At 33.8% G+C, this 63,892-nt stretch overlaps 4 protein-coding genes and 1 long non-coding RNA gene across 8 annotated transcripts; 1 reads left to right on the forward strand and 4 right to left on the reverse strand.

The window, feature by feature from the left end:
* Positions 1-928: 928 nt before the first annotated feature.
* LOC147390312 (uncharacterized) lies at positions 929-1,306 on the forward strand. Its single transcript, XM_086457819.1, has one exon. It carries the CDS (start codon positions 929-931, stop codon positions 1,304-1,306), a length of 378 nt encoding a protein of 125 aa, XP_086313945.1.
* Positions 1,307-12,889: 11,583 nt separating this feature from the next.
* Positions 12,890-22,602, reverse strand: LOC147390313 (uncharacterized). Of its 3 annotated transcripts, XR_015182875.1 has the most exons (10): positions 22,467-22,602; positions 20,827-20,902; positions 19,103-19,179; positions 18,900-18,998; positions 17,007-17,090; positions 16,792-16,862; positions 16,170-16,388; positions 15,969-16,096; positions 13,786-13,915; positions 12,890-13,605 (listed from the first exon to the last, which is right to left on the reverse strand). It is a non-coding gene; the product is annotated as an uncharacterized LOC147390313 (long non-coding RNA). The 3 variants fall into 3 exon arrangements; XR_015182874.1 differs by lacking the exon at positions 19,103-19,179; XR_015182876.1 differs by lacking the exons at positions 16,792-16,862; positions 18,900-18,998; positions 19,103-19,179; positions 20,827-20,902; positions 22,467-22,602 and having other exon boundaries at positions 17,007-17,882.
* Positions 22,603-22,611: 9 nt separating this feature from the next.
* On the reverse strand, positions 22,612-26,066 carry LOC147390314 (uncharacterized). Its single transcript, XM_086458672.1, has 7 exons — positions 25,790-26,066; positions 24,353-24,652; positions 24,046-24,249; positions 23,880-23,972; positions 23,678-23,785; positions 23,089-23,607; positions 22,612-23,009 (listed from the first exon to the last, which is right to left on the reverse strand). Exons 2-7 carry the CDS (start codon positions 24,650-24,652, stop codon positions 22,929-22,931), a joined length of 1,305 nt encoding a protein of 434 aa, XP_086314798.1. The 5' UTR covers positions 25,790-26,066; the 3' UTR covers positions 22,612-22,928.
* A 3,965-nt stretch (positions 26,067-30,031) lies between these two features.
* Positions 30,032-40,054, reverse strand: LOC147390315 (cysteine-rich receptor-like protein kinase 19). 2 transcript variants are annotated; one of them, XM_086458673.1, is made up of 6 exons: positions 39,962-40,054; positions 33,326-33,451; positions 32,086-32,207; positions 31,330-31,911; positions 30,953-31,103; positions 30,032-30,524 (listed from the first exon to the last, which is right to left on the reverse strand). In XM_086458673.1, the coding sequence occupies exons 4-6, from the start codon at positions 31,533-31,535 to the stop codon at positions 30,216-30,218; spliced, it is 666 nt and encodes a 221-aa protein (XP_086314799.1). In that variant the 5' UTR covers positions 31,536-31,911; positions 32,086-32,207; positions 33,326-33,451; positions 39,962-40,054; the 3' UTR covers positions 30,032-30,215. The 2 variants fall into 2 exon arrangements, with proteins under 2 accessions (XP_086314799.1, XP_086314800.1); XM_086458674.1 differs by lacking the exons at positions 33,326-33,451; positions 39,962-40,054 and having other exon boundaries at positions 32,086-32,450.
* A 10,325-nt stretch (positions 40,055-50,379) lies between these two features.
* LOC147390316 (cysteine-rich receptor-like protein kinase 10) lies at positions 50,380-62,289 on the reverse strand. The gene is made up of 7 exons (XM_086458671.1): positions 61,464-62,289; positions 53,917-54,039; positions 52,620-52,741; positions 52,295-52,505; positions 51,918-52,155; positions 51,540-51,690; positions 50,380-50,876 (listed from the first exon to the last, which is right to left on the reverse strand). The coding sequence occupies exons 1-7, from the start codon at positions 62,254-62,256 to the stop codon at positions 50,568-50,570; spliced, it is 1,947 nt and encodes a 648-aa protein (XP_086314797.1). The 5' UTR covers positions 62,257-62,289; the 3' UTR covers positions 50,380-50,567.
* Between the last annotated feature and the right edge of the window lie 1,603 nt (positions 62,290-63,892).

Consider the following 63,892-nt stretch of genomic DNA (forward strand, 5'->3'; position numbering starts at 1 on the left):
TACCCCGGTCATCAAAAATAAATAAATAATGTTAATCAAATCAAAGGAATCTCTCCTTGCGTGCATTGGAGCCAAACCAAAAATAAAGTGATCGAGGCTCGTGTTGGCAATGAACACGTAGATCAGGAGTTGCTTGTCTCCTTCGATGTAGAAACCTAGGAGCTTAACAAGATTTCTATGCTGAAGCTTAGCCACTAATAGAACCTCATTCTTAAATTTTTCTTCACCTTGTCCTGAATTTCTAGAGAGCCTCTTAACCACGATTTCTGGTCCATCAGATAGCCTACCCTAACTGAGAATACATAAGAAGTTGGATAAAATAAAATAAAACTAGCTAATTCAAGTAAAATTATTACTTGTTTCTTTTTTTTCTTCTATTTTAACCTTTTAATTACCTTATAAACAACACCAAATCCACCTCTGCCTAGCTTATTAGCATCTGAGAAATTATCAGTAGCAGCTTCTATTGTATTAAAGTCGAATTGCAATGATTCAAAACTTGTAATTGTTAGATTATATTATTTTTATTTATTTTGCTTATTTCCTATTATTAGTAGGTATCCTATTGTTGGTAGGTTTCCTATTTTTTATGTTTCTTATATATAGTTCAGTTTTTATGTAACGCATAATTAAGTGATTATTGGAATAAAAAACTCTAGCTTTTCTTGGTTTTCACATGGTATCAGAGCCACTATCTTATGGATTTTGTTCATATTGTTGATGAACGATTATTCTTAGCCACAGATTTTTCTGAAGAAATTTTTTGTTGAAGAATATTTTTTTTTGTGCGGTCGTAGAATCGTTTTCGCTACCGTTCGCTCGCTCGCTTCTGCACGTCTTGATTGGATTCTGGTTTGATTTCGCATTTCAGTTTGATTTCGTTATTATTTGGTGATTATTTTTTAGTCTTCTTTATTTTTTTCTCATCATGGCTGGTCGTAAAGATGATTCTCTCCAATCGATTAGTGTGCAATTAGATAGAAAAAATTATTCGTATTGGAGTTATGTTATGAAGAATTTTTTGTGGGGCAAATCTATGTGGGGTTATGTTACGGGTACAAGAATTCAACCTACAGACAAGGCTACTGATTATATAGAATCGTTGGATGTTTGGAAAGCTGATAATTTGAAGATCATCACTTGGATCAATAATTCTGTTACGCACTCTATAGGTGCTCAGTTGGCAAAATATGAGACTGCCAAAGAGGTTTGGGATTATCTGGCAAGATTATACACGCAGTCTAACTTTGCAAGACAGTATCAGTTGGAGACAGATATTCGTACTCTTCAGCAGAAGGATATATGAGTATTCAAGATTTTTATTCTGCCATGTCAGAATTATGGGACCAGTTAGCACTTACAGAATCCATTGAATTGCGAGCATTCTCACCTTACATCGTTCGTAGAGACGAGCAACGACTGGTACAATTTCTAATGGCCCTCAATGATGATTTTGAGGGATTACGTGAGACAATCTTGCATTGTAATCCACTCCCTTCTGTTGATTCGGTGGTCAATGAACTTTTAGCAGAGGAGATATGTCTTAAGTCTCAAGCAGACAAAGGGACTATCCCAATGTCTACTCCATCTATTTTTGCAGCGCCTCAAAGATCCCCGAATCAAAATAGGTCACATTCGAAGGTTTTTCATGATGAATGTGCTATCTGTAAGAAAAAAAGGCCATTGGAAGGCTCAATGCCCATTACTGTTGAATTAAATCAAATCATCGCAACCCCAACAGTAACAGCAACAACAACGACGACAACCTCAGCAGCTACCATTGTCATCTCAGATTCCTCCATGGCAATTTGGTAATCAATCACCCCAGGGTAATAAAGCAATGACTGCACCATCATTAGATCCATATATGTTTAAGCAGTTTCTACAGTTTCTTGCCTCACAATCACATGCCATGTCTGCTTCTTCTCATGTAGGTTTGTCGTCTTCGAGTACTTCAGGTATATCTTCCTCCTTGTGGATCTTAAACTCTGGTGCCTCTCATCATATGTCACCAAATCTGTCATTATTTGTTTCTTTATTTCTCAATTCGTCTATGTCTGTTGTGACTGCTGATGGTACTCCTATGCCATTAGTAGGCGTTGGTTCAATTATTACATCTTGTTTGTCTTTTCCAGATGTTTATTACATTCCTAATCTTACTTTGAATCTTGTTTCTGTTAGTCAATTATGTGAGTCAAGATACTTAGTCTCTTTTTTTTCTTCCACTTGTTATGTGCAGGACCCGCGATCTCAAAAGTTGATTGGGATAGGCCATAGGCAAGGGGGACTCTATGTTTTGGATCAGCTTAAAGTACTGGAAGTTGCAGCTTAAAGTGTGGATTTGTCATCTTTTCGTTTGAGTCATTCATCTTCTGATTTTGATTTATGGCATTCTCGTCTAGGCCATGTTTCAACGTCTCGTTTACAATTTTTAACTTCTACTGGAGTATTAGGAAATTTAAAAACTTATGATATTTCTGATTGTAGTGGTTGCAAACTAGCAAAATTTTCTGCTTTACCATTTTATAAAAGTCTTTCTTTTTCTCTTACTCCATTTGATCTTGTTCATTCTGATGTGTGGGGACCTTCTCTTATAACCATAAAAAGGGGGTCACGATATTATGTTTCGTTTATTGATGACTGTACTCGTTATTCTTGGGTTTATCTTATGAAACGTCGTTTTGATTATCTTTTTATTTTTAATAACTTTAGAGCTCTTGTAAAAACTCAACATTTGGCTATCATAAAAGTGTTTTCGTTGTGATTTGGGAGGAGAATACACTTCAAACGATTTTTCTAATTTGCTTGCTTCCGATGGTACCCTTTATCAAACTTCTTGTACAGATACCCCTGAATAAAATGGTATTGCAGAAAGAAAACATAGGCATCTTGTTGAAACAGTCCGTTCTCTTTTATTGTCTGTTGATGTTCCTAGTGTTTTTTGGGGAGAAGCAATTCTTACTGCTGCTCATTTGATTAACAGGATTCCAACCTCACACAATTCAGGTCTGTCACCCTTTGAGAAGGTGTATGGATATGCTCCTAATTACTTTTCTTTGCGTGTTTTTGGTTCTACCTGTTTTGTTCTTCGACTTCAAGTCGAGCATAATAAATTGTCCTCACAGTCTGTTTTGTGTGTCTTTTTGGGCTATGGCGTAGGGCAAAAAGGATATCGTTGCTTTGATCCAGTTAGTCAAAAGTTATATGTCTCTCGTCATGTTGTGTTTCTTGAGCATATTCCATTAATTAAATGGTAGCGTGTAAAATAAATTCAAAATGCCACTTTGTCTTATAACGAGAGGGTTCCTTCAAAATTTGAAGTGGGTTGACTGCCTGCTTCGGGTCAATCTCCGTCTGGATCAAGGAAACCTAGTACACAAATTTTCTAGAAGATGATTACTAATCTATTTTAATTTTATCTAGAGTTAATTTTCTTGAGATCTTTAGTACTCAAGCCATCAGTGATGGAAGCCTAACCAGTGGGATGAGACTATATTTTCCAGAAAAATTATATCCATATAAGAAATTGCAAATGATAGTCTCAAAGAATGACGGTAGGGATGTTAGGGATTCCCAATAAAAAACATCTCTATGTGTTGATCCCTAGAAGTTCAACTTTAGGAAATCTGCATTTTTCCTCAAATCCCAATGATCATGTTGATGGAGAGCCTCAACCAATGGTTGGGACCAGAAAAGTCCAAAAAAATTATACAGAATTGTTATTGGCACCCCAGCTTTACTTATTACATCCATAATTATGGATAAAGAAAATAGGATGAATCTCCAAATCGTGCATTGAATATGTCAAAATTCCAATTTTGGAATACTGTTTATTTTACTTACCAAAACATACACGTTATACACTGTTCACTTTTTACGTGTCTATCTACTCATACGACCGTCACTTTCAATATCTACGAATTCGTAAGTTCGTCACATTTAAACTTATGGGTTTGTAGATGCTTTAAAGTGGATAGTATACCGTGTGCATGTTTTCATAAATAACATGAACAGTGTACAAAAATCTCAATTAGAACAAAACTCGTGCATGCTTTTGTAAATATCTCAATAAAATAAATAAATGATCGAGGATAAGTAAAAAAATTGAGGTGCCAATAAAAGTTCTCTTTCATTTTATTCTTGCTAGATTTCTATTTTTTGGGTTTAAGATTTATATGAACCTAATCCTAATTGTAAACAACTATTGCAAATGTTAATTAAACAAGTGTTACAATGTTGAGATAATAATTTGAGCCAAACCTTTGTAATATTTGAATGACGTGTTTTAATCTTTCATTGAGATGTGATATATAATTTAAAAAATTGAAGTGTGATAAATAAAAATTGGGGTGCCAATAACAATTATCAAATTTTATTAGTCCATCTGAAATAAAGATATATCTCGAGGAAAGTCCTTGTTCACTCCAATCACAAGTCATTTCAAGGGTCCTTACTTTTTCACAAAGAAGTAGGTCTCTAAAGACTAAAATTTTTCTAAAGGGGAAATTATAAAAAAAAACATATAATTAAAATTATTTATAAAATTAATATCAATTTTTTAAAAATTATCAAATGAGTAATAAATTGATACTTTAAGTGTCGAATTTATTTTTTTATTAAAAATATTTAAATTGTCGCTTTAAGTGTCGATGTACTTCCCACGAAAGTCTTTCAAAAATCTACCTAATAATCATTTTGGCTACGGGCAATTGGCTGCTTTGAAATTGACTAAGGACAATTTTGTTTAGAATTTGGCAAAGTCGATGGTGAAGGGAGGTTGTGAAGTGTTTAAAAGTTCAAGAATATTCTTCGCTCTCCCGTGAAGAAAAGAAATAAAACCCCATCAAAGAAATTTTTTTTTTCATAAAAAAAGTAATGGAAAGATGTAAACGCTTGAAAATAAGGAAAAGAGAATTTCCAAGGTCAAAAACAAACAAAGACTCACTTAAAATCTATGGTTGTGATCCCTTTATTTAGGATAATTATTTTATTAATCAGTTTCACTTGATGCAAAAAAAAAAAAGGGAATTTTTTCTAATAAGTTGATTAATTAATAAAAAATTAGGATAATTATTGACCAACCAACATAACAGTTGGATAAACTTTTACAACTACATATTGTGGGAGGATGGGCTGTCAATGAATCGGATAAGACCTCAGATCAGATCCGTTGTGATCCCATAACTTTAAATCTAGATCAACAATTTGGATTCTGCTAAGGTTCCAATTTAATAGGTTATTAGGTTTTATGAAGTTTAAATCTAGATCGACAATTTGGATTTTGCAACGGTTAGAAATTTTAAATTTTCTCACCGGATATATAACGTTCACAAACGATAGTATTCAGAACATTTCGACATTTAAAGTGCTGATTTGTTAATCTTTTGATAATTTTTAAAAAATTGATATTATTTTGATAAATAATTTTAATTATAAATTTTTATTGATAATTTTCTTATTTTACAATATTTATCTCAAATGTATCAAGCTTCTCTCTTTCTTCAATTTGTTGCACGTGCTTTGAAAATTTTGCTTGCCAACGACTCTTCCAATAATTGCTAGAGCTACTTATGTTGGCAACAACCAACTCCTAGAACACCTCCTACATTGAGGCGTACTCCCTTTTAATTGGTTTGGTTACTTTGTGTATCATGATAATAATATGTATGGTGCAACATGCAATCACATTTAAATAATAAATTTATAACCTTTTATAATTGTTTTTTATCTATGCACATGTGAAAAAAAAAAAGATAAATGTATTACACACCGTACATATATGCTATGGTGTGTGGTTAATAATTTTTGTCGGTATTTACCTCACACCTGTGGATTAAGATTTGAGCGAATCGGCCATACGGTCCAACAAAATCTAAGATACAATACCTCATGGAGATATAAAACAAGGTGAGTCCAAGGACCCTTAGTGTAAGGCTAATCGGACTGCTAACATTTTCATATGTTAAGTGACGGTCGTCATCCATGAGCAGCTTGACAATTGTTCTCCATTTGAGATGGACTCAGCATATTCACTCAAAATTATTTAATATCTATCTTACTTCACTTCACACGTCTTCCCTTCCATGGCTAGGCGAGTAAATATACATTTAAAGTCATGGATGTAAGAGCCTTTGCTTACGAAGACCAATTTTCTAAGGGAAAATTATATAAAAAAAAACAAACTTATAATTAAAATTATTTATCAAAATAGTAATAATTTTTTAAAAATGATCAAAAGAGTAATAAATCGGCACTTGAAGTGTTGAAAATTTATTTGTTTTTACAAAAAATGTTCTGAATATGATCATTTGTGAATGTTTTATACACTACAAGAAATATGATTTATAGCGACAAACTATTGCAATGGCCATATTTTAATTGTCAGTATAGGATCTTTTAGCGACGATCACATGTGTTGATTGTCGCTACAGGATTTTTACTGGAAAAACACGCACGACTTCCCCTTCTCTATTCTCACTCTCAAATCTCATCATAAGTTTTTTATCCAATAAGTCAATCTTTCCTTCTTTGCTTTAATTGAATATCTTTCTTCATCGTTTTTTTTTTTTTTTTTTTTTCGAATTTAAGATCCAGTCTCTCAAAATCGTTTAGGGTTTTTCGATCATGAATTCATCATCTTAATTTCAATTTTCTTATTTTATCTCTATGGATCCCTCTAATCGTTTATTACTTGGAGGTAACTTATGAGAGTTGGTTTTCTTCATCAAGTGTGCTCTTCTGTATCAAGATTTTGTTTTGGAGATTTTGAAGTGAAATTGATTTGGAAAAAAAGTAAGATTCTCCAATAGCTAGTTTCTCTCCCCATCCTTCACACTACACACCAAATCTAGGGTTTGTAGATTTTGAATTTATTGCATTTTCTTTTCTAATTCATTATTTCATACTACAGACCAGATTTAAAGATATTTCTCCATTTTATTTTTTGTTTCAAGTGGATCTGTGGACATGTGATTTATTCAATTTTGAATATATCATCAACTTTGGGGGATTTTGAAGTCACCACCATTGATATTTAAAATGGGTGTGAATGGTCACCCGGATTATATTTTTTTGAAAAATATGTCATTTTGACTCTCGTACGGATATGGTTCATTTGGTCCAACTTTTGATTTTAGGTAAGGGGGCTCATTTTATGGAGTAAGGAGGGTGTTACGCACCCTACTCCATCCACCATGGTGGTAACCTTAGATTCGGTCCATTCTTTAAAATAAAAATAAAATAAAAAGAAATAAAAAAACCCATAATATGCCCTCAAGTATGAGGGACTTTAATATTGATTCAAACCATTGAGGGCACCCTTATTAAAAAAGGGGCTCTTTGATAGCTCAAGCCATTGGTGGTGTGTGTGTAGATGTAGAGAGGGAGAGAAGTAGAAGAGGGAAGTGGGGGAAGAGAAGGAGGGTGATTCTTGTCCAAACCCACCTTGAACTTGATTTGATCTTCTTTATCCTCCCAAAATATGAGTATTTTTTTCTTGATCTTCATATGATAATGAGTTATCTTTTGATGGTTGATGGTTGAGTTGATAAGTTGGGAGAATTGAGGGATTGAGTATGATAATGAGAGAGAGTTGAGAGTTGAGATTAGAGGGTTGAGTATAATAGTGAGAGTTATGGATTTTTTCTTATGAGACTTGGGGTTTTTTTTTTAATTTTTATTAGGTAGTGAAAGTTAAAAATGAGAGGGATTTTATAGAGTTTGAGAGTTATTTTTAGGGATAAGATGGGGTGAAATGTTGAGAGAGTAGAGAATGCCATGAGTTTTGATGGTGAAAGATATGAAATTAGGAGTTGGGAGATGGGTAATTATATTATGGAGGTAAATGGATTGTGTTTTAATCAAATGGTTTGGATCTTACCCAAACCATTTGGGTGGAGTGTTTGGTAAGGTGATATGATGGGTGTTTAAGAGGGTGGTTGTAATTGAGTGGTGTTTGGTTTAAGAGAATGGAGGGTATAAGAAAGTGATGATAGTAGAGGAGGTGTGGGTTGATGTGATTTTTTAGAGAAAAAATAATGTGATAGTTAATTTTTTAGAGAAAGGTGATGATAGTTAGTGGTTTGATGAGGGAGGTGAGATGGGATGATGACATGTGTTATTTTTGATGAAAAAGTGATGATTGGTTTGATGTGGGTAGTGATTTATGGGTTAGGATTGTGGGTTGGATATAAATTGGATATAGATTTAGGCTTAAGGGTATTGGGCTTGGGTTTTAGGAAGGTTATAAGTATTTTGAGATGGGGTAGGGTTTGTTTTAGGGTAGGGTTGGGTATGTTGGAGATATTTTGGGGTTTAGGTTATGTGGAGTTAGGTTTAGGTTAAGACGTGAGGTGAGGGATTGATTTTAGAGAGTTGAAGGTTGGTGGGCTGTAGATGGGTTTAAGGTATTTTTTGTTTCGACGATGGAGCGGTGAGGGTAGAGGAAATGATAGGTGTCCCAAGTCTTTTTTTTTTTTTATTTTATTCATTTTTTTGAGGTTTTGAAATATTAGTTTGATCTAAATGCTACGTGTTGGCAAATCGGGCTTTTTAGGCCCGTTGACGAGTTTTATTGAAAATCAGGTATTTTTTAGTTTGAGAGTGGAGCGGTGAAGGTGGGGGTGCGCCAATTCTTTTTAGTAGGCCCACTAGACTACTAGGAGGTCTCAAGGGCCTCAGTTCGATCAAAATGTTATATTTGAGTGATACGGGCTTTTGAGGCCCGTTGGCCAATTTTATTGAAAAATTCTTGTTTTTGGGTCCTTTCAAGTGGGGGCTCGTTTAAATTGAGGTGTGTACAGGATCGATAGCGATGTTCAAGTTTTTTTTTCTTCTCGTTCTTGATCTGTTCTAGTGTTTGAGTACTCGGTCTCACTCAATGATTTTGGTTCTTTTTATTTATTATTTTCTACATATCTATGGATATGAGCTCTCGGTCTCTCTCTCTTTCTTTATAATCTTCGGTGGCTTTGATTCTAGGTTATCAATATCGTAACAAAACTTTAATCAGGTTCGATAATATACTTTTGGTTATACTTTTTGTTCGATTTCAAACCAAAACCCTAATTTGTATAGTGTTGATTCTATTTTTGGTTTGATTACAAACCAAAAGCCTAATAATTTTATAATTTTGATTCTATTGTAGGTTTGGTTTCAAACCAAAATCTTAATTTCTCATTTTTATAGCTAAGATTTTAATAAAAGAAAATGGTAAATTTATTACAATTTAGCAATCGAACCCTAAACCCTTTCCAATATTCCAATTTAATTGCTTAAGAGTTAGAGAGTAATCTTTCCTTGGAGGTAATCTTATTTTTCTAACTTCATTACATGCATACAAGATGTGCACACACATCACAATGTTTTTCTCTAAAATAACTATGGGTCAAAGGCAAGGATCTATCTAGATCTACACCCAACATTTAAGCTAAAAAAAAAAAAAAACAGTTCAAAGAGGACACAACGCATGCATAAAGTCCCTACTCTTTCTATGGTGGTGTCCAACTCATTGGCACCTCTTAAAGGTTAAACCAACAAAAAGATATTCTCAAATGAACACATAACGAAGATAATACATATATAAGGAAATCTAAATGGACTTCATGCACATTGTGGTTTGCTAGATGTGACTACGATCAATTTAAAGCAATCTAAAAGGATAAGTAAAATAAGGTCATTTAGTGTGAACTAATAAAATAGACTTGTGAAACATGAGGTCTGCTCAACATAGATAGGAAAAAAAATTGCAAAAATTTCAATTAATTAAATTTTATGAAAAGAAATGAACTTTATAAATGTCTCCATCTTAGATATACCTGTGAATATTTTATAAAGATAGTTGGAGCCTTAAAACAATTCAAGTTGCAGAAAAAAAATTATGATATCAATTGAAACATGATTCAAGCCAAGTCAATTTTTATTATTTAATTGGTAGAGAAGGCTCGTTAACTCAAACTAACTCGAAGAGAGGATTGAGAAGGCATCACAAATTGGAATGGAAACATCAACTACATATTTATATAATCGAAGCAAATATTTCAATGCCTACCTATTTATGAAAGGGGAACTAAACAATATTTAGATTTTGAACAAAATTAAAGTATTGCTAATGGAATTAGCATATCAGTAATTTCCATTAGCAATACTTAATTCTAGGAAGGCTTTTCCCATCGAATTTGAGAGCTGCAAGGAAGGCCAATTGATTGATGCTTTGACCAATGATATTCCACTACATCGCCTTGGTGATAAAATCTAGACATCTTTTCATTAGGTGGATATGAAATCTTTTTAGGGAAGGGCAGGAATTTTTTATATTTAAACTCCACATTTAAGGAGGGGTCCGTTCAACCCTGATTAGAGAAGAAGGTCCAATAGCATGTTATATATGATTAATAATTAAATTCATCTAATTTGAGAAGAAGGTCAAATAAGAGCTTATGATTACATTTAGTGTAGTTGGTGTAGGGACCCACTGGCTTGGGCCCTACCTACAGGTAAAATATTTTTGTTTATTTAGTAATACTCTGTGTGAATTGATGCTTCTAGGATTATCGGATTATCCCTTCCAAAATGCAAGATTAGGTTTACCCCATCGATCGAAAGGTAACGCCTCCTTTTGTTGATGAATTAAAGAAGAAATTGGTGATAGTGGCTCAGAGCATACTCTGTTTTTCTTTACTTCCACCTTAAGATGAGGGATCAAGTTTGCGGTATCTACCATTTGGAATCCCACCAACAAGGAATTAGGATCTAAACCCTTTCTTGGATTTCAAGGTTCCTATTAAGAGGAATTTGACTCAATTGAGCTTCCTGCATCGATAGACACATTTTATAAGGTTTGAAGGTTGGATTTCTTTAGGCGCATCAATGTCTCGTGTCATGCTGATTCTATAAATGTATTTATTTCTTAATTATGTAATAGTTAGGATCTATAAGAATTGCAACCAATTGATAAAATATTCCAATTTAATCTTTCCTTGTAGGTAATCTTATTTTTCTAACTTCATTACATGCATACAAGATGTGCACACACATCACAATGTTTTTTTTTTTCTAAAATAGTTATGGGTCAAAGACAAATACCTAACATTCTAAACTAACAAAAGAAAAAAAAAAATGTCCAAAGAGGACACAACTCATGCATAAGGTTCCTTGTCTTTCATGGTGGTGTCTAACTAATCAATACCTCCTAAAAGTTAAACCAACAAAAAGATGTTTCCAAATGAATACATAACTAAGATAATAACATTATCCTTAGAATATATATATAAGCGGATTGCTTACGTTTGTTTCACTTATATAAACATCATGTCAAATTAAATGATAATCATGGACCTCATGCGCATTGTGGTTTGCTAGCACTACAAAATAAACGGTTTTCCCCGGCGTTTTAAAATCGCCTCAATATGACAAAGAACCGTCGGTATTATATATTAACGGCGGTTAGTATTTAGCGGGTAATTATGGCGTCGAGGAAACTAATAGCGGCGTTTATAACAGCGGTTATAGAACCGCCACTAATAATACATCTTTTGCAGCGATTTTATGATTAATTTAGCGGCGGTTATAAAGTACCGATACAACTTTTCGTCCATGGTTATTTTGTATTACCGGCGGTTATAAACGGCCGACAATATATCATATAAACGGCGCTTATTAGAAATCGCCACTGAAATAACAGCAGTTTTTATTAACAGCAGTTTTTATAAAACCGCCGTTGAATGAGGTATTAGAGGCGCATTATAACTGCCGCTAAATATATCAGATTAACAGCATTTTTGTAAACCGCGGGTAAATCTTTGTATTAGAAGCGGTTGTGTTAAATGCTGCTAAAATATAATATTAACGGCATTTTGTAAAAAACCGCTGGTAAATGATAAGTATTAGGGGCGGTTTAGAAACCGCCGGTAACAGTATTACTAATATATTAAAATAATACCGGCTGTTTCCAATAAAATGCCATAAATCTTTAAAAAAAAAACAGAAAATTAATAACAAAATAAACAGCCACAGCTATGAATATGGCTCTAATTCTAAATCTAGACACAGCTATAGTTATGAACAGCCACAGCTAAAACTACAGCACTAAATCTAGACATACATATCATACCTGGATTAATCTAACATTTTAGAATGTCACGCAAACGATCGTCCATGTTCTACTTTCTTAGATACATTAATGCAATATTTATAAGTGGATGAATGTTATAAGTATACAAATTGTTAAAAGAGAATAAGTGAATTGTTACCATATAAGTGACTGAAAATACTTCCATTGGGAATGTACTCATTGATACGTATTTGTTGTCCATTTTCTTGGCAGTAACCCAAAAGACTGACGAAATTCCGGCACTGAATGGATGAGAGATAGCATACCTGATAGGAAATAATCTCAATCATCCACGACAAAACATGAAAAAAAAAAAAATTAGGAATGCAAATTTATGGAATTCAAAGAAAAAAAAGATCATCATTGGCAAATTTGCCAACACAATATGAAAGAAGTCACTACAACATTTTTGGTCTACAGCGGCGGATTTTTCCGCCGCTATATTCTAATATTTCCGCCGGTACAATATATTGCGGCGATGAGCAGTGGAAATAAGATCTGGCGCTGTTGCCTCCGTCGCTAAGTGTAGCAGCGGAAAAGAGTATCCGCTGTTAAATGTACTATCTTTAGCGGCGGATATACATATCCGCTGCCATAGATCAATTTTTCAAATTAATAGAATATTCAATATCTAGCGGCGGTTTCTCATACCCGCTGCAATATATCAATTTAAAAATAATAGAATATGGAACATATAAAGGCGGATTTATATATCCGCTGCAATAAGTAAATTTTTAATTAATAAAAATATACAACATATAGCGGTGGATTTAAAAGTCACCTCCAAGGAGGCAGACAGCCTTGACCCACTATAAGAAATGATGAACCTTTCAATTGCTTGAATCATCAAACACCATAAAAGCCTAGATAGAACCTACATAGCTTTAATCAACTAACTGCTTCACCTCTTCCACAAAAGAAACTGAATTCTTTTAATGAATGAAACAACCCTTACACTACCTTGATATCTATTGTGCATGAATGCAACAATAGCCAAATTCTAAGCAGTAGGCCCATATGCCATATATTGAAAGGCTTGAGTGCATCTGAATCCCATCCAGAATGTCCTCAAGAGTGCAATTTTTTTTGCTTAAAGAGTGCAACCAACAAAATATTCCTCATCTCCAAGTTCACATTTTCAAGCATTTGCATGTATGTCTTAAACATGGAAATGATGTTCCTTACCTTTCAATCATGGACTCATCTCTTCTAAAAGATTCACCATAAACATTATACCTTTTGAATCAAACAAACATTTTAGAAGGAATCAATTTGTATAGTATATGATATTACCATGCCAAGATACTTCTGTCCATTTTTCACTCCACCGAGAACAAGTGAGTTCCAAAGAGGATTAGATTTGTTATGCCTATTGTACATCACCCGATTTAAATAGTTGTGAACTTCTTTAGGACCCAAAGAGTTGCCATCATCCCACATATTATCATATATGCTGCAAATGCCCAAAATCATCAATCATTGGGTACAGTAAAAGCCTGCAAATACAGGATCATACTGAAAACTAAAAGCATAGGAAAAGGGAAAAGAGGAGAGTTTTATTATCAAAGCTTTGAACTACTTACAATCAAAGCATAAATCATATGCAAAAACCTATTCATGGATTTAGTTTATTTTCTCCTGAATTATAGGTTCTTTTTAAATGAATGAATACTTACATAAGTTAGTCAAGATAACGCAAAATCTCCTGAAAATCACTTATTTCTCCACTTCCACCAAGAAGGAAATGTTTTCCAATAGGTTTCAATCGCTCCACACTCTTGTAGCGTAGAGTTGATCCATAAGAACCTGCCAATCAATTGACAATTTCGCATAGAACAAAATATCAGAACAAATGTTTTATAATTAACAGGACTAACTGGTTAAACAAGGAAAATATTTAATATTAAATGCAATCTACAAGAAAGGTTAAAAGTTCATTGGTATTTAATCCCCCCTAGGGTGAACAAATATTTCTCAGGTAAACGTCAACTCCTCTCTATTACAGTTAATGAATGATTGATTAGTTTAACAAGGTATCGAACATCTGGTGGAGGCAATTTAATGAGTTGGAAAACAGGAAACGAGATATTGGAAGCTAAATCATGTATAATTAAAAAAATATGAGGCAATGAGACATGTGGCCAATGAACTAGTATGACTCAAATTCTCATGTCTGAAACTTAAATCCATACAAATCTCAACATAAGCATGCAACGTAAGCCTGTATAGTTTAAGCTCGCTGAGTTTTAAAACCTTGGGCCACGTTCCACATCTTGGTGAGCTGACGGAAAGAGATCTTGCCCAAGACTAAATGATACATTAGAAAAATCTCAATAGACCCGATGCACAAATATGTGCCAGTACATTAAACTAGACAACTTACAATGCTTGATAAGCTAACCATATGCTTTTTAGGGGTTCCAGTACAAGAGGATACTCAACCAAGACAGAAAATACTTTGACAAATGAGCTTAAGTACAATATGAAGATGGCCAGTTTTCTCTCTCCCAAACAATTTCTCCAGTGCTTAAGCATGGTATAGCATGTTGTGTTGAACAAGTGATATGAAAAGAATTACAGTTAACACAATTAATATGGGTATATTATTAATTGCAAACTAGTGCGATTTGAAGAAGGATTACCTCGATTTCTATTGATACAGTATTTTGAAAATGGGTTGTGATTGCACTATCTTTGACATGAAAAGAGAGGGGACCAACCTACGCTACTTTGATATAGAGAGAAATAAAAAAAAAAAAAATAGAACTGACATATCACCCATATGATTTAAGTATCAAATTAGTCACTCCATTTCCATCAACAATGAGCAATAAAGATTTCACTAACAAATGCTTTCTTCATTGGTCCATCCTTGGTTTACAAAGAGTGCAAAAAATTGATCTTTGAAGGCTCGGTGTTTAGATGGGATTCAGTTTTCAATAAGAATTAGCTACAGATCTTTCATATTTTTCTCAACACCCTGGCATCTATATGCTTTCCACTGCCATGTGGCATAATCCCTATATCAAGTCACATATTGGCGAATAATTCTGATTCTGCAAATTTTCTAGCTAAGCATTCTCGATGACAACTTACAAGCCTCCCAAAGAAAATTAACCTCACAAAACCAGAATTTTCTATAGGCTTGTTAAATCTCTAAGATGTATTACCGCTAATAATATACAATGAAACTAAAAAGAATTGTTCAAAAAGGAAATATGCCGCAGCAAGCACATGAAAACAACAGAGGTAATGAATTTAGCAATTGACCTCCCATATCAACAGCCATGAGAATTCCACCACATCAGAATGTACAATCGATGTGCATTTTTAAGTTACTTCAGCATTATCCTTTGTAGTTTTATTTCAATATGATGGATTATAAGCCAAAGAGGCCATGACCTCATCAACACAGTTGAACTCTGTGTCTAGGACCGGCCATTAAATCATAACCCTGCATGGTGAATGAATGATGATAAGGAAAATAAATGATTAGGGTAAGTGTCCTTCAACCCTAATCTTAAGGCCCATGCTGCTACTGCTTGGCATTCTATGGAGTCTCCAACCAAAAAAGCAGCTGTTAGGCTAAGTCAATCATCCAACCACAAAGATGGGTTATGGCAGAAACTTTTATCAACTTCTCTAAAAATGCATTTGATGGTGGCTAGAGTTCGTGTTTAGGGCTTGTCAATAATAGATCGACACTAGATGTGTCTATCAATCTTATATATGGAGAACTGGCTCTTGACTAATCCGTAAGAAAGAAAAATGATAAAAACTGGTTAGTATGCAATGTTTATATCTTGTGAAGTCCTTAGATAATTGGCAGTAATTGTAAATCATCCAAGGCGTTTATTACCTCTTTCATACCTTTAACTTCTTGCACCCAGTCACTTGCAATATGTACTGTGCCAGATGACGTTTGTTAGTCATCTTTGCCGATGCCCACTCAGTTTGCAAGTCTTCATTATCAGCACTGGGTAGCCACTGTTAGAGAGAGAGGTCAGTGGCTACACTTCACTCAAGTAAAAAATCTGCTAATACTACACTGAGTACATACCTGACGAAGCTTAGAAAGGAGGTCCAGATTAGTAACCCATTCATCAATCTTCAACCATTCGGTGATTATGCTACTCAGCTCAAGGCTACAAAAATGGAGCCATCAGCGAGGAGTCATGCCGTTGGTCTTATTCTGGAATTTGGTAGGCCATAAAGGCACGTAGTCTACAAATAACTCTGCTTTCAGTATGTCACTGTGTAACTGAGCTACACCATTTACCTACAGAGACGTGCAACAAAATTTTCTTTTTAGTTCGAAAAATTTGGAGCAATAATCAGATGATATACAAGACATTATTATGAAAAAATATATATATAAAAAAGAGGAAGGGTACGACAATTGAGGATGGGAAATGGTTCAATATTTTCTCAACATAACCACAAACATCTTAATCTACTTCCATTTAGTAGCCCAACAATAGGGGTTACATTCTCAACAATCCCTTCATTTTTTTATGAATAATCATACCAAAATTGTGCTGCATCAAAAGGCTAAGGGTCCTAACATAGGTGCAAAAAGACGCAGATCCTGATGCAAACCCATTGTACCTTACCTGTGCCTGCACCAATTATTCTCACACAAATTACCAATCCAAATACAAGCCTTGAAAGTGTCAATATACCTGTCCAGGGACTTGTTTTTCTCCATTACCCACCAAATTAGATCTCTAGGATACCCAGCATATGAAGAGATCTTCAATCAAATGGTAGAGAATAAGTCCCAACAGTTCATCTAAACCCATTACACTATGTGAAAAAAGCCCATAGAAGAAATTCAGTTGAAAGAAAAGCAGAGCTACCCCAAACCACGCCTTAGTGGCTGCATTTAAGTTCGTACCTTATCATCTTTGGTATCAAACTTCGTGAGAATGATTCCATCGATCAACCTAGCACTTGGTGAGGTTTAGAGGTCCACCAGTTTCTGCAAACATAAACAGGAAACAACAGAAGGTGACAGTAGTTGGGTATGTTGAGGCAAACAAGGTCTTGAAGAAGGTTCAATCAATAGGGAAAAAAGCTGAGATTTGGCCTTATGTCCCATACAACCTTGTGGCTCATCCTTACATTGCTGAAGACAAGAAAGCACCACCTGGTTATGTCAGGAATGTTGAGACCATTGCAACAAGTACTTTGACCAGACAAGAAGACCAAGACCAGTATCAATACATTACCATGTTTAGTGATGAAAATCCAAATTCTTGCTCTATCATGTAAAGTAGGAAAAACAAAAGATATAAAATTGTGAGTCTCCATGTAGAGTTCAAAATTGTGAGTCTTTATAGTGGCTCTCCATGTAGAGTTCAAAATTGTGAGTATCGATAGCATGATTACATTCCGTTAACATCTTGAATTTTTTAATATGGTGGTGATGGACTTGTTTAATTAGATGCCAATAATCATGGGTGGTTACAATTCGTGCCTCAACAATTATGCTATTGTTTCGGTAGTAGCTCTCAATATAATTTTGTTTATCTAGCTATGTATTTCCATTTAAAACAAGTTACAAAAATAATGTTGAACCTGTCCATTTTTTTATGGGTATAAACTGGACTTAAACCCACGGCCTCAGAGTTGCTTTGCAATGTGTCAAACCAACTGAGCATGGGTGGAGCTAGTAAGGAGCTGGTGGGGCAATTGCCCCCACAGAACTTTGGAACACCCCTATATTTTCAACTGATTACATGTCCCATTTGTCCCCACTCCCTCACCTCTCTCCCCATTTTCCCCCACACCCTCACCTCCCTCCAATCCCCCCCCACCCCCACCATCCCCTCTTCCATTTTTTGTTGATGACATTGCCTCTTGACCGGGCCTTCTCATATACCAATAGGAAATGACCTAAATATCATTTTCTTCAACTTCTAACCAAAAATCTCTGAATTTTTCTCTAAAACCATTCATCTTTAAGTTCTTCAACTATACAACTAACCATAGTTTGCCCCCACTACAAGAAAATCCTAGCTCCATCCTTGCAATTGAGCTATGGGGCCCATGTCGAACCTGCGTCTTATAACATTGAATATAGCAATCTATAGAAACAGACCCAGTTTTGAAATGGCTATTGCTCATTAAAACACCCAAGTCAATTTCAATGGTTATACACTTAGATGACCCCATTAATCCATTATAATATTTTCAATTAACAAGTAAGTTTCTGGTTGTCCGTTTTCCTAAATTTTTGTCCATTGTGTCCACCACTAACCTATAAGAAAAGATATCTAACTTACTCCATGGTTTTAACTTTCAAGACTGTTAGCACCACTTGTATAAGGCTATGATAATTCAATTTGCACAGGAAATAGTAATTTATCTCCTCCATGCTACATTTTAAGTAAGCAATGGATGTGTAGAGAAACTTCCACTGCCACCATTTCGAATTGGATTTTTTTTTAATTCACTTCCTTAGTACTTTTACATTAAATCTCTGCTTTTCTCTATATTGTAAAACATTTTTGTTTCCCATGCAACATAATCTACTTGCATTGCTTTAAAGTTACAAGACATGCTAGGAAGAATACCAATCAACCCTCAAGGCATGACATATGACATTCAGCCAATTAAGTTAATCTATTTTAGAAGTGCATCAAAAAATATTTTAGTGGTAGAAAGAGAAAAGGGATACATGTTAAGTACTAATATCACCCTTATCACTTCAAACTTTAGAGTACATCTACAGCAAAAATATTCAAAATGTTTATATAGATTGAAAAAATGTGTAAGAGAAACACACCTTCCCTACAAAACCCCCAAGGCATAGGAAATAATCAATTGGTGTAACCATGTGTTTGCTATAAACAATTTTCCCCAAGATTCGTTCAACTGTTGCACCCTGATTTGAAAATCAAAGAATCAAATGAATAACAAGCAGTCTGTTTCTAGTTCACTATACATGTATATAATACCAGTCTTTGATGATAGGTTAACTCCACTCACCTTTGGAACACCAAAAGATCTGAACTCAACAGATCAGATACCTTGAACAAAATCAATAATGAGCAGACTTCATTTCCCTATTCATCATAGTGTGGGTACTTATCAGTTACAACAATAACCAATTGGTACAAGATCCACCAATTGGTACAAGATCTCAAAGTTCTTGGGTTTTTTGCACTTAGTGCATCATGAGTTTTAGGTAATCGAGTAGCACTCCAAGTATGTATAAACTCACAATGAGGGAATGGGGATATGATCTCACTTGTGAAAGTAATAAATTTATGGTTAGGCTAGCAAACGGAGCTTGAAATTAAGGATTGTGTTTGGTTGCACTTGCAGGGACAGCACCATTCTATTTGAGTTGCTTGTACTTATATTAAAGGCCATGTCATGAACTAAGAACGTAATGGTGGTGTAGTGACTCGGGCTGAATCTTCATTAGTGACAAAGCTAACCCTTACCAAGTTTAATATGTAATTGGGACATGTGTGAAGTGGGTGGCCCCCTTCTGATATTATAGTTGCACTATACTCTCTTAATTACATGGCATATCTTCTTTTATTTTTTGGGTATGTTGTGGGGTGGTATTCTAGAGTTAATAATAACACATTTTTCAATATTATAGTTGCACTATACTCTGCCTGGGCTTGTTTCTTGCTACATTCACTGAAAAAAGAGGGAAAGCAATATTTAAACCATCCTTTAAATATTCTTAACATGCAGGTTTGGGTCTCTCACAAGTTAGAAGTTAATTTAAGGACTTCTACTTAATGTTGTGCATGTGCTTCATTAATTATCGGAACTGGAGGAATCGAAGTTTCAGTAAGTGAGTATTTGATATTTATGTCATTGTGCACAGACTGCGCGCTGCAGCTTTAGGGATATATAAGCTTCCACCAATATTCCAAGACCGATCCAACTCACTAGTTTTGCCAACAATAAGAAAATATCTCTCCACTCATTCCAACTTTGTTGCTTTCTATGTAACAAGAACTTTCTGTTTGGAATGCATGTAGACACTCAACACATTAGTACATTATTTTTCTAATTGTACAAGAGGATTATTGGCTAGCATGTTATTGTCAAACTTCCAGCTTAATTTGGGTTTAAAAAAACAACACAAGGTTCATTTTATCGTTATGGGGTGACGGACTATCCTATGTTGCTATCAATCTTGTTCAATGTATTGGTCTTCTTATGAGTGAACTACAATCAGATTTGTGTGCTCTTCTTTACAGGTTTGTCTTGTAGTGGAGATAGCTTTGCCAAGGAAGGCAACATTATTGGTTTTGATCCTGCATATGAGTCGGTTATTCTGAAGGTATTGTGTATTTCAGAACATGGACCTCCTTAATAGATTTATGATATACTAAACTACTAAAAGTGTTTGTGTGTACTAACAATTTAAGAATATATTGTTATTAGGGTGCTGTTAATTTGTGCCCGGTACACGTTAAGGTGCATTAAATACACCTCCAAAATTTATGTTAGGAGCGGATGGAATTTGGATTTTCTGCTTGTGGATTGGCATACACTATGTGCAAAAGCCCATATTTGACGGTCTTAAAACAACAAAGAAGTCTAACCTGAAAAAGGATATTTAGAATATATATGCTATGTTGATGATTATAAAACTAGTAGTAAAGAAAGTGGAACAGAGTGGCTCATCAGCAACACAAACAAGATGTTGGCCAGCTTGAGCTAGGTGAAAGAAGGGTACTTACCTCAAGAAGTGGTCGGTCATGTTCAGCCTTAGGAAGAACAGATGAGAGCGATCATATGCACTAATGCTGCATCACCCTGCACAAGGAATGACACAATTCTCAATTGGATCTCAGATTGAAAATTCCAATAAAAGAGAACGCATTACTAATAAATGCCATTGTTGAAACCTAGAGCAACAAAACCACAACAAAAGAGAACGCATTATCTGGCTGTAATTTTTTACAGATCTAACAATAAACAGAGATGACAGCTTACATACATCTCTTTTAATACTATTGTACGGTTATTTGTTGCAAAAAAATATGCTCAAACAAAAGGCATGAATCTACATATTCATTCACCACAGAACTTATGATACAGAGATAAGTTGACTTGAGAATATCATGTTGATTAAGTACACAAATATTAGCAAAAGATTAAAGAATACCAAAGCATTGCTTTGGTACATAAGGTAAAGCAAAGGAGCAAGACTTGCAATTAAACATTGTGAAAGTCATTAACCATTATTTTTCATAAAGAATGCTTCTCCAACAAACAGGACTAGATCTGGACTGTTAAGGTTTATCACACACACACACACACCCCTCACAACAGCAACAACAATAACAATCTTTCTATGATACTGAGAAGAATTGATAATTTGCACAAAAAAGAACTCAACAACAGACACACACACACACACACCCAAACCCAACCCCCCCCCCCCCAACAACAACAACAATTACAAACTTTCTATGTTTCACGGTTAGTACAGATAGTCTCAAGACCCGAGTTGGTTGGTGAGTTTCCTTGAACATAGTTTGAGCCAATATCACCACCAAGGAAATCATGGACACTGGTAACATAATTATCTCCATAAGACCCACATGCGTCATACTCCATTGGCATAGGCATCCCATCCCTTTTTGACACAAGATGGTTCCTTGTGGAACATGGCGCATATGTAACCAAGCAAAAAAGGATGCATAATAGAGCCGGAACAACATGTAATCCAATTGATGGCTGAAATAATCTCCTAATTCATAAATTAAAAAAATGGTAACAGTTTTGGGTCTATAAAAGTGGCACAAAAGCTAAAGTTTCAGCAGTCTTTTTATTGGAGATTGGAAACAACCCAACTCTCCTCTCCCTTTTTTCCCACCCAAAAAAATAAAAATCCAATATGCTGATTGCATATTGTTAGATCAATAGCATCCTAACCTCGAAAAAGAGAGTTGTTGTATGTTTAGGACCCATAATTTGTGTTGTGGTTTAAACTACTTACTAATGAATGTCCCCATGTGCATAATAGCATAAAGAACTTAATATGTTAAAGAAATTTGTATGCTAGTGGGGGCTAGCAAATACTAAAAAAAAATTTAAAGACAAGGTTTTAAAGATGCTACAAACAAAATAAGACTGTTTATTAATTAAAAAAGATTTGATAAGTTGTAAAATCTTTAACTTAAGTACTATAGACCTACAAATTTCATACTTTGAGAAATGAATTATTGACACAAAACTAAACAATTCTACAATGTAAATGAACTTAGTTTTAATATCAGCCAACACATTTCAAAGCAAACAAAATTTACTTAGTTAAAAAGAAGTATCTTCCATTAAGTACAAGAAGTGCTACTACACCAGGAATGGAACTTACAAAAGCCTTGCATTATTAACAACAGAAATTCCAGCTCCAATAGTCATCCAGGCTTGGGACCATCCTTTTCCCTCCTCCTTTATCCGGGCTTGGGACCGGCAATGTAAAACATATAATTTTACATTGGCGGAGTTAAAAAGGGGTTAGTTATAAAAGAAATCATAAAACATACATAGGTACAAAAGTCTATGTAGTGATCCATTTCATGCAAATAATTTGCACACATAAAGGATGAGAATGCCATACCTACTGATTTGCTGAATCTTTTAGTCCATTTCATCTATTTAGGCTAGTAATGGACACAATCCCAGTTTTAAATATTTATAAGCCATTACCATAAGTTTTCCATAAGTAAGCAAACTAACAAAATCATAAGTTTGTCTCAAAAAACATGTATCACAGACTAATTCACCAATAAAACTAATTAATTCAGAAGTTTTTCTGATAAAAAAACGCATCAAATCAATCATCTGGCGGCTGTGTTGATGAGTCCGGTGGAGTTGGGAATGTACAGCCCGATGGAGTAGGAAACGTGCCACCAAACTACAATAAACATATCAGATTATCAGATATATTATATTTATATATCTATAAACTAAATAAATATAAATTTTTTACTTACACATCGTGATAGGCTCATAACCATCTGTGCAAGATTATCAAACTCAACTTTATCAGCTTGTCTTCGTCGCTCGGCTTCATCCTTATCAGCCTGTCTAAGCCGTTCGGCCTCAATCCTATCGACTTCTCTAAGCCGCTCAAACTCAATCCTATCGACTTCTCTAAGCCGTTCGGCCTCAATTCTATCGACCTCTCTTTGTTTCTCTATTTCATTCCTAGCCATCTCGAGCTGATGCTCCAAGGATAACCTCTCATTCTCACGCTCCGCCCTCTCACCAGTCAAATTCTCCTCTAATGTTCTTATCTTCTCTCTCAACATGGTCATCTCTTCACTATTCATGGAAGAGGATGAATCCTGGCTAGATGATGACCCCCACAAATTTGTGGGAGTCGGACCCAACCCAAATCCACGAACTCGGCCGGGTCTCTCTGCACCCATAACCTGACTAAGTACGTCATTAGGTCCACTTGTATCCTTTGAGCCATCTGGTAATTTTTCGAGTATTTCTTGCATTTCCTTCTACAAAAACGTGATTGATAATTACTATATATTCTTTTGGAGTTCTATAAAATAATGTAATTGCACTTACTATTTTGGTAGCAGCATCATCATCAACAGGTACCCCATCTTTATGAGAATGAGTCTTTATCCACATTTCAGCTCTACTGGGGGGTATACCAGTGCCATTTTTTTCTTCCTATTAAGACATTGATGAGAAAATAATAGTTAATCACATGATTATACTGAAAGAACAATGATAATGAATTAAATATTATTATGATTTATAATACCTCTTCATGGCGAAAGCAAGCAAAGCTCTTTGAACCAGACGTATGTAGCATTGTCTGTTGAGAGCGATTCTTCTTATTTATCTCACTTCGATACTATATTAAGGACAAACAATTAATAAAAAATATCATATGCAATGGTAACAAATCTGAAATATTAAGCATGTACCTGTCCTAACTCTGAATTCCAATAATCTATGAGTGCTGCCCATTGTTCAATAGGAACACCATCGGGACGATGCTCATATCGGGTTACATCATCGTCGTACACATTGTAAATATTACGTTTAAGACCGCACTTGTAGTCCTTCCATTTTCTACCCATTGTTTTCATGATAAATGGGCGATTCTCTCCCATAATTTCGAACTTTTCCTAATATATCAACATGACAATCAAATATTATATCATTATAAAAATTTTCAATAAAGACAAAAATAAAATATATTATTATTATGTTAAAACATATTTTACCTACCAAAAGCATTTGCCATCCACGCTCTTTGTCATCTTTATCAATCTTCCTCCACGATTGAACATCTAAACGAAATACATGTGGATCTCTAGCTATAACCCCACAAAAGTTTGACATTTTGGGCACATGTTTTCCAAAAGGTTGTTTAGCCTTATCAAATTCTACTTTTAGCCTCTTATTTGATGGGAGAGAAAATAAGCTTAGGCACCTTGTTGGACCCCTTCTTTTCTTAGTAGTGGATCCAGACAACCCCTCACTGATCTCGTATTGTGATGGACTTGACTCATCCTCTAAAGGGTCCATCTAAGACATGCAATAAAAAAAGAGTTAGCACACAATAAATTATATAAAAAATAAATTAAATAATTAGTAGTCATTTCTAACCAAATAAACGTACCAATTAACAATCTAAGTTTCGATTGATTGTGGAACCCTTACAAGCAACAAATTTAATTTTAATAACTCAAATTACCAGAAAAATAAGAAAACTCCAACCCTCAAGAAGTAGATCCAAGTTCACGCTATAACATGAACTAGTAAACAATAATACCCAATACAAGTTGGGTATTTTTAAATATCAAATTACCAGAAACAAAATAAATCCCATAAAACTTAATCCTTAATTATTAATCAAAAACTAAAATATTCCTCCATAAATTTTTTGAAACCTGTATAAGCATACCCAATTCAAGATTCTACACAAAAGTCAGCATCCAAGTAACAATTTTACGAAAGAAATTCATAGTTCTATAAAAAAGAAGGAACAAAAACTCCAAAATTCATAAAAAAAATTTTGATCAATAATACCCCATACAAGTTGGGTATCTTTATAGATCAAATTACTAGAAACAGAACAAATCCCTTAATTATTAACCAAATATCAAAAAATGTCTCCATAAATTTCCTAAAACTTGTATAAGCATACCCACCATTCAAGATTTTACACAAAACCTAGCATTCAAGATTCTACACAAAACCCATTAAATTTTCGTTGTAAAAAGTAGCCATTTTTGTAGTGAATCAAAATGATTAAAACAGAATCAAAATGAACATCCATAGTTCTATAAAGAAAAAGCACAAAAGCTTAAGTAACAAGAGATAAAGAGATACATTAAAAAAAATAATTAAAACAGAATCAAAATGAACATCCATAGTTCTATAAAGAAAAAGCACAAAAGCTCAAGTAAAAAGAGACAAAGAGATACATTAAAAAAAATAATTAAAACAGAATCAAAATGAACATCCATAGTTCTATAAAGAAAAAGCACAAAAGCTCAAGTAAAAAGAGACAAAGAGATACATTAAAAAAAATAATTAAAACAGAATCAAAATGAACATCCATAGTTCTATAAAGAAAGAGAAAAAAAACTCAAAAATTCATGAAAAAAATAATATTCAAGATGAAGTAAATGAGGTTTAAAACATAAAACCTTTACAAACCTTAAATCTGCAAAGTCTTGGTAAAACAACGACAACAAGATGAACTTCTACGTCTTTTGCAGGGATACAAACCGAAATAGAGACGAAGAGGGTGTGAGAGGGAGAGATTGAGAGTTAGGTCAAGAGAGTGGGACATAGACAGAGAGAGTGTAAGAGGGAGATGGAATGAAACACAGGGAGACGTAGTGTAAAAGGGAGAGAGGAAACAAATTGAAAGTTTGGCGCCAAAAGTTTCGTGATTGTCGACGATTTCCCACAAATTACCTTCGCTGTTACTGTGTTGGCGGCAGTTCACAATAAAAACGCCTCTAAAAACAGATTAACCTTTAATATGAATTGGGTGGCGTTAGTAAAAGTTGGTGTGGTAATAAAAACTATCTTATTTTATGCCATTTAAACGAATTGAGATTCAACTCTATATAAAGCTGTCAACGGATACGAATATCCGAATCCGAAATTTTTATCCAATATCTGAATTCGAATTTGAATCTGATATTCTAATTCGATTATCCAATCGGATATCAGATAATATCCGATTTTAATTTAAATTATTTGTATTAAAAAAAACATAACTTTTCCTTATCCAATTAATTTTTCATTATTAAAAATAATAATTATATATTATATTATTTATATAAAAATTAATCAAATAAACTAATATATATCATATATTATTTCGATTCGGATATTATCAGATTCAAAATGTTAATATCTGAATCTGTATCCAATAAGGATTCGAATATAGAAAACTATCCGAATTCGAATTTGATATCAGAAATTTTCGGATAAATATCTGATATTTCGATTTCGAATTTTTAACTATCTATTCACACTTCTAATTTTACAAACATTTAATTGAATCGAATGTACAACTAATCCAGAATGATAAAAAATTTGCAAGTCTACTCAGATGAAATAAATAAATATATTTAAAATATCTCCTAAAAAAATATCATATATAGCCGATTAAATTGGTTGAGTTTCTGACCCAAGGTGGTTCATTTTTGGAATGATTCGGTCAAGATGAAGAGTTGAGTCAGTTGATTTGTTGAGTTAACTTGGCAAGTTGGGTTCATAAACTTTTAGGGTCAAGACACTTTAAAATCCAATGAAGTGGAATTGACTCGGTCAAGTTTTGAGCTGACTCAATGAGTTGTAAAACTATGATTTTGCATGCTAATGTGTAGTAATGTGAATATTTTCTTGTGCACCCTGTGATATGAACCATTTCATTGACTGATCTTTGAGTAGTTTGAGAAATATAGGAAGTGAAATGGCAATAATTCATTCAAATTTCTTTTTTCCTTATTGGTTGTTAATTTATTTTTTTGTTTTTTTTTTAATGGTAATAAAATTTATTGTTTAAAATATAAATTTAAATATTTTATAAGTGTAGGGGAGAAAAGCTAAATAAGGATGAAAGAGAAAAAGCCCTCGACTCTTAAACACACACTCAAATTTTCTAGAAAAAATTCTAAAAACATGTGCAACTTTTGTTAAAATTACCGTTCAAGTACACTGTTCATTTCACTTCAAAAAAAATTCCATAATGAGATTGCAGAGATTTTAATGTAATGATCTCATCTCGGTTATAAAAGATAGCGAGATCACTGATATTTATTCGAAAAATAACAATCTTACTCAAAGCTAGCAAGATATTTGCTATTTACCAATGTTTAAAAAACGTTCTAAAACATATTTTATAAATTCAATAAATTAAAAATAATGAATGAGTTAAATTAGTGGCATATGCGAGTTAATTAAAGGCGTTTCAACTAAAACGTCGCTATTTTTATAACATTGCCAGCGGTTTAATAAACAAATGCCGTTGTTTCGTATGTATTAATGGCATTTTCCGAGTTAATTAACGGCGCTTCTAACAAACGCCGTTGTTTATATTATTACTCGCGGTTCAGTAGAAACTGCCGTTGTTTCCTATGTATTAACAGCATTTTCGAACCGCTGTTAAATCAATTTTTATAAACTTAAAAATTATTCGTATTATTTAACGGCGTTTCCAATAAAACGTCGTTATTTGTATTATATTACCAGCAATTTACTAGGAAATGCTGTTATTTCGTATGTAATACCGGCATTTGTAAACCGCCGTTATATATATTTTTATAAATTTAAAAAATATTCGATTTAATTAACGGCATTCGCATAAAATGCCGTTATTTGTGTTCTATTAGCAGCGTTTTAATATCAAACGCCGTTGTTTCCTATGAATTAACGGCATTTTCGAACCGCCGTTATATGTATTTTCATGGATTTAAAAATATTCTATTTAATTAACGACGTTTTAACGTCAACTGCCGTTGTTAGTTGATAATTAGCAGTGGATTCTAGAAAACGCCGTTGATGGTCTGCAATTAACGGCGGTATTTAGGAAACGCCGTTAAATTTTCACCGTAAAAACCAGCAGTTTTTGTAGTGTAGATATGACTACGACCAATTTAAAGCAATCTAAAAGGGTAAGTAAAATAAGCCCATATAGTGTGAACTAATAAAATAGACTAAAGAAATAGGAGGTATGTTCAACATAAATAGGAAAAAAAATTGCAAGAATTTCAATTAATTAATTTTTATGAAAAGAAATGAACTGTATAAATGTCTCCATCTTAGATATACTTGTGAATATTTCCTAAAGATAGTTGGAGCCTCAAAACAATTCAAGTTGCAACAAAAAAAAAAAAAAAAAAATTATGATATCAATTGAAACATGATCCAAGCCGAGTCAATTTTTATTATTTAATTGGTAGAGAAGGCTCGTTAACTCAAACTAACTAAACTAACTCAAAGAGAGGATTGAGAAAGCATCACAAATTGGAATGGAAGCATCAACTATATATTTGTATAATCGAGGCAAATATTACTATGCCTACCTATTTATGAAAGGGGCACTAAACAATATTTAGATTTTGAACAAAATTAAAGTATTGCTAATGGAATTAGAATATGAATAACTTCCATTAGCAATACTTTAATTCTAGGAAGGCTCTTCCCATCGAATTTGACAGCTGCAAGGAAGGCCAATTGATTGATGCTTTGACCAATGATATTCCACTACATCGCCTTGGTGATAAAATCTAGACGTCTTGTCATTAGTTGGATATGGAATTTTTTTAGGGAAGGGCATGAATTGTTTTTATTTAAACTCCACATTTAAGGAGGGGTCCCTTCAACCCTAATTGATCAACAAAACAAAACTGGGTCTTATCAAAATTGAGAAGAAGGTCCAATAATATGCTATATATGATTAATAATTAAATTCATCTAATTTGAGAAGGTCAAACGAAGAGTTTATGATTACATTTAGTGTAGTTGGTGTAGGGACCCAACAAGGGGGAGAGAAGGGGCAGTTGCCCCCCCTCCCCTCGCCTCCCCTCCCCTCCCCCACCTCATTTTTTATGAGGGTATTTTAGACACTTCTTTATGTTTCAAACAATATTTGAGATACCCTGTGTTTTCTCAAAGTGAGACATACCTATTTCAACCTTGTTGCCCCCAATTCTATATTTTATGGTTGATTTAGAGATCCCTACTACACTAGTGAATATATGGAATACCCTTATTTTTTTAACCAAAACCCTTAATTCCTGTCATCTTCAAGCTCTTCAACCTTACCTGTTAATTATAGTTTGTCCCAACAAGAAAATCCTGGCTAGGGCCCTGCTTACAGGTAAAATATTTTGGTGTATTTAGTAATACCCCCTGTGAAATTGGTGGTCTTAGGATTCTCAGATTATCCCTTCCAAAATTCAAGATTAGTTTTACCCCATCGATCGAAATGTGACGCCTCCTTTTGTTGATGAATTAAAGAAGAAATTGGTGATAGTGGCTGTGGTTCTAATTCCATTCTCTCTCAGTACAGACCACGGTTGAGAGATGAGAGAACTCAGAGCATACTCTGTTTTTCTTTACTTCCTCCTGAAGATGAGGGATCAAGTTTGCGGAATCTGATATTTGGAATCCCACCAACAAGGAGTTAGGATCCAAACATTTGTCTGACAATGATAATAGTTCTTTTAATTCCCTCATACCTTGTAAGAAATCTTGGAAGCAAAATAAAAAATTTAGTTTGAAAAATTACTCGCCTTTCGCCCCTTTGAGGGTTGAATGTACATGTTCTCTAATAACCTGATTGCATTGGCTACTTAACCCAAACTTAATAATGTCTCAAAAGATCATCTAGTCTTATTTGTGAACATACACTTGTATATTATAATAACACTCATATAATTCAATATGATTCAAATGATATTCACACCTCCCAAATGTAAATAGCACAAACATACTTGTTGCCATAAATGGCAACGGAAAGCCCTAGTTAATAATGTCTTAAGAAAATAAGTAATTGCCTTATTTGTAGAAGATTAACTTGTGTATATATGATGATACCCATACATACAATAAACCTATACGATTATCGAGGGTGTATCTCAGTATTTGTCACCTCATTCACAGTCAATGGTGGTGTTAAATCACTCATGGGCATGTTTGACTTCATTCTACCATGCACGCAAAATGCAGGTGGTAAAGGTTGGGCAAGAGTGCCAGAATAGGTTACGAGCATAAGAACCACAGTTGCCATTGTTGGCCTATCTGCAACATCTTCTTGAACACATAATAGCCCAATGTGGATGCATCTCATCACTTCGCTTGTCGAAAAATTATACCTCAATGTTGGATCTATCAACTCTAAAGATGTTCCGTCCTTCCAATGTCTCCATGCCTGCAATAATTCAACATGCATGTATCATAAATTTGAATCTATGTCCTCGAAAACATACCATCTAAACTTTTCTACCAAATAAAAAGGGCCATTTAAATATTGGAGACACTGAAATTTTCTCTCTAAAATGTTAAATTATTTCAAGCTATTCATCCACGTCTTCAATCTCTTGTAGAAAACCCTTCATTTATGTCCTACCCAAAAAACCATTGTCTTCTACTACCCTAAAAGTCCAATCTTTCTCTTGAAGTTTGAAGGTTTAAGATGAGAGTACAAAATTTTAGCCTAGAGGTTTTAGATGATGCGATTCAGCTTTGGAGGAGAAAAAACATAGGGTTGTATCTCAAATAATCAAAAAACATTTTTTGAAAGTTATGTCTAAATCACCCAATTAAAATATAAAAATATGACCAAATATTTACACTCACACAGCTTAGAAGGTTTCCAAAATGCTCCGATTCTTGGAAACTGTTGTTCCTTTGACCACTCACAGTCTCCAAAACCAAAACACCAAAACTGTAGACATCTGATTGCACTGAGAATTGCCCATGCATTGCATACTCCGGGGACATATATCCACTGCATGACATTATCAATGAAATAACTCAATATGAAAGATGATAGCAAGCTTTAACATTTTTCATTTAAATAAATAAATTTCTTGCTAGTCATTATTTTTTCTTTGGCCTTCCCGAATATATTTATCATCCTACATTGGTAAAATAAAATAAAATAAAAAACAAGGATGAATAATCTGAAATTTTATAAAATAATGAACAACATTATTGAGAATTATAGTACTTACTATGTTCCCACTATTCTATCAGTATTGCCTTCAGTCTGATCCATTACACAGAGCCTTGCCATGCCGAAATCTGCGATTTTGGGGTTCATCTCGGCATCTAACAAAATATTGCTGACTTTGAGATCCCGATGAACAATTCTATGTCGAGAATCTTCATGAAGATAGAGAAGCCCCCGAGCAATCCCCCCTATGATTTTGTAACGCATTTCCCAATTCAAAGATGCACTCTTTGTTGGATCTACATCTTCCAAGTAAAAAAATTAAGTTTGGCCTCAGATAATATTGCAAGTCCTTATCAAACTAGGCATACTCTGTGCAATACTATAAAACACAATAGTTTTAATAAATAAAGCAATGGAATGGAGCCAAACCAAATATAAAGTGATTGAGGCTTGTGTTGGGCACGAAGTCGTAGATCAAGAGTCTCTCTTCTCCTTCGATGCAAAAACCTAGGAGCTTAACTAGATTCCTATGCTGAAGCTTAGCCACTAATAGAACCTCATTTTTAAATTGTTCTTCACCTTGTCCAGAATTTCTAGAGAGCCTCTTAACTGTTATTTCTTGTCCATTAGATAGCCTACCCTGAGATCATATAACAAGAATTTGAAAAACAGCAACAAAAAAAAAGAACTAGCTGATTCAAATAAAAGTATTGCTTCTTTCTTTGTTTCTTTTTTTCTTTTTTTCTTTTTTTCTTTTTTTCTTTTTTTCTTTTTTTGTTCTTATTTTATGCATGTTAAGCTTTGAGTACGTTACCTTGTAAACTGCACCAAATCCACCTTTGCCAAGCTTATTTGCATCAGAGAAATTATCAGTAGCAGCGTTTATTGTATCAAACTCAAATTGCAATGAATCAACACTTGTAATCTCCTCCCCATCTTTGCCAAGGTAAGGAAATGGAAAATATGTAGCAAATAAGTAACGATCATTGACGTTCGAAGTGCAAAATGCAGCAATTTTTACAATATCTTAGGAGAAGTGTGTAAAAAGCACTCCAAAAGATTTATCACAAGAGTAAATCTCAAATTGTGAAATTGAATGATTCAAATTTTTTTTCAAAATAGTAAAAAACAAAGTATCTAAGAATCTAATTAAAAACGGTAATTTTTCACTGTAAGATTTGAATTTTCATTTTCAAAGGCTTTGATTAGGTTGGAGAAAATTTTGATTTTTTTTAAATAATCTAGGCCATGAACTCTAGAGGGATGAGGTGGTATTTGGTGAGCGTGGCAGTCCATCTGGATCCAACAAGTCTTTGTAAATAGCATCAGAGAGTTGTCTCTAGCAGCTTCTATTGTTTCAAACTTGAATCGCAATGATTCCGCACTTGTAATCTGCTCGACATCTTCTCCTAATGGGAATAGTAAAAATTCACAAAGAAAAATAAATCTATGAAAATATGTGTTCTTCCATCATTTGTAAAATAAAAAATAAAGGCCCTTTTTTAGGGTCTTTGAAGAGTGAGATCCATTGTGAGAAAATTTAGCAAAGAAGCATAATCTCCTGACTCAAATTCTTGTGGAGGGAAGCTAAATAGCTGTTGATCACCTTAATACTATTGAAAATGTTTACTGATGTAATACCTATTTTCACTTATATAAAAAATAATAATTTATTTTAAATCTTACTAGGAAAATAAAGTTCACACTTCACAGATGTTTGATTGCATATTTTCGTAGAAAAACCATTTACCATCAAGCCAGGAAAATATCTGCTGAACCTTTCCTAGGCAATTGATTGTCATCAGTTTGGGAAAATACCTTGAGTGAGAATTCATTTTCCTTTCCACATTTTTATATGTTTTCACAAGAACCAATTTTGTATAAAATTTATTTTCCGAATAAAATATTTTGTAGGCAATCAGACATACCCATAAAGACTACCTTGATGATCACCTTGTTTTATGTCTCTAGAGATTTTTGGAGGCAAAAATAGTTGAATCCATTTAATTTAATGATGTTAGAGATTTAGAATGGATTAGATGTTAGAAACTTACTATTAACTATTTCCTTGGCCTTTCTCTTTCGTGAACAATAGCATACAATGGTGGTGGAAAGAAGAGCTATTGCAACGACTGAAGGAACTACTATGACTACAATAATTGGGAATGAATTTCCCTTCGCTGTAGAAATAAGATCAAAATTTTCGTAAGTAACATGATAAGGTCCCAATAATCTCACTTTGGGACCGTAATTTCATCGAGATTACCATCGTATAAATACTAGTTCCCTTAAAATAATAATAAATTTTATTAAATCCCAAATTAATATGGCTAACAATAGTTTGTTACTAATTTCAGGTAAAAAGGGCATATTTGAAAATCAACAAATGGTGTAACAACTATGGTTACAATATGCGAGCCGAAAGGTAGTTTCCAGAAAAATCTCGGTCGATTTGGGCGCCACGTCACCGCGTCGCGGCTAGGCATGACCGCGCCGCGGTCATCTCGAGGAATTTGTCTTCGAGATTTTTACAGAAACTTCTAGAAGCTTCGGTGGTTGTAACTGATTGGGTAGTTCGAAGCAAATCATCCGAAAAGTTGACCCGATTACCCGAATACAAATGTTATAAATTGGGGGCTCTTCTCTTCTTCTCTTGTTCCATAAGTTTTGAATTTTTCTTCTTTTAATTTTCTGTAATTTTTCCTTTTGGTGAGATCTTGAGTGTAGTGAGAACATCAAGAGTAAGCCATTGGCTCTATTGTAACTTTTTTTTGGAGATCCATTCAAGAAGGAATCAAGTTGCATCTTCATCTTCTTCTCCTATCTTCTCTTTTCTTTTATTATTGTCTACAACTATAACCCTTGCAATGAGTGGCTAGAATCTCCTTAGAGAGTTCAATAATGCCAGAGCAAGTCCATCCATTTAATGTAGTTTAAATTCATTATTTTTGCTTATCTTGTTAATCATTCTATAAATTCTCCTTTGATTAGATTCCTTAGCTTATGTTTATGATTCAAGCTTTGATAGCCATTACTTAGATAAGTTCAAGAATGGCTATGCTCTGTGAAGAATTGAAATATAGGTTAAGCAATCTTAATTAAATCAGTATTTCATGAATGATCCTTAGTTACATTCAATGATTAAACGGCTCCACTTTCCGATCCATGAGCAATGACTTGCTACATGGATTGAGTTAAATTCAAATTTAATTTACATCATGGATGGTTTGTGAAGGCTACATTGAACTCTCTAATCTCCCTTCCTTTTATCTTCAACCTCTAGTTTCTGTTTTAAATAGAATTGCAAGTTTATTTCCATCTTATTTGTGCAACAAATCAGTTTTGTTTTTAAATCAATCTGTTTCAAAGCTTTGTTTTGGTTTCTAATCGAATAAATATTTGAATCTTCGTTGTCCCTGTGGAACGAATTCGACTTACCCAAAGTCCATTTCTTAATCTTAATCTCTGCATCTCTTTTGCAAGCATTACAACCGATCATAACACACATTGTTGAGCATCAAAACTAAATTTATTCGCAAGGTAAAAGAGTAGAACTTCAATCACAAAGACACCTTTTCTTTAGTGTATAATCTTTAAAAACTTCATACAATCTAACAAATAATAACATTTTTGAGATAATTGATTCTCAACTGGAAATTGGGAAAAAAACCAATATCATTTTTCAGGATATATGCATTTTCAATCAAATGGCCTTATCCCCAACCTTACTTTAAATCTACATTTAGGCCAAATTTCTAGAGATGAAATAGTTAATGCCATCCTGTCTACACTAAAAGCAAAGCTGCACATCTAGACGGATTTTGTGTGAAATATTTTCAATGTTTCTAGCAATTCCCTTTTTACATTCTTTACCATTCAAAGAGTTTACATGACATTCAATGTAATATGACCAATGTCTAAAACTTTTGACTAATTTGTTCATCCAAGAGAACTCTCTAGAATTTGTGCTTAATGACCAATCTATCCTAATTCGTTAGAGATTTTATCAAGGGAAATGACTAATGAAATCAAAATCCTTCCATCTAATTATATGTCATTTGAGTTGTTTCTTTCTTAATTGACTCAAAGTCAAGGTCTTACAACATTTTTAACCTTCATAAAAAATTCTCTAGAATTTTTGGAATAATTACCATCATACTCATTGATGATCAAAATTGATAAGACTCAACAAGAGAATAATGACTATTAAGGCCAAGATTAGAAGTTGAAAATAGCTCTTTGCATGTAGGTTTTGTTGCAAATATTGAGGATCTTATATATTAGGACAAGTTTATCTCCAACAATCTCCCAAACTCTTATAAATGAGATCCCTATCTAAGGTAAAAAAGAAAAAGGAGAAGAAGAATCCAAATTTCTGTCCAAATTGCTTCCTAAAGCCTTCTAGCCTACCTAGATTATGTCCAAATCTATTCCCAAACCTTCAAGAAACTCAAACCAAAAAGAAGAAGAAGAAAACCAAGGTGGGGTTGAACCTCTTTTCTCCCTTTTTAACTTATCCCATTTTTTCATTTAAGTAAATTTACATTTATGTTTTCTTTACTTACAATAATGTAGATCTCAAGTTTTTTGTGAGGCTTAGAAGAAGAGAGGAAGACCTCCTAGAGGCAATCTCCTCCTATAAGCCCTCAATAATTTTCTCAAGGGTATTAAAGTAGGTTTTACTTTCTTTCTATGTTTATGCAATTTAAATTCATAATGTAGATGCTTTATTTCCTTTACTTTACTTGTAACATATTTTTCTTATTTTGTTTTATTGACGGCAATAGAGCTAGATGGTAAACCTTCTCTGGAGGTAATTTTTTCTTGATAAGTCCATTACATGCATACATATTGCACACACTCACTTATAAAATGGTTACAAGCAAGAGTATAGGTCCTTATGGGCCTATATTTAACATTTAAAGCCAATAAAAACAGTCCAAAATAGACACATTGCATGCATAAGGTCCTTACATTTTCATGGTGGTGTCCAATTCATGGACACCTCCTAAAGGCTAAACCAATAAAAAGAACCTCTTAAGTGAGTACATAACTTTTCAAAAGAGTCTTTGGATTGCAAAAAAATGAAATCCTCGTGGATTCTCACCAAAATTCTAAGCTCATAAAAATTTTCAACAAACCATGTTTTCATTTTAGCTTGCTTATTGCATTAACTTACTATTCTTTTAAAATTAGATTATAAATCTTTTAAAAACAACCTTTAGATTCAAAATAAAATGAAATCCTCATGGATTCTCACCAAAATCTTAAGCTCATAAATTTTTTTAGCAAACCATGTTTTCATTTTAGCTTGCTTATTGCTTTAGTTTGCTATTCTTCTAAAATTAGACTATAACTCTTTTAAAAAAAGTTTTTGAATCCAATATGAGGTGAAATTCTCATGGATTCTCACCAACAAAAACTTCCAACAAGCATTTACTTTTAATAAGGACTTGCTCATCATATCGATTTGTCCATTTTTCAAAATAAAATTATAGTTGATTTTCCTTAATTTTTTGCATTATTTCTTTTATATTTCAAAAACAAGTTAAGGTTTCAAAATCATTCCTATGATTATATATTGATAACCATCTTAGGATAGCTGGGACAAGGTGTCTAACATTTTCCTTGTCTTTCAACCGAATCTCTTTACCATAGATCTCTAAGTAGACCAATTCCTTCATCTTTTACATATGTGAGTCACTACAAGTCAAAAATTAGATTTAAAAAATATTTTCTTATAGTATCTATTCACACTTTAATTGAATAGTGACGATTCCTAAACCCGTGTAGATGAGCTCAAATCTTTTCAAAGATTTTGAAGCCTGCATATCTACATATATAAAAAGCTAAGGTTGATTAGCTCTGGAGTTTCTCCTAATCGGGGGAGACATAGATTGAGTGGGAAGTAATGGGAAGTCAGGCACAAATTCATCTAGAAGATTAATCGATGGACTTATTCATCAACTTCCATAAGAGGAAGAGAGGCAGCCTCTGCTTCCTAAATTTTCCCTGAAATTTGTTGGCTAGTCTTAGGCGAAAACCTTATGTGTTTGATCCCCAAAGAGCAAGAAACTAAAACTTTTGAAATGTTCAAATAAATTTCCCTATTCAATTCTTTATATAAAGTTATTTCAAAGAAATTGGCACATAGAATTGCAAAGGCGTATAATAATCAATCCAAACCAATCAACATTTATCAAAAGCCAATCCATTTCAAAAAAGATTTTATTGTTTTCTTAACCTTTGAGCCAAAACATATGTGTCAAGATGAATCAAAAGAAGGCCAATGACAAAGTTACAACAACTCTAGCAAACTCTTTATATGTCAGATGTTCCTTATTATAGAAAGTCATTTGACAAAATAAGGGTTAAACACTCTCTACTCCCTCAAATTAAAGTAGCGAACACAAAAATCAAGAAGAAGACTTGCTACATATAGTGAAGTCCTTTGGCTCATTATTAATAAAAATATAATATAAAATATATTTTTTAGCTAGATCGAAGTTGTTGAAATGGACAACTACTAAACTCCCAAAACTTAAAATTAAAATTCAATGGTGAAAAATTATAATTTTGTTTTTCAAATTTCTTAGAATTTCGTTCTCTAGAAGCCTATGGCATCGGAGCATGTTTTTGGATTTCAAAATGTGAGGTCACGACTCTTATTAAGATTTGAGTCAATTTTCAACAAATAAAAGATTTTTCGAGTCTATTGAAGCACTCAAGAAATTTTAAGCTAGCAAAATAACATTTGTCATATTTTAACAAAATATGCTCTTTATTTCAAAGAACATTGTTAGGGATGCTTTGATATGAGATTTTATTGAAAATATTATGCACCAATTTGAGGTGATGGTAATGTATAGCATGGGTTAAGGAGTGTATTACTACCCTTTCCATTTCAGTTAAATGAGGTTGATAGTAACTAGTTAAGAAGTAGAAAATAATGAATTTTATGGTTCAATAGGAGAGTTGAAGAACTTAAGAAGAAAACGCTGAAGTGACATTGAAAATGACATCGATTCACACATTACTGACATGGATGTATGTATGGAGCCATAGATAATTTTCATTGAGCTACGAGTGAAAAGCATCTATGATTTTGTGCTCACCTCAACGTCAGCAATGGGTAAATGGAAGTCAATTTTAATGTCACTCCCACAAGACTCCTTAAAGATTTATGGTTTGGCCAAGAAAAATAAAGAGAAAATGACTCTGGAGGATTATTTTGTCAAAAAATTTATAAAAAAGTCCACCCAAGTAATATGGACCATAAAGGACTGAACATTATAAAAAGTTATCCTCTCAAGGGCTTTTTGGAATTATTTTTCTGTAAAATACCTGAAATATCCACTTGAATCATTTCAATGAAACGGTCATAAAAATACTTCTGTCAAATCAATTTTTATATATATTTTTTATCTATCAAATACTCCTCTATTCTTAAATATTTGGGATATTTCAATGACTTAAAACTAATGACAATCTCTTTGACATTTTTTATTTTTTTGCTGCGCAGGCTATTTTTTGTCTTTTAATATAATAAGAGGTTCAAGGGATTTGAACTTAAAACCTTGAGAACATCCTTCCATTGTCTTACGACTAAGCTGTCCTTCTTACATTCCCTTTGACCTTGGTCTTCTATTATGACCCCAAAAAAAAAAACACCCATACTTTTTCTTCCTTACAAAATCAATCCTCTTCAATCTATTGTATTAGATCAATGATTGGTAGCGATGACTATGTGATCATTATCATCGCCAACACCATGAGTCCATGATCATTTCCTTCAATATCATTGCCATAATCATCATAATTATGATTATGATCATTATCATCACTTATTGTCATTTCATTACAACCATGATCATCATAATCATGATCACCATCACCCCCATCATCATCATTCATCGTCATTATCATCATAATTATGATTATGATCATCACCATCATTGCCATCATCATAAAGGATTGAAAATTAATCAATTAGAGAAGACCAAGGTCAAGGAGTATGTCATCAATTTTTATATGTAACGTTATCACAAATATTCACTAAAATTTGGAATGACCATTTCTCAAATCAATTACGGTTTGCTACTAAAATCAAGTATTTGAAAGGGTAGTTTAGGTATTTTATTAAAAAAAATTCAAAAGATCCTTCTTAATCTAATATTCTATAAAGAGTGTATTAAACTGTCCATATTTTCTATGAGAGGATTTTTAGGTATGTGTTTTTAGAAAATAAATCTCTAGAATCATTTTTCCAAAAATAAAATAATGTTTTTAAGAAGTAGAAAATAATGATTTTTTTTTCCTTAAAAAAACTCTTAATTTTCTAAAAAGAAAACGTTAGACTTAAAATAAGATTAAGTAGAATACAAAAGAACATCGTAGGGATTGAAAGCTTGAAGATGATGATGGGCATTTGACTCTTTTCCTATTAATCTATAAAGAAAACTGAGGTCAAGGAGGCATGTGGTTCGTTTCAAAATATTGGAGGTCATCTATAATGTTCATCAAAAAAATAGGGCCTTTGTCTAAATCACCCATTTTAGTAGAATAATTTTTCCTATAAAAAGGAAATTGTGTTATTTAGAATTTGGGCTGACTCCAATAATGAAAAGGCTAATTATTGGGTTTTTGGCTTATCCAACGAGTGTCCCCAAGTGAGAGACTAAATGCTTTACCTTTTAATGCCTGCCTCGTAAGTCTAAAAGGAAGACGCGTTCCGTTCCCTTTCTTTCATATACGCTCCCTGACGTGGATTGGGATAAATCATAAGATCTCTGCATCCCATAATAAATATGTATAATTGTGTATCCCAAGAAAAAAAATCTACAATTCTAACACATGCCACGGTAGGTGGAGGAGCTCAAAGAGGCATTGGAAAAACATTATTCAATGTTAAAAGAATAATGAAAATTACAAATATAAATAGGATTTTGGTAATGTGTGCCCTACAACACACATTAAAATACAATAAATACACTCTGAAAATTGTATTTATTGAATTTGATTCCAATTTTTTAAGTGCAATAAATACACTCGGACTCCAATTTCCAAAGTGTATTTATTACACTTTAAAGTGTGCCTTAAGATCACATAATTATATAAAAACATATTTAATAATAAAAGAAGGGATATAACATCGTAAATGAAGCATTATAATAAATTGTACATGATACTCCAAAACAAATCTCAATAGGATAATCAGATTAAGATATTGAATTTGATTAGAATGAGGAGGATTAAGATAGAGTATTTGTAACATTAAGATTGATTGATTCTTGTAATGTAAATAAAGTTCTTATAATCTAATTAAAGAGAATATATAAAACCTATTTTTATATTTATTTATATGTGACTTTAGATAGAATGAAATAAAGACGCTGAAACCAAATCTTTGTTATAGGGTTTTGACGATGATGAATATAAAAATATATATATATATATATTTTAAACACTATTAAAACATATTTCTTTCAATTTTCTAAAAAATTATATTAGAAGTAGGTATCCTTGTGACTCACCAAGTTCTTAAATTATAATTGAACCATTTTTTAAAAGGTAATTTTTAACTTTCAAATTATGTTCACATGCCATAAGCAAAGAACCAAAATCAAATTGTGATCAATTAATGTATCAAAAGTGATTTACAAAAAATGTTTGGTACCAAATTTGGCAAACTTTAGGGCTGCTGAACCGTCCCCATATATATATATATATATATATATATATATATATATATATATATATATAGGGTCACGTTCAATGGCAAACTTTTTGGCCAAACATTTTTCAAAACATGAGTTAGAAGTTTTGGAATGGGCTGATTTTTGGTGAGGATGATGTCTACGGTGAGGAGATCATCATCACCAAAAATCAGCCCATTCCAAAACTTCTAACCCCATCAAAAACAATTTACAAAAACTGGATGGTCCACGATTTTTCAACTTGTAAACATGGGTTAGAAGTTTTGAAATGGGCTGATTTTTGGTGAGGATGATCTCCTCACCGTAGAGATCATCCTCACCAAAAATCAGCCCATTCCAAAACCTCTAACCCATGTTTTGAAAAATGTTTTGCCAAAAAATTTGCCCTTGAACGTTACCCATATATATATATAAGTAAATTTCTAACCCCATCAAAAATAGTTTACACGCAAACGAAGTGCGCCACTTAGGATATTTTACCTTTAAAGTGCCACCGGACACGTTGCGGACACTTGATAATTAGAAAACGAAGTTTGACACTTTGCCTGTATAGAAATAAATTTTCTTGGGATCAGCGATCCTTACGCAAGCAAGACTTTCCTTCTTCGAAAAAACTTTGAAGCCCGCTTTAAAATTTGGAAGAAACCCTCTTTATTAAATTACACGTGGCATTTTTGAGGAGGTGTTTCGAATTTTGACTGAATTGTAATGTGTAAAATAAATTCAAAACACCACATGTAACGAGAGGGTTCCTTCAAAATTTGCAGCGGTCGGGCTGCCTGCTTCGGGTCAATCTCCGTCTGACCCAAGGAAACCTAGTACACAACTTTTCTAGAAGATCAGTACTAATCTACTTCAACTTTTTCTAGAGTTAATTTTTTTGGGGATCTTTAGTATCCCAGCCATTAGTGATGGAAGCCTAAACAGTGGGATGAGACTATTTTCCAGAAAAATTATATCCATATAAGAAATTGTAAAATGATAGCCTCAAAGAATGATGGTTGGGATGTTAGGGATTCCCAATAAAAAAATTCTCTCTGTGTTGATCCCTAGAAGTTCATCTCTAGAAAAGCTGCATTTTTCCTCAATTCCCAATGATCATATTGATGGAGAGCCTCAACCATGGTTGGGACCAGAAAAGTCCAACAAAATTATAGAGAACTGTTATTGGCACCTCAACTTTACTTATTACATCCAATTATGGATAAAGAAAATAGGATGAATCTCCAAATCGTGCATTGAATATGTCAAAATTCTAATTTTGGAATACTGTTCATTTTACTTTCTAAAACATGCACATTATATTCTATTCACTTTTTACGCGTCTATGAATTCATAGATTCGTCACTTTCAATATCTACGAATTTGTAAGTTCGTCACTTTTAAATTTACGGGTTCGTAGATACTTTAAAGTGTATTACCCTGTGCATATCTTCATAAATAAAATGAACAGTGTACCAAAATCATAATTAGAACAAAACTTGCGCATGTTTTCGTAAGTATCTCAATAAAATAAATAAATGATCGAGGATAAGTCAAAAAAATTGAGGTACCAATAAAAGTTCTCTTTCATTTTATTCTTGCTAGATTTTTACTTTTGGGGTTTAAGATTTATATGAACCTAATTATAATTGTAAACAACTATAGAAAATGTTAATTAAACAAGTGTTATAATGCTGAGATAATAATTTGAGCCAAACCTTTGTAATGTTTGAATGTCATGTTTTAATCTTTAATTGAGATGTGATAAATAATTTAAAAAATTGAAGTGTGATAAGTAAAAGTTAGGGTGCCAATAGCAATTTTCAAATTTATTAATCCATAAGAAATAAGGATATATCTCGAGGAAAATTCTATTTTTCCTCTTTTATTTGATGGAGAGCCTAGGGTAGAAAGGTCCTTGTTCACTGCAAATCACAATTCAATTCAAGGGTCCTTACTTTTCCACAAAGAAGTAGGTCTTGCAAGACTTAGATTTTTCTACAGGGGAAATTATTTTTAAAAAAAACATATAATTAAAATTATTTATAAAAATAATATCATTTTTTTTTTTAAATTATCAAAAGAGTAATAAATCAGCACTTAAGTGTCAAATTTATTTTTTGTTAAAAAAACAAAATTGGCAGTTTAAGTGCCAGTGTACTTCCAATGAAAGTCTTCCAAATTGATTGAGGACAATTTTGTTTAGAATTGGGCAAAATCAATGGTGTAGGGAGTAGAGGAGAGCTAGTAAAGAGTTGGTGGGGGCAATTGCCCCAACAGAACTTTGAGACACCCCTAATTTTCAAATAATTACATGCCCCATTTGTCCCCACTCCCTCACCTCTCTCCCCATTCGCCCCCACACCCTCACCTTCCTCCAATTTTTGCCCCCCACAGAACTTCGAGACACCCCTATATTTTCAACTAATTACATGCCCCATTTGTCCCCATTGCCTCACCTCTCTCCCCATTTGCCCTCACACCTCCCTCCAATTTTTGCCCCCACAAAATTTTGAAACACCCCTATATTTTCAACTAATTATATCTCCCATTTGTCCCTGCTCCCTCGCCTCTTCAATTTTTTGTTAATGACATTACCTCTTAACCGAGACCTCTCAAATATTAATTGCAAATGACCTAAATTAAATATCATTTTCTTCAACTTGTAACTAAAAACCTCTTAATTTCTCTTTAAAACCATTCATCTTCACTATATAACTAACTATGGTTTGTCCCCACTACAGGAAAATCCTAACTCCACTCCTGTCTCTATCTTATTAATGTTTTATAAGCTTCACCAGAATACTTTTTTAATTAATTGGATAATTCGAATTGAACCACACATCCAAAAATGCATTCAATGTCTTGAATTATAAACCACAAATCTACCTATAGATAATTACATCACTTTCATTTTATTATTTTTGAAAGCGCTAGATTCCAACTCCTCCTTCAAATAAATAATTGAGATAAGAGGAATAACGAATATTTCCTAAAAATCAATATTGATCGCCTAGGAGCCAATACAATTTTTTTTTTCTAGGGGTACATTTTTCTTGAAAACCTATATCATCTCAACCGTCTGTTAAATAGAGAACCTCAACGTGAGGCTAAACTTTTATTTGAAAATATGAATAACATGTCCTATTTGTCCCCATTCCCTATATTTTCAACTAATTACATGCCCCATTCTCTCACCTCTTCAATTATTTGTTGATGACATTGCCTCTTGACTGGGACTTCTCAAATATTAATTGGAAATGGCCTAAATATCATTTTCTTCAACTTTTAACTAAAAACCTCTTAATTTCTCCCTAAAACTATTCATCTTCACTAAACAACTAACCATAGTTTGGCTCCACTACAAGAAAATCCTGGCTTTGCCCTGGTAGGGAGGTTGTGAAATTTTTAGAAGTTTAAGTATATTCTTTGTTCTTCCATGAAGAAAAGAAATAGAACCCAGAAAAGATTTTTTTTTTTTTTTTCATAAAAAAAGTGATGGAAAGATGCAAACGCTTGGAAATAAGGAAAAGGGAATCTCCAAGGTCAAAAACAAAGAAAGACTCACTTAAACAATCTTAAACTACGTTTACCAATGGAATCTATGGCTGAGATCCCTTTATTTAGGATAATTATTGACCAACCAACGTAACAGTTGGATAAACTTGTAAAACAACTACATATTGTGGGAGGATGGGCTGTCAATGAATCAGATCAGATCCATTGTGATCCGATATCTTTAAACCTAGATCAACAATTTGGATTCTGCTAAGGTTCCAATCCAATAAGTTATCAGGTTTTATGAATTTTAAATCTAGATCGACAATTTGGATCTTGCAACGGTTAGAAATTTTAAATTTTCTCAACGGATATATAACGTTTAAAACAATTGTATTCAGAACATTTCAGCACTTAAAGTGCCGATTTGTTACTTTTTTAATAATTTTTTAAAAATTGATACTATTCGGATAAATAATTTTAATTATAAATTTTTATTGATAATTTCCCCTGATTTAAAACTCTTTTACAATATTTATCTCAAACATATCAGGCTTCTCTCTTTCTTCAATTTGTTGCACGTGCTAGACTTATTTATATTGTGGCAACAACCAACTCCTAAAATCCCTCCCACATTGAGGCCTACTCTTATTTTATTGGTTTGGTTGCTTAAGACAACCAGTAGAAGCTTACCACTTGTTTTCTACAACATTTAGACCATTAAAATAAAATTTGTATCATGATAATAGTATGCATTGTGCAACATGCAATCACATTTAAATATTAAATTTATAACTTTTTATAAAAAAAATTTCTTATCTATGCACATGTGAAAAAGAAAGATATACGTATTGCACATGGTACATATATCCTACGCTGTGTGGTTAATAATTTTTGTCGGTATTTACCTCACACCCATACGGTCCAACAAAATGTAAGATACAATACCTCATGGAGATATAAGAGAAGGAGAGCCCAAGGACCTTTAGAGTAAGGCCAGTCGGACTGTTAACATTTTCATATGTTAAGTGGCAGTCATCCATACGCAGCTGGACAACTGCTCTCCGTTTGAGATGGACTCAGCATACACACTCAAAATTATTTAATATCTATCTTACTTCACTTCACACGTCTTCCCTTCTTTGAATAGGCGACAAAATATACATTTGAAGTCATGGATGGAAGAGCCTTTTCTTATGAAGACCAAATTTCTATGGGGAAATTAAAAAAAAAAAACTTATAATTAAAATTATTTTTCAAAATAGTATCAATTTTTTTTTTTTTAAATTATCAAAGGGCAACAAATCGGCACTTAAAGTGCCAAAAATTTAATTTTTTTTACAAAAAATATTTTGAATACGATTGTTTGTGAATATTATATATACTACAAGAAATATGATTTATAGTGACAAACTATTGCAAATTATTGTGATGGCCATATTTTAATTGTCGGTATAGGATCTTTTGGCGACGACTACATATGCTGATCATCGTTACAAGATTTTTACTGGAAAAACACGCACGACTTCCCCTTCTCTATTCACACTCTCAAATCTTATTAGAAGTTTTTAATCCAATAAGTCAATCTTCCCTTCTTTACTTTAATCGAATCTCTTTTTTTTTTTTTTTATCATTTTTTTACTTTTCGAATTTAAAATCCAATCTCTCAAAATCGTTTAGGGTTTTTGATCATGAATTCCTCATCTTCGTTTCAATTTTTTTATTTTATCTTTGTGGATCCCTCTCATCGTATATTACTTGGAGGTAACTTAAGTGAGTTGATTTTCTTCATCAAGTGTGCTCTTCTAAATCAAGGTTTTGTTTTGGAGATTTTGAAGTGAAATTTATTTGGAAAAAGGTAAGACTCTCCAATAGTTAGTTTCTCTCCCCATCCTTCACACTACAGATCAGATCTATGGTTTATAGAATTTCAATTTATTGGATTTTCTTTTCTAATTCATTATTTCATACTACAGACTAGATCCAAAGATATTTCTCCATTTTATTTTTTTCTTTTAGGTGGATCCGTAGCGATGTTCATGTTTTTTTTTTTTCTTCCCATTCTTGATCTGTTCTAGTGTTTGAGTACTTGATCTCACTTAGTGATTTTGGTTCTTTTTTATTTATTATTTTCTTCATATCTATACATATGAGCTCTCGGTCTCTCTCTTTCTTTATAATCTTCGGTGGCTTTGATTCTAGGTTATCAATATGGTAACGAAACTTTAATCAGGTTCGATAATATAGTTTTGGTTCTACTTTTTGTTCGATTTCAAACCAAAACCCTAATTTGTATAGTGTTGATTCTATTTTTGGTTTGATTACAAACCAAAAACCTAATAATTTTATAGTTCTGATTCTATTGTAGGTTTGATTTCAAACCGAAATCTTAATTTCTCATTTTTATAGCTAAGATTTTAATAAAAGAAAGTGGTAAGTTTATTACGGTTTAGCAATCGAACCCTAAACCCTTTTCAATATTCCAATTTAATGGCTTAAGAACTAAAGAGTAATCTTTCCTTGGAGGTAATCTTATTTTTCTAACTTCATTACATGCATATATGATATGCACATACATTACAATGTTTTTCTCTAAAATAGCTATGAGTCAAAGGTAAGGATCTATCTAGATCTACACCCAACACTCTAAGCTATAAAAAAAAAAAAAAACAATTCAAAGAGGATACAACTCATGTATAAAGTCCCTACTCTTTCCATGGTGGTGTCGAAATCATTAGCACCTCCTAAAGGTTAAACTAACAAAAAGATGTTCCCAAATGAACACATAACGAAGATAATAACACTATCCTTATATATATATATATATATGGGTCCCGTTCGGCACCCTAAGTTTTACCACACACTTTAACAAACGCGTTTTGTCCTACATGGGTTAGAAGTTTCGGAATGGGCTGATTTTTGGTGAGGATGATCTCTATGGTGAGGAGATCATCTTCACCAAAAATCAGCTCATTCCAAAACTTCTAACCCCATCAAAAATGATTTACAAAAAATGGACGGTCCACGATTTTTCAACTTGTAAACATGGGGCTAAACATTTTGGAATGGGCTGATTTTTGGGGAGGATGATCTTCTAATCATAGAGATCATCCACACCAAAAATCAGCCCATTCCAAAACTTCTAACCCATGTAGGACAAAAAACGTTTGTTAAAGTGTGTGGTAAAACTTAGGGTGCTGAACATTTCCCTATATATATATGGGTGGCGTTCAAAGGCCAACTTTTGACAAACTTTTTGGCAAAACATTTTTCAAAACATAGGTTAGAGGTTTTGGAATGGGCTGATTTTTGGTGAGGATGATCTCTATGGTGAGGAGATCATCATCACCAAAAATCAGCCCATTCCAAAACTTCTAACCCATGTTTACAAGTTGAAAAATCATGGACGTCCATTTTTTATAAACTGTTTTTGATGGGGTAGAAGTTTTGAAATGGGCTGATTTTTGGTGAGGATGATCTCCTCATCGTAGAGATCATCCTCACCAAAAATCAGCCCATTCCAAAACCTCTAACCTATGTTTTGAAAAATGTTTTGCCAAAAAGTTTGCAAAAAGTTGGCTTGAACGCCCCCCTATATATATATATATATATATATATATATATATATATATATATATATATATATATATATATATATATATGGGAAATGTTCAGCAACAAACATTTTGACAAGCATTTTGGCAAAACATTTTCAAAATGGGTTAGAGTTTTGGAATGGCTGATTTTTGGTGAGGATGATCTCTACGGTGAGGAGTTCATCCTCACCAAAAATCAGCCCATTCCAAAACTTCTAGCCCATCAAAAATGGTTTACAAAAATTGGACGGTCCACGATTTTTCAACTTGTAAACATAGGGCTAGAAGTTTTGGAATGGGCTGATTTTTGGTGAGGATGATCTCCTCACCTTAGAGATCATCCTCACCAAAAATCAGCCCATTCCAAAACCTCTAACCCATGTTTTGAAAAATGTTTTGCCAAAATGTTTGTCAAAATGTTTGTGCTGAAAGGGACCCTATATATATATATATATATATATATGTAAGCGGATTGTTCACGTTTGTTTCACTTATATAAATATCATGTCAAATTAAATGATAATCATGGACCTCATGCACATTGTGGTTTGCTAGATGTGACTACGACAAATTTAAAGCAACCTAAAAGGATAAGTAAAATAAGGCCATATAGTGTGAACTAATAAAATAGACTTGAGAAATAGGAGGAATGTTCAACATAAATAGGAAAAAAATTGCAAATATTTCAATTAATTAAATTTTATGAAAAGAAATGAAATTAATAAATGTATCCATCTTAGATATACCAGTGAATATTTTATAAAGATAGTTGGAGCCTTAAAACAATTCAAGTTGCAGAAAAAAAAATTATGATATCAATTGAAACATGATTCAAGCCAAGTCAATTTTTATTATTTAATTGGTAGAGAAGGCTCCTTAACTCAAATTAACTAAACTAACATGAAGAGAGGATTGAGAAGACATCACAAATTGGAATGGAAGCATCAACTATATATTTATATAATCGAGGCAAATATTATAATGCCTACCTATTTATGAAAGGGGCACTAAACAATATTTAGATTTTGAACAAAATTAAAGTATTGCTAATGGTATTAGCATATGAGTAATTTCCATTAGCAATACTTTAATTCTAGGAAGGCTCTTCCCATGGAATTTGAGAGCGGCAAGGAAGGCCAATTGATTGATGCTTTGACCAATGATATTCTACTAATTCACCTTGGTGATAAAATCTAGACATCTTTTCATTAGTTGGATATGGAATTTTTTTAGGAAAGGGCATGAATTGTTTTTATTTAAACTCCACATTTAAGGAGGGGTCCCTTCAACCCCAATTGATCAACAAAACAAAAGTGGGTCTTATCAAAATTGAGAAGAAAGTCCAATAATATGCTATATATGATTAATAATTAAATTCATCTAATTTGAGAAGAAAGTCAAATAAAGAGTTTATGATTGCATTTAGTGTAGTTGGTGTAGGGACCCAACAAGGGGGAGACAAGGGGCAGTTGCCCCACTCCCCTCCCCCACCCCATTTTTTGTGGGAGTGTTTTAGACACTTCCTTATGTTTCCATGAATATTTGAGATACCCCGTGTTTTCTCGAAGTGAGACATACCCCTTTCAACCTTGTTGCCCCCAATTCTATATTTTATGGTTGATTTAGAGATCCCTACTACATTAGTGAATATATGGGATACCCTTATATTTTTAGCCAATACCCTTAATTCCTATCATCTTCAAGCTCTTCAACCTTGCCTGTTAATTATAGTTTGTCCCAACAACAAAATTCTGGCTTGGGCCCTACTTACAGGTAAAATATTTTGGTGTATTTAGTAATACCCCCTGTGAAATTGGTGCTCTTAGGATTATCGGAAATTCAAGATTAGGTTTACCCCATCGATCAAAAGGTAACACCTCCTTTTGTTGATGAATTAAAGAAGAAATTGGTGATAGTGGCTGTGGTTCTAATTCCATTCTCTCTCAGTACAGACCACGGTTGAGAGATGAGAGAACTTACAGCATACTCTGTTTTTCTTTACTTCCTCCTTAAGATGAGGGATCAAGTTGTGGTATCTAACATTTGGAATCCCACCAACAAGGAATTAGGATCCCAACATGTGTCTGACAATGATAATAGTTCTTTTAATTCCCTCATGCCTTGTAAGAAATCTTGGCGGCAAAATAAAAAATTTAGTTTGAAAAATTACTCGCCTTTCGCCCCTTTGAGGGTTGAATGTACATGTTCTCCAATAACCTGATTGCAATGGCTACTTTACCCTAACTTAATAATGTCTCAAAAGATCATCTAGTTTTATTTGTGAACATACACTTGTATGTGATAATAACACTCATATAATTCATTATGATTTAAATGATATTCACACCTCCCAAATGTAAATAGCACAAACATACTTGTTGCCATAAATGGCAACGAAAAGCCCTAGTTAATAATGTCTTAAGAAAATAAGTAATGGCCTTATTTGTAGAAGATTAACTTGTGTATATATGATGATACCCATACATAAAATAAAGCCAATACGATTATCGAGGGTATATCTCAGTATTTGTCACCTCATTCACAGTCGATGGTGGTGTTAAATCACTCATGGGCATGTTTGACTTCATTCTACCATGCACGGAAAATGCTGGTGGTAAAGGATGGGAAAGTGTGCCAGTATAGCTGCCAAGCATAAGAACCACAGTTGCCATTGTTGGCCTATCTGCAACATCTTCTTGAACACATAATAGCCCAATGTGGATGCATCTCATCACTTCGCTTGTCGAAAAATCATACCTCAAAGTTGGATCTATCAACTCTAAAGATGTTCCGTCTTTCCAATGTCTCCATGCCTGCAATAATTCAACATGCATGTATCATAAATTTGAATCTATGTCTTCGAAAACATACGATCTAAACTTCTCTACTAAATAAAATGGCTGTTTAAACATACCCCTCCTAGTATTGTCGAATAATATAGATACCCCCATTGTTTTCAAACCAATGGAATACCATTTGACCTGATCTTCTCTAAGACACAAACATAACATGACCTAAATGCAATCGTCTTCATCTCTAGCCAAATTAAAGACAATGAAATTTTCTTGCTAAAATGTTATATTATTTTAAGCTATTCATTGACGTCTTCAATCTCTTGTAAAAAACCCTTCATTTATTTCCTACCCAAAAACCCATTGTCTTCTACTACCCTAAATGTCCAATGTTGTTCTTGAAGTTTGAAGGTTTAAGATGAGGGTACAAAATTTTAGCCTAGAGATTTAAGATGATGGGATTCAACTTTAGAGGAGAAAAAACTAGGTTGTTGTTAGAGGTTGAAGAAGAGTGCATTTAAGTCATTTTTTTTTGTCAATTTCTTAAATAATATCGAGGTAAAGGGTATGCCATCAATTTGAAGACATAAGGTGGTATCTCAAATAATCAAGAAACATTTTTTGAAAGTTATGTCTAAATCAGCCAATTAAAAAATAAAAATATGACCAAATATTTACACTCACATAGCTTAGAAGGTTTTCGAAATGCTGTGATTCTTGGAAACTGTTGTTTCTCTGACCACTCACAATCTCCAGAAGCAAGACACCGAAACTGTAGACATCTGATTTCACTGAGAATTGCCCATGCATTGCATACTCTGGGGACATATATCCACTGCATAACATTACCAATAAAATAACTCATATGAAAGATGATAGCAAGCTTTAACATTTTTCATCGTAATAAATAAATTTCCTGCTAGTCATTATTTTTTCTTTGGCCTTCCCGAATATATTTATCATCCTACATTAGTAAAATAAAAAAATAAATAAAAAAAAAGGATGAATAATCTGAAATTTTATAAAATAATGAACAACATTATTGATAATTATAGTACTTACTATGTTCCCACTATTCTATCAGTATTGCCTTCAGTCTGATCCATTACACAGAGCCTTGCCATGCCGAAATCTGCGATTTTGGGGTTCATCTCCGCATCTAACAAAATATTGCTGACTTTGAGATCCCGATGAACAATTCTATGTCGAGAATCTTCATGAAGATAGAGAAGCCCCCGAGCAATCCCTCCTATGATTTTGTAGCGCATTTCCCAGTTCAAAGATGCACGCTTTGTTGGATCTACATCATCCAAGTAATATGGCAAGTCCTTATCAAACTAGGGAGACTCTGTGCAATACTATAAAAAATAATAATTTTAAAAAAAGGAATCTCTCTCTCATGAGTGCAAAATAAATAAAGCAATGGAATGGAGCCAAACCAAATATAAAGTGATCGAGGCTTGTGTTGGGCACGAACTCGTAGATCAGGAGTCTCTCTTCTCTTTCAATGCAAAAACCTAGGAGCTTAACGAGATTCCTATGCTGAAGTTTAGCCACTAATAGAACCTCATTTTTAAATTGTTCTTCACCTTGTCCAGAATTTCTAGAGAGCCTCTTAACTGCTATTTCTTGTCCATCAGATAGCCTACCCTGAGAACATATAACAAGAATTTGACAAAAAAGAAAAAAAAGCTGATTCAAATGAAATTAATGTTTCTGGTTTGTTTTTTTTTTTTTGTGTGTGCATGTTAACCTTTGAGTTACCTTGTAAACTGCACCAAATCCACCTTTGCCCAGCTTATTTGCATCAGAGAAATTATCAGTTGCAGCTTTTATTGTATCAAAGTTGAATTGCAATGATTCCACATTTGTAATCTCCTCCCCATCTTCACCAAGATAAGGAAATGGGAAATATGTATCAAATGAGTGAAGATGATTGACTTTCGATGTGTAACATTTAGCAAACCGCACATCTTAGCGTAAATGTATAAAAAGCACTCTCACAGATGTGTCACATACGTAAATCTCAAATTGTGAAATTGAATGATTGGAATTTTTTTTGAAAATAATTAAAAAAAAATTTAAGTATCTAAAAATGGTAATTTTTCAATGTTGGATTTGAATTTCATTTTAAAAGCCTGTGATTGGGGAAAAGAATTGAATTTTTTGTACAGATAATGCTGAAGTAACATTGTGGGGGACATTTTTGGCATGGATGTGTGTCATAACCATAGATGTTTTTCATCGAGGTATGAGTGAGAATTCGATGAAAAACATCTATGATTATGCCACACATCTATGTCAGAAATGCCCTGACAATGTTATTCCCGCACGACTCTTTTTTTAATATAATCTAGACCATGAACTCTAGGGGGATTAGCTGTTATTTAGCGTACGTGCCAGTCATGTGGTCCAACAGGTCTTAGTAAGGGTGGGAACATGACTAAGTCCCGCTAGCCTACCGTTTCAGCAAATGCGATGCTATGGTGTTGATAGCTAGCCGGCTTGCATTTCAGAACCCATGAATCAATTAGTTCCTTCAATTTCGTTATGCCTAGCATAGGCACAAAGAAGCAAGAACTCTATTCTTTCCACCCCAAAATCAACTCTAAAAATCTTAGAAGAGATTCAGTAACAAAGATAAATGCAACGAGGACAAAAAAAAAAAAAAAGATTTACAGCAGAAGATACTAAAACCAATTTTGTGATTATTCTGTTCTTTTGTATTTCAGTTTTGTACATATATTCCAGAAAAAAAAACCATTTTACATGATGTAGACCAGATCAAGTGGAGACCAGTCTTCCAATAGGGACTACATGCATAGTTCTCTTGATATGGGACCCTGTGAGAACGACTTTCTGGTGTTCACAATTAGTCTTTACTGAACCGGGGAGAGAGAAGCAATGGCTCAATAGGATTTTTTTAGCTTGTTTTCGTGACTAATTTGATCAACAACTTGTATCTATCTCTATCGGCGTTTGTAGACAGGTAGTTCCATGAGTCTTTTTCAATCAAAATTAATCATCACAATAGATAAGATGATTGACAATGGCTACTTACTATCAAAATTTTTCTTCGTCCTTCGTGATGAAAAGATAATGAGAATGATAGAGAGAATTACTAATCCAACAAACGAAGGAACAACTATGGTAACAATAATTGTAGATGAATTCTTTCCACCTCCTGCATGAAAAAAGATCAATTTTTCATTAAGCAACCCACGCTATTGAATATTAAAATTTAAAGCCAAATTCAAGAATACATTTTTTAATTGACTAAAGGTTGTGATGTTGGAAGTCGGAATTATTATTTGCAGAGTAAGAGATAGACCTTTGATTGCAAAGTGAAGAAATTTAGAGGATTATCTAGAAAAAGAACTTTCATGCAAGTGCTAATCCAATCAACAAAAGATCTCATAAAATAAATGATGTAGGACAAGTAAGAATTCATGGAATGTTTGGATCACAAAAAGTCTAAGCATAAGGCCAAGGCCCATGTGCGGCCATTGACCCGAGTGGTTGACTTTGCCTTAGTTATAGAAGTTAAAATCGTGCACCGTTGATTCTACCTTACTTCTAGGGTTAAGTGGTTTACATTCCCATCCTTAAATCATTTTTACTATTTTTTGTAATTTTTTTTTATATTTTTCCTATGTTGTGTTTTCTAGGAATAGGACTCATTTTCTATAAATAGTATTGTAACTCCAATACGGAGACATCGTTGATCAATAAAATTCTTGAGAATTTCTCTATTTTTTGGTGGGTTCCGAGTCTTTCTTTTCAATATTGACGTTGATCATATCATTTCTTTGATTCACGCTGCATCAAGAAAAGAAAAAATGATGAAGACAAATATCATACATTGAACAAAATTTTTGTTCTCAATATTCTCATAAAATTTATTCGTAAGAAAATAAGTCTCTAATACATAACATGAGACAAGTGGGATATCTAAGTCATCAATCTAAAATGATCAAAGACCCTATGAAAGCTTAGAAGAAAAAAAAAATCTTTTGATATTTTAATCAAAAGCTTCTAAACCTGACCATTGTACTTCTGTGATGAACTGAAATTCCTAAACTATTACATCTCTGGTAAGATTCTACTAAACAGACAAATATTACATGCAACAGTTACATAACGGTATGACTACACCTTGACTACGTATCCTAATCCTAGGATAATGATCCCGATGTATCATTGTCACCATAACACAATTTAATATATATCTAATATTCTGATCCCCCCCCCCCCCCCTCAATGCCCATTGATTACATTATATCAATGCCCTTGATGCTATGACTCCATTGTTTCCGAAAATATTGATTGTCCTCCTTGGAGATCACCACTTGCTTGTTCATGAATTTTAATGCAAATTGATATCGTTGATTAAAAAGAAGAGTTTCCCTTGACTATTTCCACACACACACAATATACAATATGCGGGCTTAGACCCTTAGCTTAGTTGGTTTGACACATTGGGTGTGGGTTCAAGTCCATCTTACCCATTTGAAAAAGAAAAAAAATTAAAAGGAACATACAATATGCCCATGTATGTAGAAGACGATGAACTGAACTCAAATGGGTGACTGGGCCAATATCAACTTAAGTTAGGTTAAAACCAGTTGGATATTTGATCATCGGCGAGATTCTTATTAAACAGAGAAGACAAACCACATGTAGCTATATAAGTGGCTAACTATCCTAACTATTGTGAGATGTCTAGTATTCCTAAGTTGGATTTCGGCTCAAAAGGTTAAATCAAGAAAGAGGCTAGTATCTTACGTCAAACAAGGATTTTGTAGAGGATATTTATTGCTAGGTACCAAGGGGCAACACGTGACACCTAGGGATTTGATTCAAGTACAGAGATATGAGGGTAAGCTTGGTGACTCGGTCACAAACCAACCATGGGTTAGGGTCTCAGTTGGAGAAAAGCAGGGAATAGATTAAAATGGATTAAATCGTCCCTCATTGGGATCGTCCATTTGCAATATCAACACGTATTTTGAGGTGGACACGTGGCATCATTTGAAGAGGTTTTTTTTCCTTTTTAATGTAATAACTAATTTATGTAAGGGTAATCTGGTCAATTGTATCCTAAGAAGGGTTAGAACTCTTTTAGGGCTTTTCTATAAAAAGGCTTTGAGGCCATTGAAAAGAAGAGGAAGAAGGTAGAGGGGAGGAGGAGTTGAGGAGGCCATGTAACCAAGAGATTCATAGTGAAACAACTCCTCGAGCCCGTGGATGTAGGCACATTTGTTGAACCATGTAAAAAATCTATCTTCTAATCTTTTTCATATTTTCATTATTGTTTTGGGGATTGAATGAAAAATGGTGGTAGAGGTTGATTTATCCCAAAATCGGCCTCCACAGATTTCATGATTTTTTTTTTCTCTGAGGTTTCTGGCGTCCAAGAGAATTGCAGAGATTAGAGAGTTTGTAAATTCTTGTGTTCTTTGTGTGTGTTTGTCTTTTGATTTATTTTGTGTTCTTGTTACACTTCTAAACAATACTAACCACTTAGTCTAATCCTAAAGATGACTTGGTACAACATAACCATTATTCTAACAGCTGATAAGCAGCTTCTTTCTTGTGTATTTACATTGGATACCAAGTACTAACTAAAATGCCCAACTCACTCTTACATTGAACAATTTCTCTAACAACAATTCAGATACGTGGAGGTTTGTAGAGGTTATGGCCATTGGTAGTCTACAGTAAAGCTGTAGTTCTATTAACTGCAATAAGGCCACGGATTATATATGGAGGATGAATGGTAATCCAATATTTCAAATAAGGAGCAGCCCAAATTTGGTTAGAGAATCAAACTGTTGTTTGGTTTTGTTACTCTTGATTGTGGTATATGTTAGGAAAATCTAGAGTATTTGACTCTATATGCACAAATATTGGATATAAACAAGTAAACAAATTACTTGTACTATACCCTCAATAAAAATATCACTCACAAGTTGAAGAAGAAAATAACACTCTATTACGAAAAACACAAGTTTTACAAACACTCACACTTTCTACAACCTCTCAACTTGTTTCTCACAACTTGATTTCTCACAACTTGTTTTCTCACTACTTGATTTCTTATTACTTGTTACAAAATGAGAGGACTCACCCATATTTATACTAGTGGTACCTCCTTAACTAATGGCTAGGATTGTGCCAACACATTTTTAATCTAGTGGTTACAATTTTGTCATCTAAAACTTTCTAAAAATATCTATTAGTCTAGAGTTTTCCACCAAAATATCTACTATTCTATAATTTTCTACTTTTCTCTTATCTAAAAAATAACATCTAGAGTTTTATTTAAGAAGATTCTAGAAATTGGGCTTAGGTAAAAGGTTTGGGCTTTTTCAATTGGGCTGGTGTTGACTTTTAACACTCTCCCTCAACACCAGTTCTTACTCTTTGCACCATGTCGAGCTAATGATGAAAATTTTTGAACTTTGCAAGTACTCGATCCTTTTGTGAGTTTTACCACTGGACTATACGTTTCATCATAATCTAGCCCATATTGTTGAGAAAACCCTCGAGCCACCAATCTAGCCTTATACCTCTCGATCGATCCATTTGGGCGACGCTTTATCTTGTAAATCCATTTGTAGGATATGGGTTTCACATCTTTTGGCTTTGGCACCAGATCCCAGGTCTGATTTTGCTTTAATGTTGTGACTTCTTCTTCCATAGCTTTGATCCACTCAGAGCTTTGTGATGCTTCTTCAAATGTCTCAGGTTCTTTAGCAGTTGCTTCTTCAGCTATGGCTGCATTGGCATATTTGGATTTGGTTTGCGAATTATGTTTGACCTTCCAATTGTGATTGTGGAGTTGATATTTTCGTTTCTTCAAGATGATTTGATTATTGATATACACCAGTTTCCCAAGGATTTTGGGCCAACTCTTGATCACCATCAGTGTCATGCGATCTCCAACTTCATCTGAACTTGGTTGAATTTTGACAATGTGTTCCTCTACCTTTTGTTGCAGCTTGTCTTTGAATTCTCTTGAGTCTGGCAACACCTTTTTTCCTGAGGACCACCAAGAAGATGTTTCGTCGAATACCATATCTCGTGATGTATAACATCTTCTAGTTGTAGGATCACAACATCTCCACCCCTTTTTTTGACTGTCGTATCCCACAAAGATACATCTAACTACTTTCTTATCAAACTTACTGTGTAAATGATTAGGAACAAATACATAGCATACACATCTGAATACTCGAAAGTAGCTAACTATAGGTTTTATGTCCTACAGTTTCTCAAAGGGTGAAACAAACTCTAACCTTGGTTGAGGAAGTTTGTTGATCACATGGGCTACTGTTCTCATAGCTTCGGCCCAAAACCTTCCAGGTACATTCTTTGCATGTAGCATACTCCGACAAATTTCTGCAAGATGTCGATTTTTTTTTCTACTAAACCATTCTGTTGTGGTGTATTGGCACATGTATACTAACGACGTATTTTGCATTCTCATAGGTATAGAGAGAACTCGTCTGAGCTATATTCTCCTTCGTTGTCTGTGCACAAGCAACGGATCTTCTTTCCTACTTCTCCTTCAACTATCTCTTTAAACTCTTTAAACTTTGAAAAAGTTTCAGATTTTTCTTTCATAAAGAAAATACACACATACCTAGAGAAGTCATTAATGAAGGTCACCATGTACCGCATTCCGTCAACTGATAGTTGCTTGACTGGCCCGAACACATCAGAGTGAACTAACTCTAATGGTTCCTTTGCTTTAAACTTCGATTTCTCATATGACAATTGATGTGCTTTACCATACTGGCATCTCGCACAGACCGTGTCTATTCTTACGTCAAGCTGAGGAAGTCTCTTAAGCATCGACTTCTTTACCATCACACTTAGCTTGGAATAATTAACATGACTCAACCGCATGTGCCACAAATCTACTATCTCGTTCCTTCTTGTCTTATCTATATATGCAGACTCTACTGACATTACGTAAACTGAATCCAATCGTCGTTCCTCCATCGTTGGCTTTTCTAAAATTTTGAGGTCACGATATACCTTCACATCTTGGGGACCGAACAAGACATAGTAGCCTGATGATGTTAGTTGAGCTACAGATAACAAATTTTTCTTCATTCCCGGAACATGGTAGACATCTTGAAGTGGCACCTGGTTAGAATTATAACGAGGTGTGATTATCGTCTTACCGATGTGAGCTATCGGTAACCTTAAGTTGTTAGCCGTCACCACCACACGACTTCCCTTATACTCAGACAAGTTTTGCAACTTTTGTTTATCACCTGTCATGTGATTTGAGCACCCCGAGTCTACGATCCAATCATTCTCGTAGTCAATCTCTTTAGATATAGCTGTAATAGCTACCTCTTCTTCTTCCTTTACAAATGATGCTTCAGCATCCCATTCATCTTCGATTTTCTCTTTAGAACTGGAAGTAGCAGCATTACTCTTAGCATGTTTTTTTAGACCAACAGTCTTTCGCCATGTGGCCCTTCTTCCCGTAATTGTAGCAATCGCCTTCGAACCTTCTACTATTACCGTGATTCTTTGAAGCTCCCCCTAGACGAGAGCCTCATTATCTTTGATGACCTCTTATCTTGTCATAATTCATTTTAGATCCACCTCTGACGTGTTGCTTGAAGTTGCATTTGCTTTTGCTTGTGTAGAGTGTTTCCTCCTCACCCTTCAACGAGACTCCTCCCATTTTCTTAACCAAAGCTTCTTGACCAATAAGCAAATTTTCAAACTCAATAAGTGATGGTTGTGTCGGCCATCCTTGTACTGCAGCAACAAAGTCTCAGTATTCGAGTCGTAAACCATTGATAATTATTCTTTTTATTCTGATTTTCCCAATAGCAGCATTTGGATCTAACTCTGAAATTTTACGGCATATAGATTTCACCTTATGAAAGTATTGGGCGATCGTCATATCACGTTGTGGCCTTTGATGGTAGCTCGTTCTCGAGAAGTTGTAGCTTTATATCATTTTTCATTGAAAAGAGTGTAGCGAAAGTATTCCATGCTTCTTTCGGTGTTTTGGCATCTCGAAGGTGTTCTAACATTTCTTCTTCAATTGTGGTTTTTAAAGCAAACATCGCCTTGCCTGCTTTAATTTTTCATTTCCTCAAGATGCCATTGGCATCTTCTATTGTCGGTTGTGTAACTTCACTACCACCGACAATCTCCCAAAGGTCTTGACCTTGTAGGTAAGACTCCATGCATGTTGCCCACGTGTTGTAGTTTTGGTTATTGAGCTTCTTGATTCCTCTAACTACTTGAAGGTCACCCATCGTGCCGACAGAGCTTCGACTAAACGGAACAAACTTGACTAACGATCTTGTAAAGTAGTAAACTCCTCACGACTTAAGATAGCTCCACCAAAATCGATCCTTGGCAACCTCGCTCTAATGCCAATTGTTGAGGAAAATCTATAGTACTTGATTCTATATGCACAAATATTTGATATAAACAAGTAAACAAATTACTTGTACTATACCCTTAATAAAAATATCACTCACAAGTTGAAGAAGAAAATAACACTCTATTACGAAAAACACAATTTTTACAAATACTCGTACTTTTTACAACCTCTCAACTTGTTTCTCACAACTTGATTTCTCACAACTTGTTTTCTCACTACTTGATTTCTTACTACTTGTTACAAAATGAGAGGACTCACCCCTATTTATACTAGTGGCACCTCCTTAACTAATGGCTAGGATTGTGCCAACATATTTTTAATCTAGTGGTTACAATTTTGTCATCTAGAACTTTCCAAAAATATTTATTAGTCTAGAGTTTTCCACCAAAATATCTACTATTCTAGAATTTTCTACTTTTCTCTTATCTAAAAAATAACATCTAGAGTTTTCTTTAAGAAGATTCTAGAAATTGGGCTTGAGTAAAAGGTTTGGGCTATTTTAATTGGGCTGGTGTTAACTTTTAACAGTATATTGCAACCAAACAGGCCCAATTTTTATTTTTATTTTTTTATATTTTCAACCAAATTGATGCTTGGTTTTTTTTTTTTTCTAATTACATATAAAAATAATTTGCTAGTATAAATTGGTAAAAACAAGATGAATCATCGGAGGGGTATTAAGGGTATTTTGGACTTTTAAATCATTTCTTCCATGGGGCTAAAAGTTTTCACACTAAAAAATAGAATGTTAGAGTCGTTTTTTGCTCAGAGTGCTCACGAGCTCCTCAGTTCTTGCCCACGTCAAGCATACAAGAGGTAGTTTTGTAAGTATGAATTAAGAATGTCATTCAATACACATGGGTACATGTGATTGGTGGATCCCAGAATTCTGTGAGCAAAAATCTTTTCCACACCTCAATTACAATCATTTTTTACGTCTGATATTTTGGATTGAAATTGAACAGTTGTTGACCTCCAACATTTCAACCTAAGGATTTTAATATTTGTATGTCTAAAGGATGATACTAAGCCTCAAAGGAAGAGTCTATATTGATCTCAAGGACACTCATTCTTATAGAACTAGTATTGATCTCTAGGAAATTCATTTGACTTGACTAAAAGTATTAAAATTGCAATCATAAAAAATTGGGCAGCTGGATGACCCAGATGGTGCTACTTACGTTTTGTGCTAGTCATATCTGGCGGTGTTACGCTTTGTGCAGAACCCTTTGTTTCATCATAGAAAAGATAAATCTCGTGCCTCAAAATGCAACTTGGTTGAACGACTCTCCCCCCTTGTTTCCCATCACAACAACTCTGAGTCTGAGCCACAGCATTTACTAAGCATCTGTTGCAATCAAGTGGAGATAAATCTGGAGTGCATTGCACTAGCCCATATATTTTCTGAGAGTTTGTAAATGGTTTCTCTCCAGTTGCAAATTTAAGAGTTAGAGATCCATTAGAAGCTCTGTATAAAAGCTCATACATCAAATCTTGTAGTATCTTATTATACCGATTTGGGTTTGAGATATTGTTGTTATTCCACATATAGAGACTCGGATGATCTTGCATAGTGGAGAAGATGGATCTATTGGAGTACCTTAACATACACTGGTCATAATATATAGTTGGCTCCGTCTGGGTTGGACAGCGTTGGGTGATATCTTTGGTTGCTGCCTCCACACAATTCTTGCACGCATCATCTGTAACGTCTCCTCTACAAGTGAAAAGGCCATAGGCTTTGTCTGGAGGATTTTGGCCTATGGTGGTGTTGTAAAATTTTTTATTGGGTGTGGCATTAGAAGACAAAGAAGAGAGTAGTGGGTTGAGATTAAGACGAAATTGGCTATTCCTAGTGTAATTATGTCCTTCGCAGTAGATGTGTACAAAGTAAGGTGGGGAGGTTTGGACATTAGTGAGACCACCATGAATGAAGATGGAGCAGACAAACAAGAGAAATTTGAAGAAAACCATTGTTTGGTTTGGGCCAATTTGGATTCATTAACGATGAATTATAGAGAAGACTTTGACGAATGAACATTTGGAAAAATTAAAACCTTCAAATGTGGTAGTTATAAAATTAAAATTTAGGACCAAGGTCATCATCACATTAATATCTTTTAATGGAGAAAGAGATAACGTGATGGGACGGGAGTGGAGAGAAGGAAACCGTGGAGTAGACGCTGATGATAAAAAGGAAAGACACTTTTCTTACTGAGTAAGATTTTAATTAATCCAAAAGGTCAATCCCAAACCACTGATTCCTCTAGATTTCATGGAAAAAACTTAAATCCAAAAGGTCAAAAAAATCAAAAACCGTTTTTTAAACTTCATCCAAGGTTTGGAAAATGAATGGCTAGCAAACTTCCACGTGACTCCTAAATTTAAAATTAGAATTCAACTGTGAAGAATAATTTTTTTAAAATTGTTTTGTTGAAAGTTCATTGAATTTTTTCCTCTACAACCTTTAAGAATCGGATCATGTTTTTGGACACCACATGGTGAGCCCAAGAACCCTTAGTAAGGGTGAAATCCTTACCAACTTAGTAAGGTTAGTTGGACTCTTTTTTTCTATTCTTGAAAGCCATAGTCACGTTAATAATAATAAAAAAACACGCTAAAGATAATTACATGCACGCCATCACATCATTTTTGTCACTTTTGTATCTCCGTTTGTGTCATTCAAGCATTTTCCTTCTTTTTTATAACCAGTCAACCAGGGCGTTGGCATCATCTCACCCACCACATGTTATGATTGAGACTCGAAGTCATTTATGTGGATGAGCATATTGAGACTCGAAGTCACAACCTGGGAGCACACCCAATTGCATCTTACCATCTCAACTAACTGCATTTCTGTGGAGGGGCATATTGAGACTCGAAGTCACAACCTAAGAGCACACCCAGTTGCATCTTACCATCTCAACTAACTACCAATGGATAAGTATTGTACTTCTAGGTACTAACCAAATTAATTTATGAGAGATTTACTTGGCAGACCTTACTTTGTTAAGTTTGTTACCCACCAAACCTTAATTTATCAAGTTTCTTACCTCGCAAACCTTGGAATGGGGATCCACGTCATAAAATTCAATTTGATGCGATTAATTTATTACTTATATTAACATACGTTGGAGAGTATCCTAACCGTTTCAATTTGTGGCATCCAAATACATGATCTTAAATTACAAGATTATAAAGAACAAAATTCAACTTTTCAAAAAATAATTGAAAAAAAAGTTAATTTCACCGTTGAATTTTAGTTTTAAATTCAAAAGTTTGGTAACCATCGATTTCAACACTTTCGATCAAGCTCAAAAAGATTTTTTTTTTTTTTTTTTTTAAAGTTCTTTTGCATTAGAGTTTTCCCATGAAATCTAAAAGGTTGTGGTGCTGGATTGCCAATTTGATACTTCATGTGAGTCAAATGACGGTCAGTCATATTTGAAATCTTACTAAATACTAGCCTAATTCAAAAAGTAAAGTTGTTCAGTAACAAATCGGAAAAGTAGGGGAGTTTTTGTAATAAAATTGCAACAGATAGGTTTGCCTAGGGTGTCAATGGTTACTTATTTAATCGAAACCGAACCAGATTCATTATCGAATACCC

The sequence above is a fragment of the Akebia trifoliata genome, chromosome 11 (genome assembly GCF_017979445.1).
Source record: "Akebia trifoliata isolate Shusen 1 chromosome 11, ASM1797944v1, whole genome shotgun sequence".
Classification (NCBI taxonomy): Eukaryota; Viridiplantae; Streptophyta; class Magnoliopsida; order Ranunculales; family Lardizabalaceae; genus Akebia; species Akebia trifoliata.

What these genes read in the sequence shown, in the direction of transcription:
- LOC147390312 (XM_086457819.1), top strand. Translation starts at nt 929, where the DNA reads ATGGCTGGTCGTAAAGATGATTCTCTCCAATCGATTAGTGTGCAATTA.
- LOC147390314 (XM_086458672.1), bottom strand. Translation starts at nt 24,652, where the DNA reads ATGGACCCTTTAGAGGATGAGTCAAGTCCATCACAATACGAGATCAGT. An exon ending in GGAATTCAGAGTTAGGACAG is followed by an intron (nt 23,973 to 24,045) that starts GTACATGCTTAA and finishes TCCTTAATATAG; the next exon opens with TATCGAAGTGAGATAAATAA. An exon ending in ATGATGCTGCTACCAAAATA is followed by an intron (nt 23,608 to 23,677) that starts GTAAGTGCAATT and finishes ACGTTTTTGTAG; the next exon opens with AAGGAAATGCAAGAAATACT.
- LOC147390315 (XM_086458673.1), bottom strand. Translation starts at nt 31,535, where the DNA reads ATGCGTTACAAAATCATAGGGGGGATTGCTCGGGGGCTTCTCTATCTT. An exon ending in GATAGAATAGTGGGAACATA is followed by an intron (nt 31,104 to 31,329) that starts GTAAGTACTATA and finishes AATGTCATGCAG; the next exon opens with TGGATATATGTCCCCGGAGT. An exon ending in TTGGAAACCTTCTAAGCTGT is followed by an intron (nt 30,525 to 30,952) that starts GTGAGTGTAAAT and finishes GAATTATTGCAG; the next exon opens with GCATGGAGACATTGGAAGGA.
- LOC147390316 (XM_086458671.1), bottom strand. Translation starts at nt 62,256, where the DNA reads ATGGTTTTCTTCAAATTTCTCTTGTTTGTCTGCTCCATCTTCATTCAT. An exon ending in GACGAAGAAAAATTTTGATA is followed by an intron (nt 52,742 to 53,916) that starts GTAAGTAGCCAT and finishes ATCTTGGTGAAG; the next exon opens with ATGGGGAGGAGATTACAAAT. An exon ending in GATTTGGTGCAGTTTACAAG is followed by an intron (nt 52,506 to 52,619) that starts GTAACTCAAAGG and finishes ATATGTTCTCAG; the next exon opens with GGTAGGCTATCTGATGGACA.